The sequence below is a fragment of the Vipera berus genome (genome assembly GCF_964194415.1).
Source record: "Vipera berus genome assembly, chromosome: 2".
NCBI lineage: Eukaryota > Metazoa > Chordata > Lepidosauria > Squamata > Viperidae > Vipera > Vipera berus.
The window spans coordinates 274,372,976-274,445,064 of NC_138203.1; the positions used below are offsets into that span (position 1 = coordinate 274,372,976).

Sequence of the window (72,089 nt, forward strand, 5' to 3'; positions counted from 1 at the left end):
CCCCTAAATTAAGAATAATATATATGAAGTTGAGATAGAACCCAATATTTGGGCTGACCATAATCCGATAAAGCTGAGTTGGACAGGAGTAAAGAAGAAATCAAGGTGGACACGGAATCAACTCTTATTAAAAGAGAAAGAATTTCAGAAATAGCAGTTAAGGAAATGGAATTCTTTTTCAAAGAAAATTAAAAAGAAGACATTTCACTCCAGTACATATGGGATACAGCCAAAGCATACTTCAGAGAATTAGCTATAACTGATACGGCTGAAAAGAATAAAGAGAAAAAGCAACAGTGTACAACGCTAAAGGAAGAGTTTAAAAAATTGGAGCTAGAACTTCAAAAAGATCCACAAAAAAACCTCTTAAAAGACAAATGGAGATAATTAAACATAAATTAAACCTAATAAGTCAGAAGAATTGGCTCAACAAATCAGAAGGGCAAAACATTTTTTTTCCAAAAATGCAAGTAAACTGTGAAGATGGCTGGCTTATAAATTGAAAAAAGTGAGAAAAATTTGATAAACAAATTGCAAGATGAGAAGGGAGATGTGCAACTCCAAAATGAGGCAATAAAAATAGTTAAAGAATATTATGAAAAAAGATATGATACAGAAAAAAAATCTCTCTGGGAAAAAGACAACATATGGAAAAAGCCAAACTACCAAAAATTACAGAAAACTTTAAAAACAGGCTAAACAAAAAAATAACAATGTTGGAAGCTATAAAAAGACAAAAAAAAATGATAAAACTGCATGACCGGATAGACTTCCTGCAGAGTTCTATAAATGCTTTGAAGATACATTAATTCAGACAACATATCATAAACAAACAGCAAAAGTAATTGTAAATGGGGACTACGTAGGGAATTTTAACATAAAGAAAGGAACAAGACAAGGATATCCATTGTCCCCATTGCTATTTATATTGACTTTGGAAGTTTTCAAGAGGAACATCAGACAAGACCCAGAAATTAAGGGAATGGAGATAAAAGTTGAAAGCTACAAATTACAAGCATTTGCAGGTGACTTGGTATTTATCCCAGAAGAAACATTGGAGAGAACCCCTAAACCAGGGGTGTCAAAATTGCCAGCCTGCGGGCCGGAAATGTCACTCGGAAGCCATGCCCGCCTCATTGCAGGCTATGGCAAACGGTCCCCATATGTCGCGCAATGTCACCAGTTTGACATGTCTGCCCTAAACTATTGAAAAGGATTGAGGAATTTGGAGAAATAGCAGGCTTGAAGATAAATAGAGTAAAAACAAAAGTTATAGTTAAAAACCTTAAAAAGAAAGGAAAAGGTTCCCCCGCACATGCTTGCTAGTCGTTTCCGACTCTAGGGGCCGGTGCTCATCTCCGTTTCAAAGCCGAAGAGCCAGTGCTTGTCCAAGAACATCGCCGTGGTGTTGTGGCCGGCATGACTAGACGCCAAAGGCATACAGAACGCTGTTACCTTCCCACCGTAGTGGTCCCTATTTTTCTACTTGCATTTTTACATGCTTTCAAACTGCTAGGTTGGCAGAAGCTGGGACAAGTAAGAGGCGCTCACTCTGTTATGCGGCACTCGGGATTCGACCTGCCAAACTGCCGACCTTCTGATCAACAAGCTCAGCATCCTAACCCACTGAGCCACCGCATCCCTATAAAAAAAAACCTTACATCTAAGCAAAAAGAACAATTGTCAGAAAAAAATGGATTTTCAAATAGTTAGGAAAGTTATATATTTCGGAATATACCTAACAGCAAAATTTGCAATGATAAAACATAACTACATAAAATTCCTTTGATTTTGAAATTTATTTGGCAAGGAAGGAAAGCCAGAATTAAACTGAAAATGCTACAAGAATTCATAGAAAATGGAGGATACAGATTACCAGATTGGGTCTTATATTATCAAGCACGTATCTTAGTATGGCTAAAAGAATGGATAAATCTCAGACATAAAAGACTGTTATATCCAGAAGGACATGATCCGCAACTAGGAGGGCATGCATAGATACTTTCAAAATCATTATAAAAGAAATACACTACTTCTTGTATGCGAAAAGCTAAAAGCTAAAAGGTACTTAAGAATCTTAGTATTGCTTTCAACGATGCATTTGTTCACCTGAACCAAGTGAAATATGGAAAAAAATTGACATATAAAGGATATCTAAGGGAAATTAAAATTTAAACAAGAGCTTGTAGACCAGGGTACTGAATTATCATGGTGGCCTTACTTTCAAATTCAATCGAACTATGATACAGATGAGAAAATATATGACTTTTATAAAGAACAGACAATGTTTGATCAGACACTGTTGACCTCTGATAAAAAACTGATTAAGAAACTATATAACTTTCTATTAAATTCAAAAATGGAGGATGAGCAAGTGAAAGAAACAATGATACAGTGGACAGAAAACTTTGGATATAATATAGAATAACAGAAACGGCAAAATCTTTGGGAAAGAAATTATAAAATGACCATGGCAAGTTCTTATAAAGAAAACTGACATAAAATGTTCTATAGATGGCATTTACCACCTGCTAGATTAGCAATAATGTTTAAAAATATGTGCAGTAAATGTTGGAAATGTAATCAAACACCTGGCCTGTATTACCGTATGTGGGAGCCTTGTGTTAAAGAAAAAAAAATTGGGCCAAAAGACCCAAGAACATTTTAGGGAAACATGTAGATTTTAAACCTGAACTCTTTTTATTAGGTATAATATCAGAAAAATTTAATAAGCAAAGGGTACATTTAATATTGCATGTATTAACAGCAGCAGGGATTGTATTTGCTCAGCACTGGAAGAATGAAGAAAGACCAAGAAGATATTGGACTGTGCTGAAATGGACAGACGTACATTGAGGATCAAAGAGAAAGTAGATACAGAATATTTTCAAACATGGAATTTATTTCATCAATGGTTGGAGAAAAGGGGTAGAGACAAAGAACTAACTTGTATTATTAAGCAAACAAATTGGACCAGACAACACGATGTTTATTAAGCACTAATCAAATGTAATAATAGAAAATTAGTCCTTAAAAATTGTAAAAAAAAAAAAAAGAACAACAGAGTTGGAAGGGACCTTGGAGGTCTTCTAGTCCAACCCTCTGCTCAGGCAGGAGATCCTATTCCTATTCCTGACAAATGGCTGTGCGGTTTCCTCTTAAAACACCTCCAATGATGCAGCACTCACGACGTCTGGAGGGAAGCCATTCCCAAAGAATCAACCTTCGCTTGAAGGAGACTTTTTAAATCTTCCCACCAGCAGGAAATTGCAGCCCCCAGTTTAACAGCCTGCAGCACCAGCGGACTGAAAAGTTGGGGAGGGAAGGAAAATGCAGCAGCAGCAGCAGCTGACCTGCTTCAGCCTAGTTGCTTCTCTGCTTGGACGCCGAGGAGGAAACCAAACAGCCCCGCTCGCTCCCGGCTTCTCTTCCGACCTGCCCTCCACTCACCTCCCAGCTGCTGCTTCGACCCTGCAAAGAGCACAAAATCCTCCCTACACACCATCTGCCTCCCAAGAGTGATCAGGAAGAGGAGGTTCCTCTAGGCCAGGGGTCAGCAACCTGAAACAGTGAAAGAGCCACTCGGAACCGGTTCCCTCACAAAAGGAAAAACTGGGAGCCGCAAAAAAATGTGTGCACATGCACATACATGCGTGCATGCGCAGAACAGGGTTTGACTGAAGAGTGGAGCCAAGGTGAGATATGCACCTACCCTGCATATTTGAATTGATTGGTTGAACCTTTTTAGTCCCACTTTGTTTTGTTTTGTTTTTTGGACTGCACATGGCAGAGGACTGGGAGCCGCAGGAGACGGCTGAAAGAGCCACATGCGGCTCCGGAGCCGCGGGTTGCAGACCTGCGCTCTAGGCGCTTCCACTCTCCTCCCCTCCTTTCTAGCAATATATAGTACTCGATGGTTTTAACTCCTTTAAACTCAAACACAAATGCCATGTTCTCTATTGTCGGCTTGCTAGGTACAGAGGTTGCCGCCGATCGGTGGCGAAAAACACGCTCGTCTCGTATCTGCTTAAGGCGTTTGTACGGTTTCTCCCCCCCCCCCATTAAAAGCTATTGAGTCGTTTCTGACTTCTAGCAACCGACCTTTGCAACATAGCCTAGTGAAATGTGATGCTAATTAGTTACATCAGAAGATTATACCTATGTGCTGAGCCCCAAACGTTCATGACGATTTTACACAATTACACAATCAGCTTTCCTAGGGGCGACTCTCAGTGGAGATCAAAACCTCTCTACCCCCGAAATATTTATGACTTATTTAATGTGGATCCCAAGGTTTTAGGACATAGCAGCAACATCAGGCCAGATGCTCCAGGGCAGCCAACTTCACTCCTTCTGGCAAAGGCTGCATCCAAGAACACCCAGCATATCATTCCTGAAGGAGGACCTCCTATATCTGCTGAATGCTAAATGCCATGTACTTCTGTAAATTTGCTTGCACAGAAGTCTCCATTAGGTCACAGAGAGAAAAATATGCATTAGGGCCTCAAAAATGGGGGCTAAGAAAGAGGGGGGCGATTGTGAATATATGGTAGAAGAAATATTTCTAAAATACATATTTTAAAAGAAAACAAAAGGGAAGAATAGAATATCCCACCAAAGCACATGGCTGACTGATCACCAGGCTAACCTTTTTAGAGGGACACCCTGCACTGCTGTTTTTAATGTACATCTTGCAGGTTTTGGATGACAATAGTGGCCCTTTCAGCTAAAAGAGCCTTGGTGGAGCAGTGGGCTAATGCCTCCTTAAGTAACACCAGCTGCCTGCAATTAGTGCAGGTTCGCATCCCACCAGGCTCAAAGTTGACTCAGCCTTCCATCCTTCTGAGGTAGGTAAAATGAGGACCCAGATTGTTGTGGGCAATTAAGCTGACTTTGTAATAATGCCGCTTGGGGTGTGTGTGAAAGCCCTAATAAGCAGGCGTATACATAGAATGAAGGCTACTGCTAAGCTTGTAAGCCGCCCTGAGTCTTCGGAGAAGGGCGGGATATAAATGGAATTAAAATAAAAAAATAAAAATAAATAAAATAAAATATTGCATCTGAGCTCTGATGCATGGAGGAATCTAGAATAAAAGAACAATGAGACAATGATTGGGCTGACTTACCGTAAATAACAAGCCATTGTAGGCAAATACAATAGATGGTTAAGAGAAGGCTTTGAGGTTTAACTTTTAATGTTGGTTCATCTGTTCAGCACTTTGCCTTTATTCACAGTAGATACATGAAGGACAAATTGATTCAAACTAGAGGTAGAAATTCACAAATTTTGGGCCTCCTTTACAAAGATAGGAAATGAATATTGTTGCAATATGTTTATCAATATTCACCTGATTTACTATATGTAAATCCGTTTTTGTCTTTTTAATGCACTTTTTTTAATCTTTTGCCCATCCTTGATTTGCTGCTGTAATTTTTCTCTTTTTATCTTATAGTTTGCCTAATATTTTTTCTTTAAAAAGGCCCCTTACCAGAAGCAATTTCATGTGGCTGCTATGTACCAATTTTCTAAGCTGCCTCTAAATCTAGAATCATAACATCATAGGGTGGGAAAGCACCCCAGGGGTTTTCTGGTCCAACGCACTTCTCAAGGCAGGTGCCTTATATAACCCGTCAAATGACTGTCTGGTTTATTCTGGAACACCTTCAATGATGGAGCATCCACAAAGCCAGGAGGAAAGCTATTCCATTGTTCAATTGCACTCACTGACAGAAAATTTCTCCTTACTTCTAGATTGGATCTTCCTTTGACAACCTTCCACCCACGAACTTCTTGTTCTGCCTTCTGTTGCCCTACAGAATAAGTTTATCTCCTCTTCGTGACAGCCCCTCATGTATTGGAAGACAGCTATCATGCCCCCCCAATCCTTCTCTTCCATGGCCTAGACCACGGGTCGGCAACCCGCGGCTCCGGAGCCGCATGCGACACTTTGAGCCGTCTCCTGCGGCTCCCAGCCGCCCGGTGCACGCGCACCTCTTCGAACGGGCAGTGGTGTGTGCGCACCTCTCCAAATGGAGAGTGGCACCGCCCGTTCGGAGAGGTGCGCGCGCACCTTTCCGAAGGGCGGAGGTGCGCGCGCACCTCTCCAAGCCGCCGCCGTCCCGTCCGGAGACCTGCCGCGTTCGTCAAACATTGACGAACACGGCAGCTGTGCAAACGGGATGGCGGCGGTTTTGAGAGTGCGCGTGCACTCGCCAAACCGCCGCCATCCCGTCTGGAGACCTGCCGCGTTCGTCAAACATTGACGAACACGGCAGCTGTGCAAACGGGATGGCGGCGGTTTGGAGAGTGCGCGCGCACCTCTCCCAAGGCACCGCCGTCCGGAGACCTGCCGAAGTTTGGGGAGGTTTGGGGAGGTAAACCTCCCCAAACGTCGGCAGGTCTCCGTACCTCCGCCCCCTGCCTGCCTGCTTCTTTCCGCTGCCTGGCTGGGCTGGCTAGGCTGGCTGACTCTCCCGCACGGCTCGCTTGCCTTGGGATCCAGTGTTGTTTTGAAGGGAGCTAACATGGCGACGGTGCCCGTCTATTGCATCTGTTGGCTGCCCTACGACGTAACCCGCTTCATGCTCTAGTGCGATGCCTGCAAGGACTGGTTTCACGGCAGGTAACACAAAGCGATCGGGCCTTTCCTCCCCCCCGCTCTAGGACAGAGATCCCCTTCCTATCGCTCGGGGCCTTTCGTCTCTTTGGCTCGCCAGGGCTGGAGCGGCGAGAGCGAGCGGGAGAGATGGTGGGCTCCTGGCTGCCGCTTCTGCTCTGTGCAGTTTTCCAACAAGCCTTTTTGGAGAAGAGGAGGAGGAGGAGGAGCCACTCTCTCGTTTCCCTCTCTTGTATTTTTTGTGTGTGCGTGTGTGGTTTTGTTTTTGTTTCGTAAATTGTCGAGCCCGGGCATACACAATGGACTCCCCCCCTCCTTCCTGGGGCTCTGGTGTCAAGGGGCTGCGGGTAGTGGTGGTGGTGAAGGAGAGAGCTATTGTCCTTCACTCGGGGAGGGACGGCGGGAGGACTAGCTGACTGACTCGCTTGTGCTATAAAGGGTGTTTCTCCCCCTTTTTTAATTTTATTTTTTTTTGGAAATTATTATTTTATGAGCTCCTGGTTTCTGGCCGGCTGCCTCCCTCCCCCGATCGGGGGTCTTATTGGGTGGATTCAATGGGGAGGGTTAAGGATTTAAGGTTAGACGCTCCCCTCCCCTCACTTTCTCCAGAGAAGGCATGGAGAGAGCAGAACCGAGGGGGGGGAGGTTGAGGAAAGCGGTTCCACAATGTCTAGCTAAGAGGGAAAAGCCAGCGAACCAGTCCCGGGAAAGATCCCTACCGAGCAAGCGAGAACCGCAAGGACTGGGGCAGCGGAGGCGGCTCCCGGAGAGCCCGCGCTGCGGGCGGTCACTTGCTTCGCATCTCCTGAGGGAAGGGGGGGCGACTGGAGCAGGCGTGTTTCCTCGCCTGCTGGGCGCCGTGATTTGCCCGGGAAACGCGCGGGCCCCGAATGGCAGCGTGGATCGAGGAAGCGGACAGCCAGGGCTTCCCCGAGAGCCGAGGCCACACAGGGTATTCCTTGCCGCGCAGGCTGCTGAAGCCTGGCTCTGACGCCACTTCACCTCGGCTAGACTCTGGTATGGAGCGAGCGAGCGAGTCCGCTCCGCCAAACAGGGGAAGCAGAGTCCCCGGCCGCCAGACTCAGCCCAAAAGGTGGGTGGAGGAGAGCACAGAAGAATAGGCGAGACCCCCTTCTGGACTTCCTGAGGTAGCGCTGTCTTGTGGAAGACAGCCCCCCCACCCCACCCCCGGTTGCCACGTTCACCTCTTGACACTTTCACGGTACCCCACCCCCCCTTTTTTGTGTTTCTTTTCACCAAATGAGATACAAGGGGGGTGGCTTCTTGGACCCAGTCTGGGAGACAGCTGGGGAGGTTAATTTCCTAACGCTCCCCGGTCAAAGCTTTGGCTTCCGTCTCCTGGGCGGCAGGCTGCTTTTAATTCGCTTTGCAGACGGGCCGTCGCCGTCGCGCAACCGGGAACCGGTTCCATCACACATAAAAAAAAGGCAACCGCGCATGCGCAACAAACATTTTTTAAGCATGCGCGTGCATGGACGGACGCACGTGGCTCCCACTTTTTGTTATGTGTGATGGAACCGGTTCCCAGTGGCTCTTTTCCTTTTTCGGGTTGCCGACCCCTGGCTTACCTGATTCACACTTCAGCCACCATGAAAAGTTGCAGACGTTTGGGGAGGTTTGGGGAGGTGCGCGCGCACCTCTTAGAATGGGTAGCGGCCCCGCTTGTTGCAAAAGCTGCCACGGCCCGTCTGCAAAGCTACACCTTCCCAAACCTCCCCAAACGTCGGCAGGTCTCCGGACGGCGGCAGCTTGGGAGAGATGCGCGCGCACTCTCCAAACCGCCGCCATCCCGTTTGCACAGCTGCCGTGTTCGTCAATATTTGACGAACGCGGCAGGTCTCCGGACGGGATGGTGGCGTTTTGGCGAGTGCGTGCGCACTCTCCAAACCGCCGCCATCCCGTTTGCACAGCTGCCGTGAACGCAGGTCTCCGGACGGGACGGTGGCGGCTTGGAAAGGTGCGCGCGCACCTCTGCCCTAAGGAAAGGTGCGCGCGCACCTCTTGGAACGGGCGGTGCCACTCTCCATTTGGAGAGGTGCGCGCGCACCACTGCCCGTTTGAAGAGGTGTGCGCGCACCGGGCGGCTGGGAGCCGCAGGAGATGGCTCAAAGAGCCGCATGCGGCTCCGGAGCCGCGGGTTGCCGACCTGTGAGGTAAGCCATTTCCCCCCCCCCCTCCTCTGAATCTCTCTTCTGCTATGAATTGCCTCTGTGTTTTGGGGAGAATCAGATTGGAGAGGGGAGCAGTGCGTATCTGAAAGTGTTTGTACTAACACTGGAGGCTCTTGAAAAATCCTCACTGGATTGAGGGAACTGGAGCAAAACTTCATAAAGTCCATCCCAACACCTGGAAACTTCCCAGACTCGACGTCAACTGACCCCTCTACTTCGGGCACTGCTGCACCCGTCTCACGAGGGTGCGGGCCGTCCCGGGCGCCCTCCCCTCGAAGTGGCCCCTCCCCTCGCCCTGCTCAGAGCGGCCCCTCCTCTCGCCAGTGAAGGCTCCGGGCACTTGGACGTCCTTGGAGTCGGCGTGCGGTGCGGGAGACCATGGCTTGTGCTCGGCTAGTTTCTCTCGCGCTGGGCTGCCTCGTACTGGCCAGTACCTGCGGCAGAGGTGAGGTGGGGCGGCCTCGCAGACCCAGCTCCCGGCAGGATGGAGCTTCTGCAGTTGCCCCCGCTTGGCGCGCGGCGCCTGGAAAGAGCGTGCGCTTTTTGTGCTCCCTAGTCCCGTGCGCGGCTTCTTTCCCTTGGCGCAGGGCTTCTAAGCGGACCATTGCCTGCATGGAACGCCACCCAACCCGGGAGTGCGGTTGCCTGGCCTGCCCACCTCCGGGGGACGGCTTGGGCTGGCCCGGGCGTCACGCCTCTGGGGCTAGAGAAGCGAGGCGTAGTTCTGTCTGCACCATTGGAGAATGCGCCACCTGTCTCCGCTCTGCTCTGTTCTAGGGTGCAGCAGCTACTTTGCAACTACTGGGAGGAAAAGATGGGCATTTTTTAAAATAATAATAAAATTAAAGATGAGTGCGTTTGGGTGCAAAAAAAGGGGACACTGCACAGGAGCTGGGGAGCCGCAGATATGGGGGATGCAGAAATGCAGTACCTTAAATCCCCCCCTTTGATTTATGACACTTGGCCACCTATCCATAGGGCACCGCCCGTCCTCGTTGGCAAAATGCGGTGGTGGAGGGCGAAAAGGATTTAAAAATTGGCCCTCCACCTCAGGTAATAGGAAAGGGATACCCTGGGACGCCCCGCCTCCGCCTCGCTTCCCGAGGATGCCGCTTTGCTGCAACCTCGGTCGGGTGACTTTTGCAAACTCCTCACGGCCGGGACCTAAGTGCAAACCCTTCGCGCCCCCCCCCCAGGTTGCTGTTACTAGGATTGATGAAAAGCTTCGCGTGGCTTCGCACGGAGGTACAGAGACCTGCCGACGTTTGGGGAGGTTTGGGGAGGTGCGCGCGCACCTCTCAGAATGGGTAGCGGCCCCACTTGTTGCGAAAGCTGCCATGGCCCGTCTGCAAAGCTGCCGCTTTCGGCAGCTTTGCAGACGGGCCGTTGCCGTCGCGCAACCGGGAACCGGTTCCATCACACATTAAAAAAAAGGCAACCACGCGCGTCCGCGCATGCGCAAGAAATGTTTTTTGCGCATGCGTGTGCATGGACACACGCACGCGGCTCCCACTTTTTTTTATGTGTGATGGAACCGGTTCCCAGTGGCTCTTTTCCTTTTTCGGGTTGCCGACCCCTGCATTATCTTTTTATTCTTAAATTCATTCATTATTAAACTTAATCAATGCCCATCTCGCCGTTTGAGTCAACTTTGAGTGACTTCCCTTGACCTAATGTCCATGTTGTTAATTGCGAAATTGTGTCGGTCCCATTGCAATCCCATGGACAACGTTCCTTCAGGCCTTCCTATCCTCTACCATCTTCTGGAGTCCATTTAAGCTCACGCATACTGCCTCAGTGACTCCATCCGGCTCTTCTCCAGTGAGTCCTTCCATCTCATAAGGTGGCCAAGTTTCAACTTCAGGATCAGGCCTTCTAAAAAGCAGTCATGGTTGATCTTTTCTAGGACTGACCGGTTTGATCGCCTTGCAGTCCAAGGGACTCGCAGGAGTTTTCTCCAGCATCATAGTTCAAAGGCTTCAATTCTTTGGGGCTCAGCCTTTCTTATGGTCCAACTTTCATAGCCATACATTGCAACTGGGAAGACCATAGCCTTTTTTTTATTGAAAAGTTTTATAAAAATTACAATACCCCAAAACCAACCCACCCTTCCCCCCCTGTCCCTCCTCCACTTCCCAGAGCTGAGTACAGGGTTACAAATATAACAATCATAATCTAACTAACATTAACCAACTATATAAATAACCAAGTCCATAATGCACTTTAACTCCCCTTCAACATAAATATAAACAAATTTAAAATAATAAAAACATAAACAAATTAATATTCTAATTATTAAACAATACAATATCCAAATTGTTAAACACTACTAATACTAAAAATAATATCATCTTATTAAAACTAATAAAAATTCCACTATAATAAACTATTAATAATAATACTCTAAAATTTACTCATAAGCTAAATGGAACTTTTTAGTCCCAGATTTATTCTGAATATAATCTATCCATCTTCTCCAGACCGAAATGTATCATTCTTGTGAATGATCCTTCAAATAAGCAGAAATCTTAGCCATTTCTGCTAAATTTGACACTTTAAGCGTCCATTCTTCTATAGTAGGCAAGCTCTCCTTCTTCCAATATTGCCCTACCAATAACCTTCCAGCTGTTATCAAATTCAACATCAAGTTAGTTTCTTTAGTATCACAATCTGTAATAACACCCAATAAAAATAATTGTGGAGAAAACTTTATCTTTCTCTTGAAAATCTTTTGAATGTTCCACCAAATCTTAATCCAAAAGGCTTTTATATTTCTACAAGTCCACCAGATATGAAAATAAGTAGCATCCAAACTGCCACAATCTACAACATTTGGGCTGTAAATTAGGATACATACAAGACAACTTTTTGGGATCCAGATGCCATCTATAAAACATTTTATAAAAAATTTCTCTTAAGTTTTGGGCCTGGGTAAATTTTACATTTCTAACCCAAATTACTTACCATATATCCAATGGAATCGGTTCTTGAATATTTTGGGCCCACTTTACCATGCACATAGCCTTGACTATACGCACTTTTGTTGGCATGGTGATGTCTCTCTTTTTAGTGTGCTGTCTAGATTTGGCATGATTTTCCTCCCCAGGAGCAAGCGTCATTCATTCATTCATTCATTCATTCATTCATTCATTCTTGGGACTTATATGCCACCCTATCTCCCGAAGGACTCAGGGCGGCTAACAACAATAAAATACAATAATACAGAAGTTAAAAAGAAATTAAATTAACAGCCCCAATAAAATAAATTAAAATTAAAGTTAAAAATTAAAAAACATTTTAAAATCCCTGTCGTCAGTCCAGGTCAGCCTGATGGAAAAGAAGTGTTTTAAGGCCGCAGCGAAAGGACCCGAGATCCGGGGCCATCCGGAGCTCAAGGGGAAGTTGGTTCCATAGGGCTGGCGCTCCCACAGAGAAGGCCCTCCCCCTGGGGGTCGCCAGCCGACATTGTCTAGCCGACGGCATCCTGAGGAGGCCCTCTCTGTGTGAGCGTACTGGGCGATGGGAGATAGTTCCCGGCAGCAGACGGTCCTGCAAATATCCCGGGCCTAAGCCATGTAGGGCTTTAAAGGTAAGTACGAGCACCTTAAATCTCACCCGGAGGACAACCGGTAACCAATGCAGCTCACGCAGGAGGGGTGTAATATGGGAGTATCGGGATGCTCCCATCACTACCCGCGCGGCCGCATTCTGCACCATTTGGAGCCTCCAGGTGGTCTTCAAGGGCAGCCCCATGTAGAGAGCATTGCAGTAATCTATACGGGAGGTAACGAGTGCGTGAGTGACTGTACGTAGGGCATCTCGGTCCAGATAGGGGCGCAACTGGCGCACCAGGCGAACCTGGGCAAATGCCCCCCTGGCCACGACTCCAATATGATCTTCAAAACTGAGTCGTGAATCCAGGAGGATGCCTAAATTGCGTGCCCTATCAACGGGAGGTAACACCTCTCCTCCCATAACCAAAGATGGAACCTCTTGGACTAAACGAGATGCCGGTACGTAAAGCCACTCAGTCTTGGCCGCGTTGAGCCGGAGCCTGTTCTTCCCCATCCAAATCTGTACCGCTTCCAGGCAACGGAACATTACATCGAGGGCATCACTGGGTTGGTTCGGGGTGGAGATGAAAAGCTGGGTATCATCAGCCTATTGATGATACCTCACCCCGAAACCACGGATGATCTCACCCAGCGGCTTCATATAGATGTTGAACAGGAGGGGCGAGAGTACGGACCCCTGAAGCACCCCACAACTAAGGGGCCTAGGGGCTGACCTCTGCCCCCCCTGCCAACACCGTCTGCTAACGGCCCGAGAGGTAGGAGGAGAACCACCGTAAAATGGTGCCTCCCACTCCCAACCCCTCAAGACGTCGCAGCAAGATACCATGGTCGATGGTATCAAAAGCCGCTGAGAGATCTAATAGGACCAGGACAGAGGAATAACCCCTATCTCGGGCCCGCCAGAGATCATCCACCAGCGTGACCAATTACATCTCCGTTCTGTACCCAGGCCTGAAACCCGATTGGTACAGATCCAGATACTGTTTCCTCCAGGACCAAAGGGAGCTGCCGTGCCACCACGCTCTCAACAACCTTCGCAAGAAAGCGAAGGTTGGAGACAGGATGAAAGTTATTTAAAATAGCTGGATCCAAGGCAGGTTTCTTGAGGAGGGGCCTTACCACCGCCTCTTTCAAGGTGGCGGGGAAGCACCCCTCACTTAAGGAAGCATTGATTACTGCTAGAAGCCAGCCTCGTGTAACCTCCCGAGCCGCATAAACCAGCCAGGAGGGACACGGGTCCAACAGACACGTGGCGGCACTTAATTTCCCCATGATCCTGTCCATTTCATCCAGAGTCACAGGGTCAAACTCTTCCCAAATGTTCTCGGCCAAACCCATCGCTTCCCCCTCGTCAGATCCTGCCCAGAGTCCAGACCAGCCCGAATCTGAGCGATTTTATCCACCAGATACTCACTAAACAGGGCAGCCGGGTGGTTATCTGCGGATGCAATGAGGGTGGCAAAGTAAGCACGCTTCACCACCTCCATTACCACAAGATACGATCTACAAAAGGATCTTAACTGTGTTCGGTCAGACTCGGACTGACTGGATCTCCAAATGCTCTCTAGGCCCCTTCTCTGGCGCTTCATCTCCCGCAGGTCCACAGAAAACCAAGGAGCGAGCCGGGATCTGCGCCGGGTCAGAGGCTGCAAAGGCACAACACGGTCGTGCCCAGGGAAGGCAAATTAAAATCTCCCAGAACCATAAGTCTGGGAAACTCAACCGCCAACCCTGAGAAGGCGTCGAGTAGCCCGGGCAGAGCCGTTCCTACGCAGCTGGGAGAGAGGTACGTAAGCAACAGGCCCAACTGACCACCAGGGCCCCACCGTAGGAGGAGGGACTCACATCCATCTATCTGAGGGGCAGTGCCCTCCCGAGGACGAAGGGCCTCCCTAATAACGACCGCCACCCCACCACCCCTACCCTGAGCCCGAGGCTGATGCAGCACACGGAAACCTGGAGGGCATAAATCAATCAGAGGGACCCCTCCCTCCGAGCCCAACCAAGTTTCCGTAATGCATGCCAGGTCTGTGTCCTCTTCCTCGATGAAATCATGGATGAGGGGAGCTTTATTCACAACAGACCTGGCATTCAAATAGATCAACCTGAGCTCAGGTGTCTCCCCTCCCCCTTCCCCGGGAGAGCAGGTAAGAGCCAGAGGGTCGGAGCGCGCCACAGCTCGAAAATAGCGGGGGCGCGATCCCAGATTACGATATGGCCCTCTGTTCATCCATCTGCCGCCATTCCCAATCACCATGGGAATCGCTATCCCCACCCCATCCCCCCGGGTCCCAAGACTCTCCCGGGCCCCTTATTGCCGTGATCATCAGCCAACCTAGACTGAGAAAGGTCCGGCAAAATCCCCCCCTCATTCTGTCGGGCCTGACCCTCCCCCCTCCCTAACCCTTTAAAAAGTTTTAAAAGAAAACCCAAAAGCCACTTTTTTGCACCATGCCTCCTCTCGGGGTCCCAAGACCCGTCATTACCGAAACAGCGGAACAGGTTGAATGGCCACATCTGAGAGAGGGGGGAAGCTCTCAGGGCGAGCAGCAGTCTTTTAATTTCTTGGCTGCAGTCCCCGTCTGTGATGAACTTGGAGCCCAGGAAAATAAAATCTGTCACTACCCTAATGACAATAGCAACAGTGAAAATACCCATTTTTTTTCCTTATCAACAATGAAACATTTTCAACTGTAATTTTTTTCCTCATGTTAAGTAGCTGTGAGACATGCAGGGAGCTAGTGGGAGGGAGAAAAAGCCTGTGGAGACCCTGGGGTGGGAAAGAATTGGGCAGCACAAGGGTTGGGAAACAGACCACAGGGTGTCTTGGAGGTTGGGGGAGGCCTAGTGATGCCTATGACAGGCAAACCTGGGCCTGCACTAGGCCTCCAAGAGCTTTCCCCAACCCTGAGGTAGCCAGTGTTCCACTTAGTGACTTACACATCCGATTAATTTCTGCATCAGAGAGATCAGGGTAGTTTAGGAAAGAAGTCTCAATTAACGGCACTTCCAACATGCAACCAGAACTGCAAGCCCCATGAGTTATATCTGTCAGCCGCGAGAGTTGTGTTGGGAGTCTCGCGATACTCCCATGTTACACCTCTGCTCCGTGAGCTGCATTGGTTGCCAGTTGTCTTCCGGGTGAGATTCAAGGTACTGGTAATGGTGTTTAAGGCCCTACATGGCATGGGTCCGGAGTACCTTAGGGAACACCTGCTGCCGGCATCAACTTCCCTCCGCCCTGTGCGTTCCACAGAGAGGGCCTCCTCAGGGTGCCACCGATCAGAGAATGTCGATTGCTGGCCCCCAGGGGGAGGTCCTTCTCTGTGGGCGCCCCGGAGCTATGGAATCGGTTACCGGTTGAGCTCCGGATGGCGCCCGACCTTCGCTCCTTCCGTCGCGATCTAAAGACATTCTTATTTGAACAAGCCGGCCTGGCCTGATGGGGGATGGGGGGGGGGTTATTGTTATTTTAATATTTGTATTGACTGTTTTTAGTTGGGCATATATTTAATCCGTTTTAACTTTTGTATCTCTGTATTTTTTATGCTTGCCCTGTTCACCGCCCTGAGTCCTCCGGGAGAAGGGCGGTATATAAATAAAATTATTATTATTATTATTATTATTATTATTATTATTATTATTATTATTATTATTATTATTATTATTATTATTATTATTATTATTATTATTATTATCTTGAGGACCTTTTCTACGCTGGCTGAGGAATTCTGGGCGTCAAAATCTGGAGGAAATCAAGATAGAAGACCTGAAACTCCACATATGGGAATTACATAATCAATATACAAAACTATCACCCAGAAGCCTTTTTGAGGAAATCCACAAGTTCTACAAAAGGAAATATCCAGTTGCTGCTGCGGCTAACCAGAAATTAGTAGTTAACCTTTTTCCATTTTCCTTTTATCTCCACCTACAAGTCTAGTCCTGGAACATATTTGAGTAAAAAGATTCAGACCACAATTCAAACACTCAATTTCTCAACTACAGTTTGAATGGGAGATCACAAATTAATTTCAAACCTTTTCTAAATTCTTCAACTTTTGCCTCATGTGGATTTCCTCATGTGCAATAAGGGATGATTTATGAGTGAAGTAACGTCCACAGACGACATTTGAAAGATTTCTCCCCTCTGTGAGTCCTCTGGTGTTTCACAAGGCAGGAATTCTGACTGAAACTTTTCCCACATTCACAACATTCAAAGGGTTTCTCTCCTGTGTGAATCCTCTGGTGTCTCACCAGGTGGGAATTATCACTGAAACTTTTCCCACAATCAGGACATTCAAAGGGTTTCTCTCCTGTGTGAGTCCTCTGGTGACTCACAAGTCTGGAATTCTCACTGAAACTTTTCCCACAATGAGGACATTCAAACGGTTTCTCTCCTGTGTGAGTCCTCTGGTGTACCACTAGGTGGGAATTCTGATTGAAACTTTTCCCACAATCATTCAAAGGGTTTCTCTCCTTAGTGAGTCCTCTGATGTTTTACTAGGCTGGAATTATCACTGAAACATTTGCCACAATGAAGACATTCAAAGGGTTTCTCTCCTGTGTGAGTCCTCTGATGTTTTACTAGGCTGGAATTCTGACTGAAACTTTTCCCACATTCACAACATTCAAAGGGTTTCTCTCCTGTGTGAGTCCTCTGGTGTACCACTATCTGGGAATTCCGACTGAAACCTTTCCCACAATCAGGACATTCAAAGGGTTTCTCTCCTGTGTGAGTCCTCTGGTGTATCACCAGGATGGAATTCTGACTGAAACTTTTCCCACAATCAGGACATTCAAAGGGTTTCTCTCCTGTGTGAGTCCTCTGGTGTTTCACCAGGCTGGAATAAGAACTGAAACTTTTCCCACAATGAAGACATTCAAAGGGTTTTTCTCCTGTATGAGTCCTTACGTGCTTCACCAAGTCGGACTTCTGACTGCAACTTTTCCCACAGATAGGACATTCAAAGGGTTTCTCTCCTGTGTGAGTCCTCTGGTGTTTCACAAGGCAGGAATTCTGACTGAAACTTTTCCCACATTCACAGCATTCAAAGGGTTTCTCTCCTGTGTGAATCCTCTGGTGTCTCACCAGGTGAGAATTCTCACTTAAACCTTTCCCACAATCAGGACATTCAAAGGGTTTCTCTCCTGTGTGAGTCCTCTGATGTTTTACTAGGCTGGAATTCTGACTGAAACCTTTCCCACAATCAGGACATTCAAAGGGTTTCTCTCCTGTGTGAGTCCTCTGGTGTTTCACCAGGTCGGAATTAGAACTGAAACTTTTCCCACAATCAGGACATTCAAAGGGTTTCTCTCCTGTGTGAGTCCTCTGATGTTTTACTAGGCTGGAATTCTCGCTGAAACTTTTCCCACAATCAGGACATTCAAAGGGTTTCTCTCTTGTGTGAGTCCTCTGGTGTTTCACAAGGCTGGAATTATCACTGAAACATTTCCCACAATCGGGACATTCAAAGGGTTTCTCTCCTGTGTGAGTCCTCTGATGTTTTACTAGGCTGGAATTATCACTGAAACTTTTCCCACAGTCAGGACATTCAAAGGGTTTCTCTCCTGTGTGAGTCCTCTGGTGTTTCACAAGGCTGGAATTATCACTGAAACATTTCCCACAGTCAGGACATTTAAAGGGTTTCTCTCCTGTGTGAGTCCTCTGGTGTTGCACCAAGTCGGAATTATAACTGAAACGTTTCCCACAATCAAGACATTCAAAGGGTTTCTCTCCTGTGTGAATCCTCTGGTGTTTCACTAGGTTGGAAATAGAACTGAAACTTTTCCCACAATCACGACATTCAAAGGGTTTCTCTCCTGTGTGAGTCCTCTGGTGTGTCGCAAGGCTGTAATTATCACGGAAACTTTTCCCACAATCGGGACATTCAAAGGGTTTCTCTCCTGTGTGAGTCCTCTGGTGTTTCACCAGGTCGGAATTAGAACTGAAACTTTTTCCACAATCACGACATTCAAAGGGTTTTTCTCCTGTATGAGTCCTTACGTGGTTCACCAAGTTGGACCTGTGACTGAAACTTTTCCCACAGATAGGACATTCAAAGGGTTTCTCTCCTGTGTGAGTCCTCTGGTGTTGCACAAGGCTGGAATTCTGACTGAAACTTTTTCCACAGATAGAACATTCAAAAGGTTTCTCTCCTGTGTGAGTCCTCTGGTGTATCACCAGGATGAAATTCTGACTGAAACGTTTCCCACAGTCACGACATTCAAAGGGTTTCTCTCCTGTGTGAGTCCTGTGGTGTCTCGCAAGGCTGTAATTATCACTGAAACTTTTCCCACAATCAAGACATTCAAAGGGTTTCTCTCCTGTGTGAGTCCTATGATGTCTCATGACATCGGAATTTCTAATGAAACTTTCACATATATTTTTTCTCTCCCTGCTGTGAATCTTTTGATGTATCACCACGTTGTCATGTTCACTAAAGCCTTTACTGCACTAGGAGTGCTTTTATGGCTTATCTATTCTGTGGGTCCTTCCATGAACAACAAGAGAGCTTTTCTGACCAAAGCTTTTGTCACAATCAGATGATTTCTATGGCTTTTCTCCTGTGCGGCTCCTCTTGTGCATAATCAGTTGTGATTTGCAATCTGTGCTTTTCTAACAACAGACACAAGTACGGAGCTTTTCCACAGCTGATATTCTTGAGGAAGTCAAAAATATGGACAATCCCTTGTTTAGTGGTGCTTTCATTCAATCCGTTTTCCTTCTCACAGGGCGAGGCCTGGATTACTCTCTGCTCTACATGAGTTTCCTAGTCACCTTTTCCTCCACTGATTTCCAGATATTTCCCTCTTTTACTGAATGAAAAATAATCTCCCTTGTCTTTTCATGTAAGGTATCTTTGAGTTTTGAATAACCTACTCTTTTCAGCTTGAAATCTTTCTTGCTTTTCTTTTTTTTCTAAGAGCTGCTGCAGGAGGAGGAGAATTGTGTGGTTTTCTGAAGGAAATGGAAAATATTTTGATTTCCGGCTCGATTTGCTTTCCTTTTCATTGTTGCTTGTTATTCTTAGCTGTCCAGAGTGCTCTTCTTCCCATCCTCTTTTCTATTAGATCTAAAGAAAAGTGTAACTTTAATTTTTATAAAATGGAGAAAGGTGTGAAAAAACAGAAAAAAGTATACATTAGAATGAAAAAGCAAACATACCACAATGATAGAATAATCTCTTACATTGTTTATGATTCATCTGATACATGGAATACTACCAACATCCATGTTCAAATATCCATTCAATCAAATTCAGTTGTTGATTTGGGTAAAATTTCTTGTTGACTTCCCTCAATCACAAATCCTTAGCAATACAAAGGGTTATCATAAAATAGATCTGGAAGTGATGGAGGTAATTCCAGATATACGTATACACCCCTTCATGGATTACTGCCTTGTCGAGGCGAAGGGGCTTGCGTAAATTCAATGAAGCTCTGAGCTATGCTGTGCAGGGCCACCCAAGATGGAAAGGTCATAGCAGAGAGTTCTGACAAAACGTGATCCACTGGAGGAGGAAATGGCAACCCACTCCATTATCTTTGCCATGAAAAACCTATGGATAGTAGCAAAAGGCAAAACGATGTGACGCTAGAAGATGAGCCCCTCAGGTCGGAAGGCGTCCAATATGCTACTGGGGAAGAGCAGAGGACTAGTACTAGTAGCGCCAGACAGAATGAAGCGACTGGGCCAAAGCCGAAAGGACGCTCAGCTGTGGATGTGTCTGGTGGTAAAAGGAAAGTCCGATGCTGTAAAGATTCTTTCTCCATAGGAACCTGGAATGTAAAGAATCAAGGAAAGCTGGACGTGATCAAACAAGCGATGACAAGATTGAACATCGACATCTTAGGCATCAGCGAACTAAAATGGACAGGAATGGGTGAATTTAATTCAGATGACCCTCAGGTATACCACTGCGGGCAAGAATCCCTCAGAAGAAATGGAGTAGCCTTCATAGTCAATAAAAGAGTAGGAAAAGCAATACTGGGATACAATCTTCAAAATGACAGAATGATCTCAGTTCGAATCCAAGGTAAACCATTCAATATCACAGTAGTCCAAGTCTATGCCCCAACCACCGTTGCTGAAGAGGATGAAACTGACCGGTTCTATGAAAACCTACAGCATCTTATAGAACTAACACAAAAAAATGATGTCCTTATCATCATGGGGGATTGGAATGCTAAAGTAGGAAGCCAAAAGATAACCGGAATAACAGGCAGGTTTGGCCTGGGAGTACAAAATGAAGCAGGGCACAGGCTGATAGAATTTTGTCAAGAGAATACAATGGTCATAGCAAACACTCTTTTCCAACAACCCAAGAGACGGCTCTACATATGGACATCACCAGACGGTCAACACAGAAATCAGATTGACTATATGCTCTGCAGCCAAAGATGGAGAAGCTCTATACAGTCAGTAAAAACAAGACCAGGAGCTGACTGTGGCTCAGACCACGAGCTTCTCGTGGCAAAATTTAGGCTAAAACTGAAGAAAGTAGGGAAAAGCACTAGGCCACTCAGGTATGAATTAAATCATATCCCTGTAGAATATACAGTAGAGGTGACAAATAGATTTAAGGAATTAGATCTGATAGTGCGCCTGAAGAACTATGAATGAAGGTTCGCAACATTGTACAAGAGGTAGAAACTGAAGCCATCCCAAAGAAAAAGAAATGCAAGAAAGCAAAATGGCGGTCTGGGGAAGCTTTGCAAATAGCTGAAGAAAGGAGGGAATCGAAAGGCAAGGGAGAAAAAGAAAGATACGCCCACTTGAATGCACAATTCCAGAGAATAGCTAGAAGAGATAAGAATGCCTTCTTAAATGAACAGTGCAAAGAAATAGAAGAAAACAATAGAATAGGGAGGACCAGAGATCTTTTCAAGAAAATTGGAGAGATGAAGGGAACGTTTAATGCAAAAATGGGCATGATAAACAATCACAATGGCAGGGACCTAACAGAGGCAGAAGAGATTAAGAAGAGGTGGCAAAATTACACAGAAGAACTATACAAGAATGAGCTTAACATCCCTGATAATCACAATGAGGTGATCACTGACCTCGAGCCAGACATCTTAGAATGTGAAGTGAAGTGGGCCTTAGAAAAGCTGAGCAAGAACAAAGCTAGTGGAGGTGACAGTATTCCAGCTGAGCTATTCAAAATCTTAAAAGACAATGCAGTAAAAGTGCTACACTCAATTTGCCAGCAAATTTGGAAAACTCAACAGTGGCCACAGGATTGGAAAAGGTCAGTTTACATTCCAATTCCAAAGAAGGGCAGTGCCAAAGAATGTTCAAACTATCGCAGCATTGCACTCATTTCTCATACTAGTAAAGTTATGCTTGAAATCCTACAAGCTAGACTCCAGCAGTATGTGGATCGAGAAGTACCAGAAGTACAGGCAGGATTTCGAAGAGGCAGAGGAAATAGAGATCAAATTGCCAACATACATGTGTGTTGGGGGGAGAGAGCATGGGGGGAGGCTCAGCTAATCTCAATGTACACATGTTGTACTTTGACAATAAAACCCTCTCTACGCACCCTGCCCTCACCGTGTCGGGAACCTGCATTTCTATTCGCTGGTCGGCAGCTCAGCGTGCCGGCTTCCCCACCCTCACCCTCCACCCAGTGGGTTGCGTGTCTTGGTGCACGTGTATACGCAGCAGGGCTGCGTTGAGAGCCAAGGAAGGAGAGCCAAGGAATGTGGGGGGGGGGGCGAAGTGCTCGGGGGGGGAAAGGAAGAAAAGATGCATTAGAAACAAAGAACTTATTTGCCGCCCTTCCCCCACCCCGCCCAGATGAGAAGCTGCTTTCTTGCAGGGGTTTTGAACGCACTTCAGCTGCTGGCCAAAATTTAAGGTACCAATAGTTTCTTTTCCCTGAATAGGTTTTCTAAGACGCCAAAGCAATTTCAAATAATTATTACTCTTGCAAATGGGAAATCACTTCCGAGAAACTTCGCCGAGAAACCTGTGTTGTGACTCAGGGCCAGCCTGTGGGTCCGACAGCCGGGTCCGATGTATCGGAGGACTCAGATGTGGGGGAGGAGGGAAACGAACCGGCTGATGATGATTTGGAGGCTTTGCAGAGTCCTCAGCCGGGGACCTCTTCTCAGCTGTGTGAGCCCGAGAGTGCGGAGGATGATGACCCACAGCTGGCCCTGTTCAAGGACGCCCGACGCAGGAGGCAGACGAGCAGGGACAAACAAAGAAAGACTATGGGACTCCTCGGGAGGAGGCACAGGGAGACCACGCCCTGAGCTCTCTATAAAAGAAGTGTTTGGGGAGGGGCTGGTTGCTGAAAGCAACTTTTCCGCTTGAGAAGACAAGCTCTTGTGTTTTTGTTAACTGCGTAATTAAATCTTGGCAGAAGCCTTTTAGCCTTGGACGCTTTCCAGACTCTTCTTTTAATTAGGGGTTGCGAGAAGAGGGCTGGTTCAGAACAACCTGCAGGGACAACTCCTCACGGCTTTGCTGGGGCAAGTCGCCAGCAATACGAAACCAGAGAATTATTGGGATTTGGCCTATGAGGTTTAGTTTAGCAAAAACTATTTCTTTAGCGGCGAAGTAAAAGGAAGTAAATGGGCACGCGCGGGGAGGGGTGGAGAATTCTGCATCTTCATTCAATCACATCTCTCCAATGGAGCTGATGGACGGCGTTGACTGAATGGGAGACGGGTTTTCGCTTACCTTCGGACCATAAGACGCACCTCGTTTCCCCCCCCACACTTTTTTTTGGGAAAAAGTGCGTCTTATGGTCCGGAAAATACGGTAGATTTAAGGAATTAGATCTGTTAGACAAAGTGCCTGAAGAACTATGGATGGAGGTTCGCAACATTGTACAAAAGGTAGAAACTAAAGCCATCCCAAAGAAAAAGAAATGCAAGAAAGCAAAATGGCTGTCTGGGGAAGCTTTGCAAAAAGCTGAAAAAAGGAGGGAAACGAAAGGCAAGGGAGAAAAAGAAAGATACGCCCAATTGAATGCAGAATTCCAGAGATTAGCTAGAAGAGATAAGAATGCCTTCTTAAATGTACAGTGCAAAGAAATAGAAGAAAACAATAGAATAGGGAGGACCAGAGACCTTTTCAAGAAAATTGGAGAGATGAAGGGAATGTTTCATGAAAAAATGGGCATGATAAAAGATCAAAAAGGCAGGGACCTAACAGAGGCAGAAGAGATTAAGAAGAGGTGGCAAAATTACACAGAAGAACTATACAAGAATGAGCTTGACGTCTCTGATAATCACAATGAGGTGATCACTGACGTCGAGCCAGACATCCTAGAATGTGAAGTGGGCCTTAGAAAAGCTGAGCAAGAACAAAGCTAGTGGAGGTGACAGTATTCCAGCTGAGCTATTCAAAATCTTAAAAGAGAATGCAGTAAACGTGCTACACTCAATTTGCCAGCAAATTTGGAAAACTCAACAGTGGCCACAGGATTGGAAAAGGTCAGTTTACATTCCAATTCCAAAGAAAGGCAGTGCCAAAGAATGTTCAAACTATCGCACCATTGCACTCATTTCTCATACTAGTAAAGTTATGCTTGAAATCCTACAAGCTAGACTCCAGCAGTATGTGGATCGAGAAGTACCAGAAGTACAGGCAGGATTTCGAAGAGGCAGAGGAAATAGAGATCAAATTGCCAACATACGCTGGATCATGGAGAAAGCTAGAGAGTTCCAGAAAAACATCTACTTCTGCTTCATTGACTATACTAAAGCCTTTGATTGTGTTGATCACAACAAACTGTGGCAAGTTCTTAAAGAGATAGGAGTACCAGACCATCTTATTTGTCTCTTGAGAAACTTATATGTGGGCCAAGAAGCAACAGTGAGAACTGGACACGGAACCACTGATTGGTTCAAAATTGGGAAAGGAGTCCGGCAAGGCTGTATACTGTCGCCCTGCCTATTTAACCTATATGCAGAGCACATCATGAGAAAGGCAGGGCTAGATGAATCAAAAGTTGGAATTAAGATTGCTGGAAGAAATATCAACAACCTAAGATATGCAGATGATACCACTGTAATGGCAGAAAGTGAAGAAGAGCCTCTTCTCGTGGGTGAAGAAGGAGAGTGCAAAACTTGGGTTGAAACTTAATATTAAGAAAACCAAGATCATGGCATCTGGCCCTCTCAGTTACTGAGAAATAGATGGGGAAGAAATGGAGGTAGTGACAGATTTTATTTTCCTGGGCTCCAAGATCACCGCAAACAGGGACTGTAGCCAAGAAATTAAAAGACGCTTGTTCCTCAGGAGGAAAGCAATGGCAAATACAGACAGCACACTAAAAAGGAAGGACATCACCCTGTCAACAAAAGTGCGTATAGTCAAGGCTATGGTCTTCCCAGTTGCAATGTATGGCAGTGAAAGTTGGACCACAACAACTAACAACAACAACATGTATACAGAGAAAAATATAGATACACACTCCTACAAAAGTATATATGGAGAAAATCTATGTCTTTCAAGCCTGAAAAAATGTCACAAAATAGTTTAAAGTCAAAGCTTTTCACCTAATTTTGGAGATGAGGTGGCTTTAACTGATGGATAACAGAATAAGAGTTGGAAGGGACCTTGAAGGAAGAAGGAAGAATTTTAATGGTGGAAATGACGATAAATTAAAAAAAGATGTTGATAGCAATACATGCACCATAAATTAATCAACAAATACTTTATCAAAGAGTACACAGGAAAATATTAGAAATGGAATATCAAAATATTTGTTTAGTAGGAGGCTTTAACACAATTGTGAATGAAAAATTAATTACAAAAGTAGTAAAATAGGGGGAAAAGAAAGAAAGAGATTACGTAAGGTGTTTGTTAAAAGACCAGAAGAAATCTGCGTACAGAAATTCTGGAGAGAAATGAACACCCCCCCCAAAAAAAATAACAGTATACATTTTATTCAAATAGATACAAATCATGGTCTGGAATTGATATGATATGGATGTCTCCTAAATTACGAACTAATATATATGAAGTTGGGATAGAACCCAATATTTGTGCTGACCATAATCCGATAAAGCTGAGTTGGACAGGAGTAAAGAAGAAATAATATAACAACGTTCAGTGCGCCTTTGGCATCTAGTCATGCCGGCCACATGACCACGGAGATGTCCTTGGACAAGCACTGGCTTTTTGGCTTTGAAACGGAGATGAGCACCGGCCCTTAGAGTCGGAAACGACTAGAACGCATGTGTGGGGGAACCTTTACCTTTAAAGAAGAAATCAAGGTGGACACGGAATCAACTCTTTGTTGTGATTCAGGGTCAGCCTGTGGGTTCGGCAGTTGGGTCGGATGACTCAGAGGAGGAGGAGGGGGGGTGTTGAAGAGCTTGATGAGAGTCCTCAGCCAGGCCCCTCTCATCTGGTCACGACACAGACCCAGCTGTATGCGCCTGACAGCGTGGATGAAGATGACCCACAGCTGGCCCTGTTCAAGGACGCCCGACGCAGGAGGCAGTCAATCAGGAGTAAACAGAGGAAGGCAATGGGGCTCCTCGGAAGGAGGCAGAGAGAAGCCATGCCCTGAACTGTATTTAAGGGGAAATGCGTGGGAGGGCTGGTTTGCTGAAGGCAACTGCTTGAAAAGCTCCCGTTTCTTGGTTTGTGTCTTGTTCTATTTGTTTTTGTAGCAATAAATTTGGCAGGCGTAATTCCAGCTTCTTGCCTTCTTGTAAAAGGGGTTGTCCCTGCCTTTTCTGCAGGGCCGGTAGCAGGCTGGTACAGAACAGTTTGCCTTCAGCCTCCCACCCCTTACTAATATTATGGAGCAGCTACGTGCTGAGAATGCCCAGCTCACCCAGCAACTCACTTTGCTGGCAGCTCAGGTGGCTCAACTGCAAGCTCAGGTCCATGCTGCACCTCCACCATCACCCCCACCCAGGAGAAAATGTCAAGTTGCAATGCCGGATAAATTTACTGGTAATCCAGAACAGTTTCCTGCTTTCCTGGGACAATGCCAGCTCTTTATCAGCGTGAGAGCAGCTGATTTCCCCACTGAGGTGGGGTTTGTGTTAAGCCTTCTTTCGGGTGATGCAGTTTGTTGGGGCACGCCTCTGCTGGCTCAACCTAGTCCATTGTTGGACAACTTTGTGGGGTTTTGTGATCATATGCGTCTGATGTATGAGGACCCTATAAAGACGCAGACTGCTACTCGTCGCCTGAATGCTCTGAGGCAGGGTCAACGCGCCCTACAGGGCTATATCAGCGATTTTCGGCTGGTTAGCCAGGATTCCGCCTGGAATGAGGCTGCGCTTGTGGATGCCTTCCAGGATGGATTGTCGGAGGAGATGTTGGATGAGCTGGCCCGTGTGGATATTCCCTCAGACCTGAATGGGCTGATCCATCTCTGCCTGCGGATCGATGCTCGGTTGCAGCAGCGAAGGAATCGCCATGCCACCCCACAGACCCCTGCAGCCCCTGTTGTGCATGAGCCCCCAGTTCAAAGGGAGGAGCCAATGGAGCTGGGTGCCGCCAGGTCTCGTCTATCGGTGACTGAAATGAACAGACAACGATAGGGGGGGTTGTGTTTTTACTGCGGGGACCCTGGACATTTGGCTGCTTTTTACCCAAAGAAGCGACAGCGGGCATCAGTGACCGAGTCTGCCCCGAGAAAGTCCCCTACTTTTCTGTCGGGAAACGCCCCGAGCCCAATCTAGACGGTGTGATAGATCGGGCGTCCCACAACACTGAGCGACGTCTTTCCGATGCTGCCTGTGGACCTCCACGGCATCTGATATTGGAGGCACGTCTGATCCTTCCTGGCAAGCCAGAGGGGATTCCAGTCCATGCCTTAATTGAGTCTGGGGCCACCACAAATTTTATGGACTCAGCATTTGTGGCCAAATGGGCTGTTCCCCAGTGCCCGGTGGATCCGCCCATGTTAGTGGAGACTATCGATGGTCGAGTGCTCCTGTCTGGGCCAATTACGGCTGCCACGCAACCATTATGTATGGCCATCAGTTCCCATGTGGAGGCCATCCAGTTCTATATCACCTCAGATCTGCATTTCCCCGTGGTCTTGGGACTGGCGTGGCTCCGGGCGCATGACCCACAGATCTATTGGTCACAGAACTTGGTCACCTTCCCAAGTTTGCAGTGCGTGGACCACTCCCGCCATATCTGTGCTGGCCAGGTGGCGGGTTCCCCAGGGGTTTCCTTGCCTCCCGAACTGTCCGACTTTGCTGATGTGTTCAGTGAGACAGAGGCGGATCAATTACCCCCGCACAGGCCCTATGACTGCCCCATTGATTTAGTCCCTGATGCGCCTCTCCCAGTGGGGCGTTTGTACTCCATATCGGACCCCAAGTTGGCTGCATTGCGGGACTTTCCGGAGAAGAATTTGGCTCGCGGTTTCATCCGGCTCTCGTCCTCGCCAGCGTCTGCACCCGTGCTCTTCGTCAAAAAGAAGTCGGGCGAATTGCGGCTTTGCTGCGATTATAGGAAACTCAACGCCATCACGGTGCGCAATCGTTACCCGCTGCCCCTCATCCCCGAACTCTTGGACCGACTCCGGGAGGCTAAGATCTTCACGAAACTGGACCTGCGTGGAGCTTACAACCTCGTCAGGGTTCGGCCGGGTGATGAGTGGAAGACGGCGTTTGGTACTTGCTATGGACATTTTGAGTACACGGTGATGCCGTTTGGCCTGACCAACGCCCCCGCTGTGTTTCAGCATTTCATGAACGACATTTTCCGGGATTTGTTGGATCAGTTTGTCATGATCTACTTGGATGACATCCTGATCTACTCCCCGTCGCGTGAGGTGCACCATCAGCATCTCCATCAGGTCCTGCAGCGACTCCGAGAACATCGGCTGTTTGCCAAGTTGGAGAAGTGCCAGTTCTACCGGGTGACCATCGATTTCCTGGGTCACCGCATTTCTCCTGAGGGCATCGCCATGGAGCCGAGTAAGGTTGAGTCTTTGCAGAGTTGGCAACCCCCGCGTCGTGTGAAGGATGTTCAGCGACTTCTTGGGTTCGCCAACTATTACCGAACTTTCATCCCTGGGTTTGCTGCCTTGACAGCTCCCCTCACCCGGCTCCTGCAGAAGAAGACTCGGTTCCAGTGGAACGCTCCAGAACAACGGGCTTTCCAGACTTTGAAGGAAGCCTTCATGAAGGAGCCCATCTTGAAGCATCCTGACCCACAACGGCCGTTTGTCGTGGAGGCGGACGCCTCCGACATTGCCATTGGGGCGGTGTTACTCCAGGCAACGACGCCCACCGATACCCTCTTCCCTTGCGCGTACCATTCATGAAAACTGAACCCTTCGGAGCGCAATTATACAATCTGGGAGAAGGAGCTGCTGGCCATCAAAGTGGCGTTCGAGGCCTGGAGGCATCATCTGGAGGGAGCGCGGCATCAAATCGAGGTCCGGACGGACCATAAGAATTTGGAAAGCCTGCAGACCGCTCGGAATTTGAACCAACGCCAGATCCGGCGGTCTCTTTTCTTTGCGAGGTTTGACTTCCGAGTTTGGTACATACCTAGCGGGCACAATCAAAGAGCGGATGCTCTGTCCAGGAAGCCCGAATATTCCCGAGTGGAAGACAAGCTTCTGCCCAGGACAGTGATCCCCGTCGAGTCTTTTGCTGCGGTGCGGGAGCCGGTTGATATACGGGCTCGGATCCGGGAGGCACAGCAGCAGGAGGTGTGGGTGGCTCAGTGGAAGGAGGAGGTGGGGCCAGATTCTCCTTGGACGGTCACGGATGGACTCTTGTATTATCGTGACCGGCTCTACGTTCCGGGAGGGCCACTCAGGAGACTCATCCTCAGCCAGTGTCACGATAACCCGGCGGCGGGGCATTTTGGCCTGTTCAAGACCCTGAACCTGGTCTCCCGTACCTTCTGGTGGCCCCAAGTCCGACACAACGTCCAGTCCTATGTCACTTCCTGCATCCCCTACAGGCAGGCCAAGTCAGCGACAGGGGCCCCGCCTGGATTACTGCAGCCCTTGCCGACACCCAAAAGAGTCTGGGGGGCTGTGTCCATGGACTTTCTGACGGATTTACCCCCATCCTCTGGTTTTACGACAGTGTATGTGGTGGTGGACATGCTGACCAAGATGGCGCACTTCATCCCCTGTCGCGGCTTACCGTCAGCCCGCGCCACTAGTCGTATGTTCATTCAGCAGGTGTTTCGGCTGCACGGCCTCCCTGATAGAGTCGTCTCTGATAGGGGGGCCCAGTTTACAGCCCGCTTCTGGCAGGAGTTGATGCATGCGTTGGATATCAAGATTAACCTCTCGTCCGCGCATCATCCTCAAACTGATGGGGGAACTGAGAAGGTCATCGGTATCCTGGAACAATATCTGCGCTGCTACGTTAATCTGCAGCAAAACAATTGGGTGGACTATCTGGCCATAGCTGAGTTTGCATTTAACAATTCACAGCACACCTCCACACAGATGACACCGTTCTTGGCCAATGTGGGATATCACCCCCGATTTTTCCCCCTTTCTCCCATGGACTCACCGGAGCTGGCAGCGAACGACTTCATGGCAGAGTTACAGGCGATCCATTGATTGGTGCGACGCCAGTTAGAGAAGGCCAAGGCCGATTACAAAAGGTTTGCTGATCGGTCAAGACGGGATACGCCTCCACTATCGGTGGGAGATCGGGTCTGGTTGTCCACCAGGAACCTACCGTCAACACGGCCGGTGAGAAAGTTAGATCACCGATATTTGGGACCGTTCCCAGTCGAGGCTGTCATCAATCCGGTCGCCTATCGCTTAACTCTGCCACGTTCCCTGCGCGTGCACCCAGTCTTTCATCGGTCTCTGTTGGTCCCCGAGCAACCGCCCTGTCCACTCTGCCGAGCGGAACCTCCCCCATCAAAACCTCGTGATGGAGGCAGCACCCCCGAGCACGAGGTCGCCAACATCAGGGATTCCCGTTGGCTGAAAGGTCGTTTCCAGTACCTGATTGAATGGAAAGGTTACGGACCAGAGGACTGCACCTGGGAAGACGCGACCGCCGTTCATGCCCCTGCGTTGGTGACCGCTTTTCATGAACAATTTCCATCCCGACCGCATCCGGATCGGCAGACCCGGGGGAAGGGCCCTGCGGTGCGGGATAGTGTTGTGATTCAGGGTCAGCCTGTGGGTTCGGCAGTTGGGTCGGATGACTCAGAGGAGGAGGAGGGGGGGTGTTGAAGAGCTTGATGAGAGTCCTCAGCCAGGCCCCTCTCATCTGGTCATGACGCAGACCCAGCTGTGTGAGCCTGACAGCGTGGATGAAGATGACCCACAGCTGGCCCTGTTCAAGGACGCCCGACGCAGGAGGCAGTCAATCAGGAGTAAACAGAGGAAGGCAATGGGTCTCCTTGGAAGGAGAGAAGCCATGCCCTGAACTGTATTTGAGGGGGAATGCGTGGGAGGGCTGGTTTGCTGAAGGCAACTGCTTGAAAAGCTCCTGTTTCTTGGTTTGTGTCTTGTTCTATTTGTTTTTGTAGCAATAAATTTGGCAGGCGTAATTCCAGCTTCTTGCCTTCTTGTAAAAGGGGTTGTCCCTGCCTTTTCTGCAGGGCTGGTAGCAGGCTGGTACAGAACACTCTTATTAAAAGAGAAAGAATTTCAGAAATAGCAGTTAAGGAAATGGAATTCTTTTTCAAAGAAAATTAAAAAGAAGACATTTCACTCCAGTACATATGGGATACAGCCAAAGCATACTTCAGAGGATTAGCTATAACTGATACGGCTGAAAAGAATAAAGAGAAAAAGCAACAGTGTACAACGCTAAAGGAAGAGTTTAAAAAATTGGAGCTAGAACTTCAAAAAGATCCACAAAAAAACCTCTTAAAAGACAAATGGAGATAATTAAACATAAATTAAACCTAATAAGTCAGAAGAATTGGCTCAACAAATCAGAAGGGCAAAACATTTTTTTTCCAAAAATGCAAGTAAACTGTGAAGATGGCTGGCTTATAAATTGAAAAAAGAGAGAAAAAATTTGATAAACAAATTGCAAGATGAGAAGGGAGATGTGCAACTCCAAAATGAGGCAATAAAAAATAGTTAAAGAATATTATGAAAAAATATATGATATAGAAAAAAAATATCTCTGGGAAAAAGACAACATATGGAAAAAGCCAATCTACCAAAAATTCCAGAAAACTTTAAAAACATGCTAAACAAAAAAATAACAATGTTGGAAGCTATAAAAAGAAAAAAAATGATAAAACTGCATGACCGGATAGACTTCCTGCAGAGTTTTATAAATGCTTTGAAGATACATTAATTCAGACAACATATCATAAACAAACAGCAAAAGTAATTGTAAATGGGGACTACGTAGGGAATTTTAACATAAAGAAAGGAACAAGACAAGGATATCCATTGTCCCCATTGCTATTTATATTGACTTTGGAAGTTTTCAAGAGGAACATCAGACAAGACCCAGAAATTAAGGGAATGGAGATAAAAGACGAAAGCTATAAATTACAAGCATTTGCAGGTGACTTGGTATTTATCACAGAAGAAACATTGGAGAGAACCCCTAAACCAGGGGTGTCAAAATTGCCAGCCTGCGGGCCGGACATGTCACTCGGAAGCCATGCCCGCCTTACTGCAGGCTATGGCAAACAGTCCCCATATGTCGCGCAATATCACCAGTTTGACATGTCTGCCCTAAACTATTGAAAAGGATTGAGGAATTTGGAGAAATAGCAGGATTGAAGATAAATAGAGAAAAAACAAAAGTAACAAAAACCTTACATCTAAGAAAAAAGAACAATTGTCAGAAAAAATGGATTTTCAAATAGTTACGAAAGTTATATATTTCGGAATATACCTAACATCAAGATTTGCAATGATAAAACATAACTACATAAAATTACTTAAATCAAATAAAATTAGATCTAGAAAAATGGAAAAACGTACAACTATCAGTGCTAAGAATAGCTACTGTGAAAATGAATAGTTTAGGAAAACTGCTCTTCTTGTTCCAAACAGCACCTATAAAAATACAGAAGAAATTTGTTGTTGATTTAAATGCTTTGATTTTGAAATTTATTTAGCAAGGAAGGAAAGCCAGAATTAAACTGAAAATGCTACAAGAATCCATAGAAAATGAAGGATACAGATTACCAGATTGAGTCTTATATTATCAAGCATGGGTCTTAATATGGCTAAAAGAATGGATAAATCTCAGACATAAAAGACTGTTATATCCAGAAGGACATAATCCGCAACTAGGATGGCATGCATAGATACTTTCAAAATCATTATATAAGATTGACGTATAAAGGATACCTAAGGGAAATTAAAATTTAAACAAGAGCTGGTAGACCATGGTACTGAATTATCATGGTGGCCATACTTTCAAATTCCATCGACCTATGATAAAGATGCGAAAATATATGACTTTTATAAAGAACAGACAATGTTTGATCAGACACTGTTGACCTCTGATAAAAAACTGATTAAGAAACTGTATAACTTTCTATTAAATTCAAAAATGGAGGATGAACAAGTGAAAGAAACAAACACCTGGCCTGTATTACCGTATGTGGGGGCCTTGTGTTAAAGAAAAAAACATTGGGCCAAAATAAACATGGTTAGAAAAAATGTTAGGAAAACATGTAGATTTTAAACCTGAACTGTTTTTATTAGGTATAATATCAGGAAATTTTAATAAGCAAAGGGTACATTTAATATTGCATGTATTAACAGCAGCAGGAATTGTATTTGCTCAGCACTGGAAGAATGAAGAAAGACCAAGAAGATATTGGACTGTGCTGAAATTGAGGATCAAAGAGAAAGAAGATACAGAATATTTTCAAACATGGAATTTATTTCATCAATGGTTGGAGAAAAGGGGTGGAGACTAAGAATGTAACTTGTATTATTAATCAAACAAATTGGACTAGAGAACATGATGTTTAAGCACTAATCAAATGTAATCAGAGAAAAATCGTTTTAAAAATTGTAAAAAAAAGCAAAACAAAGAACAACAGTGTTGGAAGGGACCTTTGAGGTCTTCTAGTCCAAACCCCTGCTCGGGCAGGAGACCCTATTGCTATTCCTGAAAATGGCTGTCCGGTCTCCTCTTAAAAACCTCCAGTGAAGCAGCAATCTCGACGTCTGGAGGGAAGCCATTCCCAAAGAATCAACCATCCCTTGAAGGAGACTTTTTAAATCTTCCCATCAGCAGAAAATTGCAGCCTCCAGTTTAACAGCCTGCAGCACCAGCGGACTGAAAAGTTGGGGAGGGAAGGAAAATGCAGCAGCAGCAGCAGCTGACCTGCTTCAGCCTAGTTGCTTCTCTGCTTGGACGCCGTGGAGGAAACCAAACAGCCCCGCTCGCTCCCGGCTTCTCCTCCGACCTGCCCTCCACTCACCTTCCAGCTGCTGCTTCAATCTGGGAAGAGCAAAAGATCCTCCCTGCACACCATCTTCCTTCTATGAGTGATCAGGAAGAGAACGTTCCTCGGCGCTTCCCCTCTCCTCCCTTCCTTTCTAGCAATATAGTACTCGATGGTTTTAACTCTCTCAAACTCAAACACAAATGCCATGTTCTCTATTCTCCGCTTTCTAGGTACAGAGGTTGCCTATTTAACCACGGATAGGTGGTCTCTGCTTAAGGCGTTTGCATGATTCCCTCCCTCCCCCCGATTAAAAGCTATCAAGTCGTTCCTGATTTCCAGCAACCAACCTTTGCAACAGAGCCTAGTGAAATGTATGCTAATTAGATTACTTACATCGGAAGATTATACCTATGTGCTAAGCCCCAAACGTTCATGATGATTTTACACAATTACACAATCAGCTTTCCTAGGGGTGACTCTCAGTGGAGATCAAAATCTCTCTACAACCGAAATCTTTATGACTTATTTAATGAGGCTCCCAAGGTTTTAGGACATAGCAGCAACATCAGGCCAGATGCTCCGTGGGGGCCAACTTTGCTCCTGCTGGCTAGAGCTGCATCCAAGAGCACCCAGCATACCATTCCTGAAGGAGATAATAATAATAATAATAACAATAATAATAATAATAATAATAAGAAGAAGAAGAAGAAGAAGAAGAAGAACAAGAAGAAGAAGAACAAGAAGAAGAACAAGAACAAGAAGAAGAAGAACAAGAAGAAGAAGTAGTAGTAGTAGTAGTTGGAAGGGACCTTGGAGGTCATCTAGTCCAACCCCCTGCTAAGGCAGGAAATCCTATACCATTTCAGACAAATGACTGTCCAGTCTCTTCTTAAAAACTTCCAGTGTTGGAGCATTCACCACTTCTGGAGGCAGGTTGTTCCACTGATTAATTGTTCTGTCAGGAAATTTCTCCTTAGTTCTAGGTTGCTTCTCTCCTTGACTAGTTTCCATCCGTTGCTTCTTGTCCTGCTCTCAGGTGCTCTGGAGAACAGCCTGGCTCCCTCTTCTTTGTGGCAGCCCCTGAGATATTGGAACACTGCTATCATGTCACCCCTCACCCTTCTCTTCGTGAAACTACACATACCCAATTCCAGCAACCGTTCCCTATATGTTTTAGCCTCCAGTCCCCCAATCAACTTTGTTGCTCTTCTCTGTACTCTTTCTAGAGTCTCAACATCTTTTTTACATCGTGGTGACCAAAACTGGATGCAGTATTCCAGGTGTGGCCTTACGAAGGCATTGTAAAGTGGTATTAGTACTTCACGTGATCTTGATTCTATCCCTCTGTTAATGCAGCATAGCACTGTGTTGGCTTTTTTGGCAGCTGCAGCACACTGCTGGCTCATATTTAAGTAACTGTCCACTAGGACTCCGAGATCCCTCTCACAGTTACTACTATCGAGCAAGGTACCACCTATACTATACCTGTGCATTTGATTTTTCCTGCCTAAATGCAGAACCTTACTTTTTTCACAATTGAATTTCATTTTGTTAGATAGTGCCCAGTGTTCGAGTCTGTCCAGATCCTCCTTTATCTTAACCCTATTTTCTGGAGTATTGGCTATTCCTGCCAGCTTGGTGTCATCTGCAAATTTGATGAGTTTCTCATCTATCCCCTCATCCAAATCGTTGATGAAGATGTTGAACAGCACTGGGCCCAGTGCACTTCCTTCCATGTAGATGTAGTTCCATTGAGGACCACACGCTGAGTACGGCCTGTCAGCCAGCTACAAATACATCTGGTGGTGATGCTAACCCACATTTTTCTATCTTATGAAGTAGTAGGTTGTGATCTACTTTATCAAATGCCTTACTGAAATCCAAGTAAATTATATCTACAGCATTCTTATGGTCCACTAGTTTTGTCACTTGGTCAAAGAATGCAATAAGGTTTGTCTGGCACGATCTGTTTTTGACAAACCCATGTTGGCTTTTAGTGATAACTTTGTTTGCATCAAGGTGTTCGCTGATTTGTTGTTTGATTATCTTTTCCAGAATCTTCCCAGGTATTGAGGTCAGGCTGATAGGTTTCCAAGATCTATTTTTTTTCCCTTTTTAGAAGGTGGGAACTACATCAGCTCTCTTCCAGTCCTCTGGTAGTTCCCCAGTGCTCCAGGATCTTTGAAAAATATAGTTCAGTGGTTCTGAGATCACGTCTGCCAGTTCCTTGAGAACCTTGGGGTGTAATCCATCTGGTCCTGGTGAATTGACCTCATCTAGGCTGGACAGGTGCTCACTTACCATTTTCTTGCCAATCTTAACTTGCGTTTCTATTCTGTTTTTTATGGCACTGGTTTTGGTAGGTTGGACTGTTTTTTCCCTTTGTGTAAAGACAGATGCAAAAAAAGAGTTAAATAGTTCTGCTTTCTCCCTGTTGCCTGTCACCTTCTTGCCACTTTCCCCCACTAATGGACCAATCATTTCCTTAACTTTTTTCCTGTTTCTTATATGTTGAAAGAAGCTTTTTTTGTTATTTTTGACTTTGGTCGCAAGCCTTAGTTCATTTTGAGCCTTAGCTTCCCTCACTTCATCTTTGCAGGCACGGGCTGTTTGCTGATATTCTGCCTTAGTTTTGTGCCCCTCCTGTATCTGCTGAATGCTAAATGCCATGTACTTCTGTAAATTTTCTTGCACAGAAGTCTCTGTTAGGTCAGAGAGAGAAAAATATGCAGCAGGGCATTGCAAATGGGGCTAAGAAGGAGTGGGCGATTGTGAATATATGGTAGAAGAAATATTTCTAAAATATATTTTTAAAAAGAAAACAAAAGGCAAGAATAGAATATCCCACCAAAGCACATGGCCGACTGATCACCAGGCTAACCTGTTTAGAGGGACACCCTGCACTGCTGTTTTTAATGTACATCTTGTAGATTTTGGATGACAAGAGTGGCCTTTTCAGCTATTGCATCTGTGTTCTGATGCATGGAGGAATCTGAAATAAAAGAACGATCAGGACAATGATTGGGCTGACTTACCTTAAATAACAAGCCATTGTAGGCAAATACAATAGATGGTTAAGAGAGGGCTTTGATGTTTAACTTTTAATGTTGGTTCATCTGTTCAGCACTTTGCCTTTATTCACAGTAGATACATGAAGGACAAATTGATTCGAACTAGAGGTAGAAATTCACCAATTTTGGGCCTCCTTTGCAAGGCTAGGAAACTAACATTCTTACAATATGTTTGTTAATATTGACCTGATTTACTATATGTAAATCCATTTTTGTCTTTTTAATGTACATTTGTCTTTTCTTAATGTTTTGCCCATCCTTGTTTTCGTGTTGTAATTTTTGTCGTTTTATCTTATAGTTTGTATTCTATCTTAATTTGCCTAATATTTTTTCTTTAAAAAGGCCCCTTACCAGAAGCAATTTCATATGGCTGCTCTGTACTAATTTTCTAAGCTGCCTCTAAATCTAGAATCATAACATCATAGGGTGGGAAAGCACTTCAGTGATCTTCTAGTCCAACCCGCTGCTCAAGGCAGGAGCCTTCTATAACCCCAGTTAAATGACTGTCTGGTTTATACTGGAAAACCTCCAATGATGAAGCACCCACAATGCCAGGAAGAGAGCTATTCCATTGATCAATTGCACTCACTGACAGAAAATTTCTCCTTACTTCTAGAATGGATCTTCGTTTGACAACCTTCCACCCACGAACTTCTTCTTCTGCCTTCTGTTGCCCTACAGAATAAGTTTATCTCCTCTTCATGACAGCCCCTCAAGTAATGGAAGACAGCTATCATGCCCCCGCAATCCTTCTGTTCCATGGCCTAGACATACCTAATTCTCTCAACTGTTTGTCATTTAGCGTCCAGAGCATTTATCATTTCTTCTCTGCACATTTTCCAGGGACTCAACATGTGTTGAGTCATGGGACCAGAATGGGGCACAGTATTCTAAGTGTGGACTCACCAGCGTGGTGTAAAGTAGTACTATCATTTCTTGTTGTCTTGAGATTCCTTGCTCCTAATTGTCCACTAGGACACCTAGATACCTCTGTTGAGCCAGATATTACATGTTCTATTCCTGTTCTTTTTGCTTTTACTACCTAGGTGTAGGACCTTATTTTATTCACCACTGAGCTGCATTTTCTTGGCCCAATGCTCAGATGTGTCAAGAATCTTCTGGCAAAACAAATGGCTGTTTTAGAGGGAAACCATAGCTTAGTTATCCAGTATGAAATGTCCTAATTTCCCTCTGTCAGAGGGGCAGTGATGGAGAAGACAATCGCTAAATATGAGAAGGATGCCAATCAAAAAAATCTTCAGTTAGCTGTTCTAATTTTTAAACTGTGCCTAATGAATTGCTGTATTTTCATAGAATTTAGGACTAGGACAGATAGCAATGCAACAATAAATTAAGAGGCAGAAGCATAACTGCAGCTAACCTCATAAGAGGCAGAGAGTGGCGGGAATGATGTATGATTGAAACTGAAAATTTAAATTTATAAATGAGAAAGAAAGATGAGTAAAACAGATTACTTAGAGATGCAGATTGCACAAGAAACAGATTAGAAACCCACTGTATGTATCACTGACAAGAGTTGGTTAATGAACATTGCATTATCTTTTTATTATTAAATTCATTCATTATTAAACTTAATCACTGCCCATTTCGCCGTTTGAATCAACTCTGAGTGACTTCCCTTGACCTAATGTCCATGTTGTTGTTGTTAATTGTGAAGTTGTGTCTGACCCATCGCGACCCCATGGACAACGTTCCTCCAGGCCTTCCTGTCCTCTACCATCTTCTGGAATCCATTTAAGCTCACGGCTACTGCCTTGGTGACTCCATCCAGCCACCTCATTCTCTGTCGTCCCCTTCTTCTCTTGCCCTCAACCTTTCCCAGCATTAGGCTCTTCTCCAGTGAGTCCTTCCTTCTCATAAGGTGGCCAAAGTATTTGAGTTTCAACTTCAGGATCTGGCCTTCTAAAGAGCAGTCAGGGTTGATCTCCTCTAGGACTGACCGGTTTGATCGCCTTGCAGTCCAAGGAACGCGCAGGAGTCTTCTCCAGCACAATAGTTCAAAGGCCTCAATTCTTTGGGGCTCAGCCTTTCTGATGGTCCAACTTTCACAGCCATACATTGCAACTGGGAAGACCATAGCCCTGACTATACGCACTTTTGTTGGCAGGATGACATCTCTGCTTTTTAGTGTGCTGTCTAGATTTGCCATGACTTTCCTCCCCAGGAGGAAGCGTCTTTTAATTTCTTGGCTGCAGTCCCCGTCTGTGCTGATCTTGGAGCCCAGGAAAATAAAATCTGTCACTACCCTAATGACCATAGCAAGAGTGAAAATACCCATTTTTTTCCCTTATCAACAATGAAACATTTTCAACTGTACTTTTTTTCCTCACGTTAGGTAGCAAAGCAGAGAGGTTTCTCTCTCTTCTGCATGACAGAATGGCCAAATGGCAGCCGCTTCCACATGTCCACCGCATGGCCCTGGGAAGAAGCAAGGACCCACTGAAAATAACGGCTGCCTCCAGGGCAGAGTCCCGAGGGCCAGGGATGCATGCCCTCCCCTCCTTCCCCAACATGAGGATCAGAAATCTTAAAAAGAAAGAGGAGGCTGGGAGGCATGCAGGGACCCAGTGTGAGGGAGAAAAAGCCTGTGGAGACCCTGGGGTGGGAAAGAACCGGGCAGCACAAGGGTTGGGAAACAGCACAGGGTGTGTCGGAGGGTGGGGGAGGCCTAGGGATGCCTATGACAGGCAAACCTGGGCCTGCACTACACCTCCAAGACCTTTCCCCAACCCTGAGGTAGCCAGTGTTCCACTTAGTGACTTACACATCCGATTAATGGCTGCATCAGAGAGATCAGGGTTTAGGAAAGTTTAGGAAAGAAGTCTCAATTAACAGCAATTGCAACATGCAACATGCAACCATAATTGCAAGGAGCATGACAGTTATATCTTGAGGACCTTTTCTACCCTGGCTGAGGAATTCTGGGCCTTAAGATCAGGAGGAAATCAAGGTAGAAGACCTGAAACTCCACATATGGGAATTACATAATCAATATACAAAACTATCACCCAGAAGCCTTTTTGAGGAAATCCACAAGTTGTACAAAAGGAAATATGAAGTTTCTGCTGCTGCTAACCAGAAATAGGTAGTTTACCTTTTTCCATTTTCCTTTTCTCTCCACCTACAAGTCTAGTCCTGGAACATATTTGAGTAAAAAGATTCAGACCACAATTCAAATACTCAATTTCTCAACTACAGTTTGAATGGCAGATCACAAATGAATTTCAAGCCTATTCTAAATTCTTCAACTTTTGCCTCATGTGGATTTCCTCATGTGCAATAAGGGATGATTCATGAGTGAAGTAACATCCACAGACTGGACATTTGAAAGATTTCTCCCCTGTGTGAGTACTCTGGTGTCTCAAAAGGCAGGAATTCTGACTAAAACGTTTCCCACATACAGGACATTCAAAGGGTTTCTCTCCTGTGTGAGTACTCTGGTGTCTCAGAAGGCTGAAATTCTGACTAAAATGTTTCCTACATTAAGTCTTTCAAAGGGTTTCTCTCCTGTATGAGTCCTCTGATGTTTTAATAGGCTGGAATTATCAGTGAAACATTTCCCACAATCAAGACATTCAAAGGGTTTCTCTCCTGTGTGAATCCTCTGGTGTTTCACTAGGTTGTTTTTCTGACTAAAACGTTTCCCACAATCAGGACATTCAAAGGGTTTCTCTCCTGTGTGAGTCCTCTGATGTTTCACTAGTTCATGATTATAACTGAAACTTTTCCCACAATCAGGACATTCAAAGGGTTTCTCTCCTGTGTGAGTCTGCTGGTGTTTCACCAGTTCAGATTTATAAATGAAACTTTTCGCACAATCAAGACATTTAAAGGGTTTCTCTCCTGTATGAGTCCTCTGGTGCTTCACCAGGTTGGAGTTGTCACTGAAACGTTTCCCACAGATAGGACATTCAAAGGGTTTCTCTCCTGTGTGAGTCCTCTGGTGTTTCACAAGGCTGGAATTCTCACTGAAACCTTTCCCACAGATAGGACATTCAAAAGGTTTCTCTCCCGTGTGAGTCCTCTGGTGTTTTACTAGGCTGGAATTATCACTGAAACTTTTCCCACAATCAAGACATTCATAGGGTTTCTCTCCTGTGTGAATCCTCTGATGTTTCACAAGGGTGGAATTCTGACTGAAACCTTTTCCACAATTAGGACATTCAAAGGGTTTCTCTCCTGTGTGAGTCCTCTGGTGTTTCACAAGCCTGCAATTATAACTGAAACATTTCCCACAAATAGGACATTCAAAGGGTTTCCCTCCTCTGTGAGTCCTCTGGTGTTTCACCAGGTCGGAATTATAACTGCAACTTTTTCCACAAATAAGACATTCAAAGGGTTTCTCTCCTGTGTGAGTCCTCTGGTGTTTCACAAGCCTGGAATTATAACTGAAACTTTTCCCACAAATAGGACATTCAAAGGGTTTCCCTCCTGTGTGAGTCCTCTGGTGTTTCACCAGGTCGGAATTATAACTGCAACTTTTCCCACAAATAGGACATTCAAAGGGTTTCTCTCCTGTGTGAGTCCTCTGGTGTTTCACAAGCCTGGAATTATAACTGAAACTTTTCCCACAAATAGGACATTCAAAGGGTTTCTCTCCTGTGTGAGTCCTCTGGTGTGCCACAAGGCGGGAATACTGAGTGAAACTTTTCCCACATTGAGGACATTCAAAGGGTTTCTCTCCTGTGTGAGTTCTCTGGTGACTCACCAGGTTAGAATTCTGACTGAAACATTTCCCACAGATAGGACATTCAAAGGGTTTCTCACCTGTGTGGGTTCTCTGGTGTGTCACCAGGTGGGAATTCTGACTAAAACCTTTCCCACATTCAGGACATTCAAAGGGTTTCTCTCCTGTGTGAGTCCTCTGGTGTGCCACAAGGCAAGAATACTGAGTGAAACGTTTCCCACATTCAGGACATTCAAAGGGTTTCTCTCCTGTGTGAGTCCTCTGGTGTGTCACCAGGTGAGAATTCTGACTGAAACATTTCCCACAGATAGGACATTTAAAGGGTTTCTCTCCTGTGTGAGTCCTCTGATGTTTTACTATGTCGGAATTCTGACTAAAACTTTTCCCACAATCAGGACATTCAAAGGGTTTCTCTCCTGTGTGAGTCCTCTGGTGTGTCACAAGGCTGGAATTGTTAATGAAACATTTCCCACAATCAAGACATTTAAAAGGTTTCTCTCCTGTGTGAGTCCTATGTGTCATGACATCGGAATTTCTAATGAAACTTTCACACAATCAGTACACTCATATTTTTTTCTCCCTGCTGTGAATCCTCTGGTGTATCACCACGTTGCCATGTTCACTAATGTATTTACTGCACTAAGAGTGCTTTTATGGCTTATCTTTTCTGTGGGTCCTTCCATGAACGACGAGAACTGTTCTGACCAAAGCTTTTGCCAAAATCAGATGATTTCTATGGCTTTTGTCCTTGTGGTTCCTCTTGTGCATAATCAGTTGTGATTTGCAATATGTGCTTTTCCAACAATAGACACAATTACGGAGCTTTTCCACAGCTGATATTCTTGAGGAAGTCAAAAATATGGACAATCCCTTGTTTAGTGGTGCTTTCATTCAATCTGTTTTCCTTCTCACAGGGCGAGGCCTGGATTACTCTCTGCTCTACGTGAGTTTCCTAGTCACTTTTTCCTCCACTGATTTCCAGATCTTTCCCTCTTTTACTCAATGAAAAATAATCTCCCTTGACTGTTCACGTAAGGTATCCTTCAGTTTTGAATAATCCACTTATTCAAGCTTGAAATCTTTATTATTTTCTTTTTTTCTAAGAGCTGTTGGAAGAGGAGGGGAATTGTGTGGTTTTCTGAAGGAAATGGGAAATATTTTGATTTCTGGCTCGATTTCCTTTGCTTTTCATTGTTGCTTGTTATTCTTAGCTGTCCAGAGTGCTCTTCTTCCCATCCTCTTTTCTATTAGATTTAAAGAAAAGTGTAACTTTAATTTTTATAAAATGGTGAGAGGTGTGAAAAAAAGAAAAAAGTATACATTAGAATGAAAAAGCAAACATGTCACAATGATAGAATAATCTCTTACATTGTTTATGATTCATCTGATACATGGAATACTACCGACATCCATGTTCAAATATCCATTCAATCAAATTCAGTTGTTGATTTGGGTAAAATTTCTTGTTCACTTCAGTCAATCAGAAATCCTTAGCAATACAAAGGGTTATCATAAAATACATCTGGAAATGATGCAGATAATTCTAGATATTTGTATACAGAGAAAAATATAGATACACACTCCTACAAAAGTATATATGGAGAAAATCCATGTCTTTCAAGCCTGGAAAAATGTCCCAAAATAGTGATGGCTTTAACTGATGGATAACAGAATAACAGAGTTGGAAGGGACCTTGAAGGAAGAAGGGAGAATTATAATGGTGGAAATGACGATAAATCAAGAAAAGATGTTGATAACAGCAATATATGCACCAAACAATAAACAAGAAATATTTTATCAAAAACTACACAGGAAAATATTGGAAATGGAATATCAAAATATTTGTTTAGTAGCAGGCTTTAAAGCAACTGTGAATGAAAAATTAGATTACAAAAGTAGTAAAATAGGGGGAAAAGGAAGAAAAGAGATTACGTAAGGTGTTTGTTAAAAGAGCAGAAGAAATCTGCGTACAGAAAGTCTGGAGAGAAATGAACCCAAAAAAGACTCAGTATACAGTCCATTTTATTCAAATAGACACAAAACTTGGTCTGGAATGGATATGATATAGATGTCCCCTAAATTAAGAACTAATGTATATGAAGTTGAGATATAATCCAATATTTGGGCTGACCATAATCCGATAAAGCTGAGTTGGACAGGAGTAAAGAAGAAATCAAGGTGGACACGGAATCAACTCTTATTAAAAGAGAAAGAATTTCAGAAATAGCAGTTAAGGAAATGGAATTCTTTTTCAAAGAAAATTAAAAAGAAGACATTTCACGCCAGTACATATGGGATACAGCCAAAGCATACTTCAGAGGATTATCTATAACTGATACGTCTGAAAAGAATAAAGAGAAAAAGCAACAGTGTACAACGCTAAAGGAAGAGTTTAAAAAATTGGAGCTAGAACTTCAAAAAGATCCACAAAAAAACCTCTTAAAAGACAAATGGAGATAATTAAACATAAATTAAACCTAATAAGTCAGAAGAATTGGCTCAACAAATCAGAAGGGCAAAACATTTTTCCCCAAAAATGCAAGTAAACTGTGAAGATGGCTGGCTTATAAATTGAAAAAAGAGAGAAAAATTTGATAAACAAATTGCAAGATGAGAAGGGAGATGTGCAACTCCAAAATGAGGCAATAAAAAAATAGTTAAAGAATATTATGAAAAAATATATAATATAGAAAAAAAATCTCTCTGGGAAAATACAACATATGGAATAAGCCAATCTACCAAAAATTCCAGAATTTTTTTTTTAAAAAATAACAATGTTGGAAGCTATAAAAAGACCAAAAACATGATAAAACTGCATGACTGGATAGACTTCCTGCAGAGTTCTATAAATGCTTTGAAGATACATTAATTCAGACAACATATCATAAACATCAGACAAGACCCAGAAATTAAGGGAATGGAGATAAAAGACGAAAGCTATAAATTACAAGCATTTGCAGGTGACGTGATATTTATCACAGAAGAAACGTTGGAGAGAACCCCTAAACCAGGGGTGTCAAATTGCCTGCGGACCGGACATGTCACCCGGAAGCCATTCCCACCTCATTGCAGGCAAAGGCAAACGGTCCCCATATGTTGCACAATTTCACCAGTTTGACATGTCTGCCCTAAACTATTGAAAAGGATTGAGGAATTTGGAGAAATAGCAGGATTGAAGATAAATAGAGAAAAAACAAAAGTTATAGTTAAAAACCTTACATCTAAGAAAAAAGAACAATTGTCAGAAAAAATGGATTTTCAAATAGTTACGAAAGTTATATATTTCGGAATATACCTAACATCAAGATTTGCAATGATAAAACATAACTACATAAAATTACTTAAATCAAATAAAATTAGATCTAGAAAAATGGAAAAACGTACAACTATCAGTGCTACGAATAGCTACTGTGGAAATGAATAGTTTAAGAAAACTGCTCTTCTTGTTCCAAACAGCACCTATAAAAATACAGAAGAAATTTGTTGTTGATTTAAATGCTTTGATTTTGAAATTTATTTGGCAAGGAAGGAAAGCCAGAATTAAACTGAAAATGCTACAATAATCCATAGAAAATGGAGGATACAGATTACCAGATTGAGTCTTATATTATCAAGCATGGGTCTTAATATGGCTAAAAGAATGGATAAATCTCAGACATAAAAGACTGTTATATCCAGAAGGATATGATCCGCAACTAGGATGGCATGCATAGATATTTTCAAAATCATTATATAAGATTGACGTATAAAAGATACCTAAGGGAAATTAAAATTTAAACAAGAGCTTGTAGACCATGGTACTGAATTATCATGGTGGCCATACTTTCAAATTCCATCGACCTATGATAAAGATGCGAAAATATATGACTTTTATAAAGAACAGACAATGTTTGATCAGACACTGTTGACCTCTGATAAAAAACTGATTAAGAAACTGTATAACTTTCTATTAAATTCAAAAATGGAGGATGAACAAGTGAAAGAAACAATGATAGTGGGCAGAAAACTTTGGATACAATATAGAATTAGAGAAATGGCAAAATCTTTGGGAAAGAAATTATAAATTGACCACGGCAAGTTCATATAAAGAAAACTAACAAAAAATGTTCTATAGATGGCAGTTACCACCTGCTAGATTAGCAAAAAGGTTTTAAAATATGTCCAGTAAAATGTTGGAAATATAATCAAACACCTGGCCTGTATTACCATATGTGGTGGCCTTGTGTTAAAGAAAAAAACATTGGGCCAAAATAAACATGGTTAGAAAAAATGTTAGGAAAACATGTAGATTTTAAACCCGAACTCTTTTTATGAGGTATAATATCAGAAACATTTAATAAGCAAAGGGTATATTTAACATTGCATGTATTAACAGCAGCAGGGATTGTATTTGCTCAGCACTGGAAGAATGAAGAAAGACCAAGCAGATATTGGACTGTGCTGAAATTGAGGATCAAAAAGAAAGAAGATACAGAATATTTTCAAACATGGAATTTATTTCATCAATGGTTGGAGAAAAGGGGTAGAGACTAAGAATGGAACTTGTATTATTAATCAAACAAATTGGACTAGAGAACATGATGTTTAAGCACTAATCAAATGTAATAAGAGAAAAATCGTTTTAAAAATTGTAAAAAAAAAAAAAGCAAAACAAAGAACAGAGTTGGAAGGGACCTTGGAGGTCTTCTAGTCCAAACCCCTGCTCGGGCAGGAGAAACAATTACCATTCCTGACAAATGGCTGTCCGGTCTCCTCTTAAAAACCTCCAGTGAAGCAGCACTTACGACGTCTGGAGGGAAGCCATTCCCAAAGAATCAACCTTCGCTTGAAGGAGACTTTTTAAATCTTCCCACCAGCAGAAAATTGCAGCCCCCAGTTTAACAGCCTGCAGCACCAGCGGACTGAAAAGTTGGGGAGGGAAGGAAAATGCAGCAGCAGCAGCTGACCTGCTTCAGCCTAGTTGCTTCTCTGCTCGGACGCCGTGGAGGAAGCCCAACAGCCCCGCTCGCTCCCGGCTTCTCCTCCGACCTGCCCTCCGCTCACCTCCCAGCTGCTGCTTCGACCCTGCAAAGAGCACAAAATCCTCCCTACACACCATCTTCCTTCTATGAGTGATCAGGAAGAGGACGTTCCTCGGCGCTTCCCCTCTCCTCCCTTCCTTTCTAGCAATATAGTACTCGATGGTTTTAACTCTCTCAAACTCAAACACAAATGCCATGTTCTCTATTGTCCGCTTTCTAGGTACAGAGGTTGCCTATTTAACCACGGATAGGTGGTCTCTGCTTAAGGCGTTTGCATGATTCCCTCCCTCCCCCCCGATTAAAAGCTATCAAGTCGTTCCTGATTTCCAGCAACCAACCTTTGCAACAGAGCCTAGTGAAATGTATGCTAATTAGATTACTTACATCGGAAGATTATACCTATGTGCTAAGCCCCAAACGTTCATGATGATTTTACACAATTACACAATCAGCTTTCCTAGGGGTGACTCTCAGTGGAGATCAAAATCTCTCTACAACCGAAATCTTTATGACTTATTTAGCAGCAACATCCGGCCAGATTTAGCAGCAACATCAGGCCAGATGCTCCGTGGGGGCCAACTTCGCTCCTGCTGGCTAGAGCTGCATCCAAGAGCACCCAGCATACCATTACTGAAAGAGATAATACTAATACTAATACTACTACTACTACTACTACTACTATGACTACTACTACTACTACTACGAAGAAGAAGAAGAAGAAGAAGAAGAAGAAGAAGTTGGAAGGGACCTTGGAGGTCATCTAGTCCAACCCCCTGCTAAGGCAGGAAATCCTATACCATTTCAGACAAATGACTGTCCAGTCTCTTCTTAAAAACTTCCAGTGTTGGAGCATTCACCACTTCTGTAGGCAGGTTGTTCCACTGATTAATTGTTCTAACTGTCAGGAAATTTCTCCTTAGTTCTAGGTTGCTTCTCTCCTTGACTAGTTTCCATCCGTTGCTTCTTGTCCTGCTCTCAGGTGGTCGGGAGAACAGCCTGGCTCCCTCTTCTTTGTGGCAGCCCCTGAGATATTGGAACACTGCTATCATGTCACCCCTCACCCTTCTCTTCGTGAAACTACACATACCCAATTCCAAGACCCTGGGGTGGGAAAGAACCGGGCAGCACAAGGGTTGGGAAACAGCACAGGGTGTGTCAGAGGTTCAGGGAGGCTTAGAGATGCCGATGGGAGGCAAACCTGGGCCTCCACTAAGCCTCCAAGAGCTTTCCCCAACCCTGAGGTAGCCAGTGTTCCACTTAGTGACTTACACATCTGATTAATGGCTGCATCAGAGAGATCAGGGTTTAGGAAAGAAGTCTCAATTAACGGCATTTGCAACATGCAACATGCAACCATAATTGCAAGGAGCATGACAGTTATATCTTGAGGACCCTTTCTACCCTGGCTGAGGAATTCTGGGCCTTAAGATCTGGAGGAAATCAAGGTAGAAGACCTGAAACTCCACATATGGGGATTACATAATCAATATACAAAACTATCACCCAGAAGCCTTTTTGAGGAAATCCACAAGTTGTACAAAAGGAAATATGAAGTTTATGCTGCTGCTAACCAGAAATAGGTAGTTTGCCTTTTTCCATTTTCCTTTTCTCTCCACCTACAAGTCTAGTCCTGAAACATATTTGAGTAAAAAGATTCAGACCACAATTCAAATACTCAATTTCTCAACTACAGTTTGAATGGGAGATCACAAATGAATTTCAAGCCTTTTCTAAATTCTTCAACTTTTGCCTCATGTGGATTTCCTCATGTGCAATAAGGGATGATTTACGAGTGAAGTAACGTCCACAGACTGGACATTTGAAAGATTTCTCCCCTGTGTGAGTCCTCTGGTGTTTCACAAGGTTGGAATTCTGACTAAAACGTTTCCCACATTCAGGACATTCAAAGGGTTTCTCTCCTGTATGAGTCCTCTGATGTTTTAATAGGCTAGAATTATCAGTGAAACATTTCCCACAATCAACACATTCAAAGGGTTTCTCTCCTGTGTGAGTCCTCTGATGTTTTAATAGGCTGGAATTATCAGTGAAACATTTCCCACAATCAAGACATTCAAAGGGTTTCTCTCCTGTGTGAATCCTCTGGTGTTTCACTAGGTTGGAATTCTGACTAAAACTTTTCCCACAATCAGGACATTCAAAGGGTTTCTCTCCTGTGTGAGTCCTCTGATGTTTCACTAGTTCATAATTATAACTGAAACTTTTCCCACAATCAGGACATTCAAAGGGTTTCTCTCCTGTGTGAGTCCTCTGGTGTTTCACCAGTTCAGACTTATAAATGAAACTTTTCCCACAATCAAGACATTTAAAGGGTTTCTCTCCTGTATGAGTCCTCTGGTGCTTCACCAAGTTGGAGTTGTCACTGAAACATTTTCCACAGATAGGACATTCAAAGGGTTTCTCTCCTGTGTGAGTCCTCTGGTGTTTCACAAGGCTGGAATTCACACTGAAACCTTTCCCACAGATAGGACATTCAAAAGGTTTCTCTCCCGTGTGAGTCCTCTGGTGTTTTACTAGGCTGGAATTATCACTGAAACTTTTCCCACAATCAAGACATTCATAGGGTTTCTCTCCTGTGTGAGTCCTCTGATGTTTCACAAGGCTGGAATTCTGACTGAAACCTTTCCCACAATCAGGACATTCAAAGGGTTTCTCTCCTGTGTGAGTCCTCTGGTGTTTCACCAGGTCGGAATTATAACTGAAACATTTCCCACAAATAGGACATTCAAAGGGTTTCCCTCCAGTGTGAGTCCTCTGGTGTTTCACCAGGTTGGAATTATAACTGCAACTTTTCCCACAAATAGGACATTCAAAGGGTTTCTCTCCTGTGTGAGTCCTCTGGTGTGTCACAAGGAAGGAATACTGAGTGAAACTTTTCCCACATTGAGGACATTCAAAGGGTTTCTCTCCTGTGTGAGTTCTCTGGTGACTCACCAGGTGAGAATTCTGACTGAAAAATTTCCCACAGATAGGACATTCAAAGGGTTTCTCACCTGTGTGAGTCCTCTGGTGTGTCACCAGGTGGGAATTCTGACTAAAACTTTTCCCACATTCAGGACATTCAAAGGGTTTCTCTCCTGTGTGAGTCCTCTGGTGTGCCACAAGGAAGGAATACTGAGTGAAACTTTTCCCACATTCAGGACATTCAAAGGGTTTCTCTCCTGTGTGAGTCCTCTGGTGTGCCATAAGGCAGGAATACTGAGTGAAACTTTTCCCACAAACAGGACATTCAAAGGGTTTCTCTCCTGTGTGAGTCCTCCGATGTTTTATTAGGCTGGAATTCTGTCTGAAACTTTTCCCACAGATAGGACATTCAAAGGGTTTCTCACCTGTGTGAGTCCTCTGGTGTGTCACCAGGTGGGAATTCTGACTAAAACTTTTCCCACATTCAGGACATTCAAAGGGTTTCTCTCCTGTGTGAGTCCTCTGGTGACTCACCAGGTGGGAATTCTGACTGAAACCTTTCCCACAATCAGGACATTCAAAGGGTTTCTCTCCTGTGTGAGTCTTCTGATGTTTTACTATGTTGGAATTCTGACTAAAACTTTTCCCACAATCAGGACATTCAAAGGGTTTTTCTCCTGTGTGAGTCCTCTGGTGTGTCACAAGGCTGGAATTGTTAGTGAAACATTTCCCACAATCAAGACATTTAAAAGGTTTCTCTCCTGTGTGAGTCCTATGATGTCTCATGACATCAAATTTCTAATGAAACTTTCACACAATCAGTACACTCATATTTTTTTCTCCCTGCTGTGAATCCTCTGGTGTATCACCACGTTGCCATGTTCACTAATGTATTTACTGCACTAAGAGTGCTTTTATGGCTTATCGTTTCTGTGGGTCCTTCCATGAACGACGAGAGCTGTTCTGACCAAAGCTTTTGCCAAAATCAGATGATTTCTATGGCTTTTGTCCATGTGGCTCCTCTTGTGCATAATCAGTTGTGTTTTGCAATCTGTGCTTTTCCAACAATAGACACAAGTATGGAGCTTTTCCACAGCTGATATTCTTGAGGAAGTCAAAAATATGGACAATCCCTTGTTTAGTGGTACTTTCATTCAATCCGTTTTCTTTCTCACAGGGCGTGGCCTGGATTACTCTCTGCTCTACCTGAGTTTCCAGTTATTCAAGCTTGAAATCTTTCTTATTTTCTTTTTTTCTAAGAGCTGCTCGAGGAGGAGGAGAATTGTGTGGTTTTCTGAAGGAAATGGAAAATATTTCGATTTCCAGCTCGATTTGCTTTCCTTTTCATTGTTGCTTGTTATTCTTAGCTGTCCATCCTCTTTTCTATTAGATTTAAAGAAAAGTGTAACTTTAATTTTTATAAACTGGTGAGAGGTGTGAAAAAAGAAAGAAAGTGTACATTAGAATGAAAAAGCAAACATGCCACAATGATAGAATAATCTCTTACATTGTTTATGATTCATCTGATACATGGAATATTCATCTGATACATGGAATATTCTTGCCCTGTGAACCGCCCTGAGTCCTCAGGGAGAAGGGCGGTATAGAAATATTATTAAATTAAATTAAATTAAATTACTACCGAGATCCATGTTCAAATATCCATTCAATCAAATTCAGTTGTTGATTTGGGTAAAATTTCTTGTTCACTTCGGTCAATCACAAATCCTTAGCAATACAAAGGGTTATCATAAAATACATCTGGAAGTGATGCAGATAATTCTAGATATTTGTATACAGGGGAAAATATAGATACACACTCCTACAAAAGTATATATGGAGAAAATCCATGTCTTTCAAGCCTGGAAAAATGTCCCAAAATAGTGATGGCTTTAACCGATGGATAACAGAATAACAGAGTTGGAAGGGACCTTGAAGGAAGAAGGGAGAATTTTAATGGTGGAAATGACGATAAATCAAAAAAAGATGTTGATAACAGCAATATATACACCAAACAATAAGCAAGAAATATTTTATCAAAAACTACACAGGAAAATATTGGAAATGGAATATCAAAATATTTGTTTAGTAGGAGGCTTTAACACAATTGTGAATGAAAAATTAGATTACAAAAGTAGTAAAATAGGGGGAAAAGGAAGAAAGAGATTACGTAAGGTGTTTGTTAAAAAATCAGAAGAAATCTGCGTACAGAAAGTCTGGAGAGAAATGAACCCAAAAAAGACTCAGTATACATTTTATTCAAATATGCACAAATCCTGGTATGGAACTGATATGATATAGATGTCCCCTAAATTAAGAACTAATATATATGAAGTTGAGATATAATCCAATATTTGGGCTGACCATAATCCGATGAAGCTGAGTTGGACAGGAGTAAAGAAGAAATCAAGGTGGACACGGAATCAACTCTTATTAAAAGAGAAAGAATTTCAGAAATAGCAGTTAAGGAAATGGAATTCTTTTTCAAAGAAAATTAAAAAGAAGACATTTCACTCCAGTACATATGGGATACAGCCAAAGCATACTTCAGAGGATTAGCTATAACTGATACGGCTGAAAAGAATAAAGAGAAAAAGCAACAGTGTACAACGCTAAAGGAAGAGTTTAAAAAATTGGAGCTAGAACTTCAAAAAGATCCACAAAAAAACCTCTTAAAAGACAAATGGAGATAATTAAACATAAATTAAACCTAATAAGTCAGAAGAATTGGCTCAACAAATCAGAAGGGCAAAACATTTTTTTTTCCAAAAATGCAAGTAAACTGTGAAGATGGCTGGCTTATAAATTGAAAAAAGAGAGAAAAATTTGATAAACAAATTGCAAGATGAGAAGGGAGATGTGCAACTCCAAAATGAGGCAATAAAAATAGTTAAAGAATATTATGAAAAAATATATAATATAGAAAAAAAATCTCTCTGGGAAAAAGACAACATATGGAATAAGCCAATCTACCAAAAATTCCAGAAAATTTTAAAAACATGCTAAACAAAAACATAACAATGTTGGAAGCTATAAAAAGACCAAAAACATGATAAAACTGCATGACTGGATAGACTTCCTGCAGAGTTCTATAAATGCTTTGAAGATACATTAATTCAGACAACATATCATAAACATCAGACAAGACCCAGAAATTAAGGGAATGGAGATAAAAGACGAAAGCTGTAAATTACAAGCATTTGCAGGTGACGTGATATTTATCACAGAAGAAACGTTGGAGAGAACCCCTAAAGCAAGGGTGTCAAATTGCCTGCGGACCGGACATGTCACCCGGAAGACATTCCTACCTCATTGCAGGCTATGGCAAACGGTCCCCATATGTCGCACAATTTCACCAGTTTGACATGTCGGCCCTAAACTATTGAAAATAATTGAGGAATCTGGAGAAATAGCAGGATTGAAGATAAATAGAGAAAAAAACAAAAGTTATAGTTAAAAACCTTACATCTAAGAAAAAAGAATTGTTAAAAAAAATGGATTTTCAAATAGTTACGAAAGTTATATATTTCGGAATATACCTAACAGCAAGATTTGCAATGATAAAACATAACTACATAAAATTACTTAAATCAAATAAAATTAGATCTAGAAAAATGGAAAAACGTACAACTATCAGTGCTAAGAATAGCTACTGTGAAAATGAATAGTTTAGGAAAACAGCTCTTCTTGTTTCAAACAGCACCTATAAAAATAGAGAAGAAATTTGTTGATGATTTAATTGCTCTGATTTTGAAATTTATTTGGCAAGGAAGGAAAGCCAGAATTAAACTGAAAATACTACAAGAATCCATAGAAAATGGAGGATACAGATTACCAGATTGGGTGTCATATTATCAAGCATGGGTCTTAATATGGCTAAAAGAATGGATAAATCTCAGACATAAAAGACTGTTATATCCAGAAGGACATGATACACAACTAGGATGGCATGCATAGATACTTTCAAAATCATTGTATAAGAAATACACTACTTCTTGTATGCGAAAAGCTAAAAGGTACTTAAGAATCTCAGTATTGCTTTCAACGATGCAAGCGTTTGTTCACCCGAACCAAGTGAAATATGAAAATAATTGACATATAAAGGATACCTAAGGGAAATTAAAATTTAAACAAGAGCTTGTAGACCAGGGTACTGAATTATCATGGTGGCCTTACTTTCAAATTCAATCAAGCTATGATAAAGATGCAAAAGTATATGACTTTTATACAGAACAGACAATGTTTGATCAGACACTGTTGACCTGTGATAAAAAACTGATTAAGAAACTATAGAACTTTCTATTAAATTCAAAAATGGAGGATGAACAAGTGAAAGAAACAATGATACAGTGGGCAGAAAACTTTGGATATGACATAGAATTAGAGAAATGGCAAAATCTTTGGGAAAGAAATTATAAATTGACCACAGCAAGTTCTTATAAAGAAAACTGACATAAAATGTTCTATAGATGGCATTTACCACCTGCTAGATTAGCAAAAATGTTTAGAAATATGTCCAGTAAATGTTGGAAATGTAATCAAACACCTGGCCATATGTGGTGGCCTTGTGTTAAAGAAAAAAAATGGGCCAAAAGACACTTGGTTAGAAAAGATGTTACGAAAACATGTAGATTTTACATTTACATTTATATTACATTTATTATATTTGTATACCGCCCTTCTCCCGAAGGACTCAGAGCGGTGAACAGGGCACATAAAAAATACAGAATACAAAAATTAAAAAAGAATTAAATAAGAGCCCGAGCTAAAAACAGTAGAATAATATTAAAAAAAACCAATAAAAACCCCAGCACATCCCCCATCAGGCCAGGCCGGCTTGCTCAAATAGGTAAGTCTTCAGACCGCGTCGGAAGGAGCGAAGGTCAGGTGCCATCCGGAGCTCGACCGGCAGCTGATTCCATAAAGCCGGGGTGTCCACAGAGAAGGCCCTCCCCCTGGGGGCCACCAGCCGACATTCTCTGACCGGTGGCACCCTGAGGAGGCCCTCTCTGTGGGAACGCACAGGGCGGAGGGAAGTTGACGCCGGCAGCAGGTGATCCCCGAGGTACTCCGGACCCATGCCATGTAGGGCCTTAAAAACCATTACCAAAACCATGAACCTCACCCGGAAGACAACTGGCAGCCAATGCAGTTCGCGGAGCAAAGGTGTAGCATGGGAGTACCGGGAAACTCCCAAGACAACTCTTGCAGCTGCATTCTGTACCAGCTGGAGCCTCCGAGTGGTCTTCAAGGGAAGCCCCATGTAGAGAGCGTTGCAGTAGTCCAGACGAGAGGTCACGAGCGCATGAGTGACCGTACACAGGGCATCCCGGTCTAGATAGGGCCGCAACTGGCGCACCAGGCAAACCTGGGCGAAAGCCCCCCTAGTCACGGCTACTATATGGTCTTCCAGAGTAAGCCGTGAATCTAGAAGGACTCCCAAGTTGCGAGCCCTATCCACGGGGGGTAAAATGTCACCCCCCATAGAAAGAGGTGGAATATTTTGAATGTCTCGGGATGCCGGAATGCACAGCCACTCAGTCTTGTCAGGGTTGAGCTGAAGTCTGTTCCTCCCCATCCAGACCCGAACCGCCTCCAGGCAACGGGACATCACGTCGAGGGCATCACTGGGGTGGTTTGGGGTCGAAATGTAAAGCTGGGTATCATCAGCATACTGATGATACCCAACTCCAAAACCACGAATGATCTCACCCAGTGGTTTCATATAGATGTTGAACAGGAGAGGCGAGAGGACCGACCCCTGAGGAACTCCACAAACGAGAGACCTCGGGGTCGACCTCTGCCCCCCTGCCAACACCGACTGCGAACGTCCCAGGAGATAGGAGAACCACTGAAGAACTGTGCCTCCCACTCCCAATCCCCTGAGACGCCGCAGCAGGATACCATGGTCAATGTTATCGAATGCCACTGAGAGGTCTAATAGGACTAGGACAGAGGAATATCCCCTGTCCCGGGCCCTCCAGAGATCATTCACCAGAGTGACCAATGCCGTCTCCGTGCTGTACCCGGGCCTGAAACCCGATTGGCACGGGTCTAGATAATCCGCTTCATCCAGGACCAGAGGGAGCTGATGCGCCACCACACTCTCAACAACCTTCGCAAGAAAGCGAAGGTTGGAGACTGGACGAAAGTTATTTAACACAGCTGGGTCCAAGGCAGGCTTCTTGAGGAGAGGTCTCACCACCGCCTCCTTCAAGACGGCGGGGAAACTACCCTCACTCAAAGAGGCAGATATAACCGCCTGGAACCAGCCTCGTGTCCCCTCCCGAGCTGCATAAACCAGCCAGGAAGGGCACAGGTCCAATAAACATGTGGTGGAGCTCAATTTCCCCATAATCCTGTCCACTTCCTCAGGGGTCACGGAATCAAACCCCTCCCAGATAACATTGACAAGACCGTCCGTGTCCTGATCGTCAGACTCCGCCCAGCTGGAGTCCAGACCGGTCCGAATCTGAGCGATTTTATCCGACAGATGTTGACCGAACTCCTCGGCCTTTTTAAACCTGAACTGTTTTTATTAGGTATAATATCAGAAAAATTTAATAAGCAAAGGGAATATCTAACATTGCATGAATTAACAGGAGCAGGAATTGTACAGCCATGGCCGAAATTGTTGGCACTCCAGAAATTTTTCCAGAAAATCAAGTATTTCTCACAGAAAAGTATTGCAGGAACACATGTTTTGCTATACACAGGTTTATTCCCTTTGCGTGTATTGGAACACAACAAAAAAGGGAGGAAAAAAAGCAAATTGGACATAATGTCAAACAAAACTCCAAAAATGGGCTGGACAAAATTATTGGCACCCTTAACTTAATATTTGGTTGCAGACCCTTTGGAAAAAATAACTGAAATCAGTCACTTCCTACAACCATCAATAAGCTTCTTACACCTCTCACCCGGAATTTTGGACCACTCTTCCTTTGCAAACTGCTCCAGGTCTCTCTTATTGGAAGGGCGCCTTTTCCCAACAGCAATTTTAAGATCTCCCCACAGGTGTTCAATGGGATTCAGATCTGGACTCATTGCTGGCCTCTTCAGAACTCTCCAGTGCTTTCTTGCCATCCATTTCTGGATGCTTTTTGACGTATGTTTGGGGTCATTGTCCTGCTGGAAGACCCAAGATCTTGGACGCAAACCCAGCTTTCTGACACTGGGCTCTACAGTGCGACCCAAAATCCTTTGGTAATCCTCAGATTTCATGATGCCTTGCACACATTCAAGGCACCCAGTGCCAGAGGCAGCAAAACAACCCCAAAACATCATTGAACCTCCACCATATTTCACTGTAGGTACTGTGTTCTTTTCTTTGTAGGCCTCATTTCGTATTCGGTAAACAGTAGAATGTACTTTACCAAAAAGCTCTATCTTGGTCTCATCTGTCCACAGGACGTTTTCCCAGAAGGATTTTGGCTTACTCAAGTACATTTTGGCAAACTGTAATCTTGCTTTTTTAGGTCTCTGTGTCAGCAGTGGGGTCTTCCTGGGTCTCCTGCCATAGCGTTTCATTTCATTTAAATGTTGACAGATAGTTCGCGCTGACACTGATGCTCCCTGAGCCTGCAGGACAGCTTGCATTCCTTTGGAACATGTTTGGGGCTGCTTATCCACCATCCAGACTATCCTGCGTTGCAACCTTTCATCAATTTTTCTCTTCCGTCCACGACCAGGGAGATTAGCTACAGTGCCATGGGTTGCAAACTTCTTGATAATGTTGCGCACTGTGGACAAAGGCAAATCTAGATCTCTGGAGATGGACTTGTAACCTTGAGATTGTTGATATTTGTCCACAATTTTGGTTCTCAAGTCCTCAGACAGTTCTCTTCTCCTTTTTCTGTTGTCCATGCTTAGTGTGGCACACACAGACACACAATGCAAAGACTAAGTGAACTTCTCTCCTTTTTCTCTGCTTTCAGGTGTGATTTTCATATTGCTCACACCTGTTACTTGCCCCAGGTGGGTTTAAAGGAGCAGCACATGCTTGAAACAATCTTATTTATCCACAATTTTGAAAGGGTGCCAATAATTTTGTCCAGCCCATTTTTGGAGTTTTGTTTGACATTATGCCCAATTTGCTTTTTTTTCCTCCCTTTTTTGTTGTGTTCCAATACACACAAAGGGAATAAACCTGTGTATAGCAAAACATGTGTTCCTGCAATACTTTTCTGTGAGAAATACTTGATTTTCTGGAAAAATTTCTGGGGTGTCAACAATTTCGGCCATGACTGTATTTGCTCAGCACTGGAAGAATGAAGAAAGACCAAGCAGATATTGGACTGTGCTGAGGTGGACAGCCATACACTGAGGATCAAAGGGAAAGAAGATACAGAATATTTGCCAGGTACGTCTGTAAATTTACTTGCACAGAAGTCTCCATTAGGTCAGAGAGAAAAATATGCAGCAGGGCCTCGAGAATGGGGACTAAGAAAGAGGGGGGAGCGATTGTGAATATATGGTAGAAGAAATATTTCTAAAATGCAATTTGAAAAAGAAAACAAAAGGGAAGAATAGAATATCCCACCAAAACACATGGCCGACTGATCACCAAGCTAACCTGTTTAGAGTGACACCCTGCACTGCTGTTTTTAATGTACATCTCGTAGGTTTTGGATGACAAGAGTGGCCTGTTCAGCTATTGCATCTGAGCTCTGATGCATGGAGGAATCTAGAATAAAAGAACAATGAGACAATGATTGGGCTGAATACCGTAAATAACAAGCCATTGTAGGCAAATACAATAGATGGTTAAGAGAGGTCTTTGATGTTTAACTTTGAATGTTGGTTCATCTGTTCAGCACTTTGCCTTTATTCACAGTAGATACATGAAGGAAAAATTGATTCGAACTAGAGGTAGAAATTCACAAACTTTGGGCCTCCTTTGCAAGGGTCGGAAACTGATATTGTTACAATATGTTTATCAACATTCACCTGATTTACTATATGTAAATCCGTTTTTGTCTTTTTAATGCACATTTCTCTTTTTTTAATGTTTTGCCCATCCTTGTTTTGCTGTTGTAATTTTTGTCGTTTTATCTTATAGTTTGTATTCTATCTTAATTTGACTAATATTTTTTCTTTAGAAGGCCCTTACCAGAAGCAATTTCACGTGGCTGCTGTGCACCAATTTTCTAAGCTTCCTCTAAATCTAGAATCATAACATTATAGGGTGGGAAAGGACCTCTGGGGTCTTCTGGTCAAAGCCACTTCTCAAGGCAGGTGCCTTATATAACCCCAGTCAAATGACTGTCTGGTTTATTCTGGAAAACCTCCAATGATGGAGCATCCACAATGCCAGGAAGAGAGCTATTCCATTGATCAATTGCACTCACTGACAGAAAATTTCTCCTTACTTCTAGATTGGATCTTCGTTTGACAACCTTTCACCCACGAACTTCGTGTTCTGCCTTCTGTTCCCTAGAGAATTAGTTTATCTCTTCATGACAGCCCCTCAAGTACTGGAAGACAGCTATCATGCCCCCCCAATCCTTCTCTTCCATGGCCTAGACATACCTAACTCTCTCAACCGATTATCATTTAGCGTCCAGACCATTTATCATTTCGCTGCACATTTTCCAGGGCCTCAACATGTGTTGAGTCATGGGACCAGAATGGGACGCAGTATTCTAAGTGCGGACTCACCAGCGTGGTGTAATGTGGTACTATCACTTCTCGTTGTCTTGAGATTCCTTGCTCCTAATTGTCCACTAGGACACCTAGATTCCTCTGATGATCCAGATATTACATGTTCTATTCCAGTTCTTTTTGCTTTTCCTATCTAGGTGTAGGACCTTATTTTATTCACCACTGAGCTGCATTTTCTTGGCCCAATGCTCAGATGTGTCAAGAACCTTCTGGCAAAACAAATGGCTGTTTTAGAGGGAAACCATAGCTTAGTTATCTGGTATGAAATGTCCTAATTTCCCTCTGTCAGAGGGGCAGTGATGGAGAAGACAATCGCTGAATCTGAGAAGGATGCCAATCAAAAAAATCTTCAGTTAGCCGTTCTAATTTTTAAACTGTGCCTAATGAATTGCTGTATTTTCATAGAATTTAGGACTAGGACAGATAGCAATGCAACAATAAATTAAGAGGCAGAAGCATAACTGCAGCTAATGTCATCAGAGGCAGAGTGGCGGAAATGATGTATGATTGAAACTGAAAATTTAAATTTATAAATGAGGAGGGCAGGGAAGATGAGTAAAACAGATTACTTAGAGATGCAGATTGCACAAGAAACAGATCACAAGTTAACAATTCTATACGTTAGAAACCCACTGTATTTATCACTGAGCAAGACTTGGGTAATGAGCATTGCATTATCTTTTTATTCTTAAATTCATTCATTATTAAACTTAATCAATGCCCATCTCGCCGTTTGAGTGAACTTTGAGTGACTTCCCTTGACCTAATGTCCATGTTGTTAATTGCGAAATTGTGTCGGTCCCATCGCAATCCCATGGACAACGTTCCTTCAGGCCTTCCTATCCTCTACCATCTTCTGGAGTCCATTTAGGGCTCACGCATACTGCCTCAGTGACTCCATCCAGCCACCTCATTCTCGGCCATCCCCTTCTTCTCTTGCACTCAACCTTTGCCAGCATTAGGCTCTTCTCCAGTGAGTCCTTCCTTTTCATAAGGTGGCCAAGTTTCAACTTCAGGATCAGGCCTTCTAAAAAGCAGTCATGGTTGATCTTTTCTAGGACTGACCGGTTTGATCGCCTTGCAGTCCAAGGGACTCGCAGGAGTTTTCTCCAGCATCATAGTTCAAAGGCTTCAATTCTTTGGGGCTCAGCCTTTCTTATGGTCCAACCTTCATAGCCATACATTGCAACTGGGAAGACCATGGCCTTGACTATACGCACTTTTGTTGGCAGAGGGTTGTCTCTCTTTTCAGTGTGCTGTCTAGATTTGCCATGTCTTTCCTCCCCAGGAGCAACCATCTTTTAATTTCTGCAGTCCCCGTCTGTGGTGATGTTGGAGCCCAGGAAAATAAAATCTGTCACTACCCTAATGTTCATAGTAACAGTGAAAATACCCATTTATTTCCTTATCAACAAAGAAACATTTTCAACTGTACTTTTTTTCTCATGTTAGGTAGCTGTGAGGCATGCAGGGAGCTAGTGGGAGGGAGAAAAAGCCTGTGGAGACCCTGGGGTGGGAAAGAACTGGGCAGCAGAAGTGTTGGGAAACAGACCACAGGGTGTCTTGGAGGTTGGGGGGCCTAGAGATGCCTATGACAGGGAAACCTGGGCCTCCACTAGGCCTCCAAGAGCTTTCCCCAACCCTGAGGTAGCCAGTGTTCCACTTAGTGACTTACACATCTGATTAATTTCTGCATCAGAGAGATCAGGGTAGTTTAGGAAAGAAGTCTCAATAAACGGCACTTGCAAAATACAACCATAACTGCAAGCCCCATGACAGTTATATCTTGAGGACCTTTTCTACGCTGGCTGAGGAATTCTGGGCATCAAAATCTGGAGGAAATCAAGATAGAAGACCTGAAACTCCACATATGGGAATTACATAATCAATATACAAAACTATCACCCAGAAGCCTTTTTGAGGAAATCCACAACTTCTGCAAAAGGAAATATACAGTTGCTGCTGCGGCTAACCAGAAATTAGTAGTTAACCTTTTTCCATTTTCCTTTTATCTCCACCTACAAGTCTAGTCCTGGAACATATTTGAGTAAAAAGTTTCAGACCACAATTCAAATACTCAATTTCTCAACTACAGTTTGAATGGTAGATCACAAATGAATTTCAACACTTTTCTAAATTCTTCAACTTTTGCCTCATGTAGATTTCCTCATGTGCAATAAGGGATGATTTATGAGTGAAGTAACGTCCACAGACTGGACATTTGAAAGATTTCTCCCCTGTGTGAGTCCTCTGGTGTTTCACAAGGTTGCAATTCTGACTAAAACTTTTCCCACATTCAGGACATGCAAAGGGTTTCTCTCCTGTGTGAGTCCTCTGATGTTTTACTAGGCTGGAATTATCACTGAAACATTTCCCACAATCAAGACATTCAAAGGGTTTCTCTCCTGTGTGAGTCCTCTGGTGTTTCACCAGGTCGGAATTCTCACTGAAGCTTTTACCACAATGAAGACATTCAAAGGATTTTTCTCCTGTATGAGTCCTTACGTGCTTCACCAAGTCAGACTTGTGACTGAAACCTTTCCCACAATCAGGACATTCAAAGGGTTTCTCTCCTGTGTGAGTCCTCTGGTGTTTCACAAGGCAGGAATTCTGACTGAAACTTTTCCCACATTCACAACATTCAAAGGGTTTCTCTCATATGTGAATCCGCTGGTGTCTCACGAGGTGGGAATTCTCACTGAAACGTTTCCCACAATCAGGACATTCAAACGGTTTCTCTCCTGTGTGAGTCCTCTGGTGTACCACTAGGTTGGAATTCTGATTGAAACTTTTCCCACAATCAGGACATTCAAAGGGTTTCTCTCCTGTGTGAGTCCGCTGATGTTTTACAAGGCTGGAATTATCACTGAAACATTTCCCACAATCAAGACATTCAAAGGGTTTCTCTCCTGTGTGAGTCCTCTGGTGTTTCACAAGGCTGGAATTCTCACTGAAACCTTTCCCACAACAAGGACATTCAAAGGGTTTCTCTCCTATGTGAGTCCTCTGATGTTTTACTAGGCTGGAATTATAACTGAAACTTTTTCCACAATCAAGACATTCAAAGGGTTTCTCTCCTGTATGAGTCCTCACATGGTTCACCAAGTTGAACTTGTCACTGAAACTTTTCCCACAGATAGGACATTCAAAGGGTTTCCCTCCTGTGTGAGTCCTCTGGTGTTTCAAAAGGCTGGAATTCTCACTGAAACTTTTCCTACAACAAGGACATTCAAAGGGTTTCTCTCCTGTGTGAGTCCTCTGGTTTCACAAGGCTGGAATTCTGACTGAAACCTTTTCTACAATCAGGACATTCAAAGGGTTTCTCTCCTGTGTGAGTCCTCTGGTGTTTCACAAGCCTGGAATTATAACTGAAACTTTGCCAACAAATAGAACATTCAACGGGTTTCCCTCCTGTGTGAGTCCTCTGGTGTTTCACCAGGTCGGAATTATAACTGCAACTTTTCCCACAAATAGGACATTCAAAGGGTTTCTCTCCTGTGTGAGTCCTCTGGTGTTTCACAAGGTTGCAATTCTGACTAAAACTTTTCCCACATTCAGGACATGCAAAGGGTTTCTCTCCTGTGTGAGTCCTCTGATGTTTTACTAGGCTGGAATTATCACTGAAACATTTCCCACAATCAAGACATTCAAAGGGTTTCTCTCCTGTGTGAGTCCTCTGGTGTTTCACCAGGTCGGAATTCTCACTGAAGCTTTTACCACAATGAAGACATTCAAAGGATTTTTCTCCTGTATGAGTCCTTACGTGCTTCACCAAGTCAGACTTGTGACTGAAACCTTTCCCACAATCAGGACATTCAAAGGGTTTCTCTCCTGTGTGAGTCCTCTGGTGTTTCACAAGGCAGGAATTCTGACTGAAACTTTTCCCACATTCACAACATTCAAAGGGTTTCTCTCATATGTGAATCCGCTGGTGTCTCACGAGGTGGGAATTCTCACTGAAACGTTTCCCACAATCAGGACATTCAAACGGTTTCTCTCCTGTGTGAGTCCTCTGGTGTACCACTAGGTTGGAATTCTGATTGAAACTTTTCCCACAATCAGGACATTCAAAGGGTTTCTCTCCTGTGTGAGTCCGCTGATGTTTTACAAGGCTGGAATTATCACTGAAACATTTCCCACAATCAAGACATTCAAAGGGTTTCTCTCCTGTGTGAGTCCTCTGGTGTTTCACAAGGCTGGAATTCTCACTGAAACCTTTCCCACAACAAGGACATTCAAAGGGTTTCTCTCCTATGTGAGTCCTCTGATGTTTTACTAGGCTGGAATTATAACTGAAACTTTTTCCACAATCAAGACATTCAAAGGGTTTCTCTCCTGTATGAGTCCTCACATGGTTCACCAAGTTGAACTTGTCACTGAAACTTTTCCCACAGATAGGACATTCAAAGGGTTTCTCTCCTGTGTGAGTCCTCTGGTGTTTCAAAAGGCTGGAATTCTCACTGAAACTTTTCCTACAACAAGGACATTCAAAGGGTTTCTCTCCTGTGTGAGTCCTCTGGTTTCACAAGGCTGGAATTCTGACTGAAACCTTTTCTACAATCAGGACATTCAAAGCGTTTCTCTCCTGTGTGAGTCCTCTGGTGTTTCACAAGCCTGGAATTATAACTGAAACTTTGCCAACAAATAGGACATTCAACGGGTTTCCCTCCTGTGTGAGTCCTCTGGTGTTTCACCAGGTCGGAATTATAACTGCAACTTTTCCCACAAATAGGACATTCAAAGGGTTTCTCTCCAGTGTGAGTCCTCTGGTGTTTCACAAGCCTGGAATTATAACTGAAACTTTTCCCACAAATAGGACATTCAAAGGGTTTCTCTCCTGTGTGAGTCCTCTTGTGTTCCACAAGGCAGGAATACCGAGTGAAACGTTTTCCACATTCAGAACATTCAAAGGGTTTCTCTCCTGTGTGAGTCCTCTGGTGACTCACCAGGTGGGAATTCTGACTGAAACCTTTCCCACAATCAGGACATTTAAAGGGTTTCTCTCCTGTGTGAATCCTCTGGTGTTTCACTAGGTTGGAATTCTGACAAACTTTTCGCACAATCAGGACATTCAAAGGGTTTCTCTCCTGTGTGGGTCCTCTGGTGTTTCACAAGGCAGGAATTCTCACTGAAACCTTTCCCACATTCACAACATTCAAAGGGTTTCTCTCCTGTGTGAATCCTCTGGTGTCTCACCAGCTGGGAATTCTCACTGAAACCTTTCCCACAATCAGGACATTCAAAGGGTTTATCTCCTGTGTGAGTCCTCTGGTGACTCACAAGGGTGGAATTCTGACTGAAACTTTTCCCACAATCAGGACATTCAAAGGGTTTCTCTCCTGTGTGAGTCCTCTGGTGTTTCACCAGGTCGGAATTAGAACTGAAACCTTTCCCACAATGAAGACATTCAAAGGGTTTTTCTCCTGTATGAGTCCTTACGTGCTTCACCAAGTCTGACTTCTGACTGAAACTTTTCCTACAGATAGGAAATTTCAAAGAGTTTCTCTCCTGTGTGAGTCCTCTGGTGTTTCACAAGGCAGGAATTCTGACTGAAACTTTTCCCACATTCACAACATTCAAAGGGCTTCTCTCCTGTGTGAGTCCTCTGGTGTTTCACCAGGTCGGAATTATAACTGAAACTTTTCCCACAATCAAGACATTCAAAGGGTTTCTCTCCTGTGTGAGTCCTCTGATGTTTTACTAGGCTGGAATTATCACTGAAACGTTTCCCACAGTCAGGACATTCAAAGGGTTTCTCTCCTGTGTGAGTCCTCTGGTGTTTCACCAAGTCGGAATTATAACTGAAACTTTTCCCACAATCAAGACATTCAAAGGGTTTCTCTCCTGTGTGAATCCTCTGGTGTTTCACTAGGTTGGAATTCTTACTGAAACTTTTCCCACAATCAGGACATTCAAAGGGTTTCTCTCCTGTGTGAGTCCTCTGGTGTGTCGCAAGGCTGTAATTATCACGGAAACCTTTCCCACAATCGGGACATTCAAAGGGTTTCTCTCCTGTGTGAGTCCTCTGGTGTTTCACCAGGTCGGAATTAGAACTGAAACTTTTCCCACAATCACGACATTCAAAGGGTTTTTCTCCTGTATGAGTCCTTACGTGCTTCACCAAGTTGGACTTGTGACTGAAACTTTTCCCACAGATAGGACATTCAAAGGGTTTCTCTCCTGTGTGAGTCCTCTGGTGTTGCACAAGGCTGGAATTCTGACTGAAACATTTTCCACAGATAGGACATTCAAAAGGTTTCTCTCCTGTGTGAGTCCTCTGGTGTTTCACAAGGCAGGAATTCTGACTGAAACTTTTCCCACATTCACAACATTCAAAGGGCTTCTCTCCTGTGTGAGTCCTCTGGTGTTTCACCAGGTCGGAATTAGAACTGAAACTTTTCCCACAATCAGGACATTCAAAGGGTTTCTCTCCTGTGTGAGTCCTCTGATGTTTTACTAGGCTGGAATTATCACTGAAACTTTTCCCACAGTCAAGACATTCAAAGGGTTTCTCTCCTGTGTGGGTCCTCTGGTGTTTCACAAGGCAGGAATTCTCACTGAAACCTTTCCCACATTCACAACATTCAAAGGGTTTCTCTCCTGTGTGAATCCTCTGGTGTCTCACCAGCTGGGAATTCTCACTGAAACCTTTCCCACAATCAGGACATTCAAAGGGTTTATCTCCTGTGTGAGTCCTCTGGTGACTCACAAGGGTGGAATTCTGACTGAAACTTTTCCCACAATCAGGACATTCAAAGGGTTTCTCTCCTGTGTGAGTCCTCTGGTGTTTCACCAGGTCGGAATTAGAACTGAAACCTTTCCCACAATGAAGACATTCAAAGGGTTTTTCTCCTGTATGAGTCCTTACGTGCTTCACCAAGTCTGACTTCTGACTGAAACTTTTCCTACAGATAGGAAATTTCAAAGAGTTTCTCTCCTGTGTGAGTCCTCTGGTGTTTCACAAGGCAGGAATTCTGACTGAAACTTTTCCCACATTCACAACATTCAAAGGGCTTCTCTCCTGTGTGAGTCCTCTGGTGTTTCACCAGGTCGGAATTATAACTGAAACTTTTCCCACAATCAAGACATTCAAAGGGTTTCTCTCCTGTGTGAGTCCTCTGATGTTTTACTAGGCTGGAATTATCACTGAAACGTTTCCCACAGTCAGGACATTCAAAGGGTTTCTCTCCTGTGTGAGTCCTCTGGTGTTTCACCAAGTCGGAATTATAACTGAAACTTTTCCCACAATCAAGACATTCAAAGGGTTTCTCTCCTGTGTGAATCCTCTGGTGTTTCACTAGGTTGGAATTCTTACTGAAACTTTTCCCACAATCAGGACATTCAAAGGGTTTCTCTCCTGTGTGAGTCCTCTGGTGTGTCGCAAGGCTGTAATTATCACGGAAACCTTTCCCACAATCGGGACATTCAAAGGGTTTCTCTCCTGTGTGAGTCCTCTGGTGTTTCACCAGGTCGGAATTAGAACTGAAACTTTTCCCACAATCACGACATTCAAAGGGTTTTTCTCCTGTATGAGTCCTTACGTGCTTCACCAAGTTGGACTTGTGACTGAAACTTTTCCCACAGATAGGACATTCAAAGGGTTTCTCTCCTGTGTGAGTCCTCTGGTGTTGCACAAGGCTGGAATTCTGACTGAAACATTTTCCACAGATAGGACATTCAAAAGGTTTCTCTCCTGTGTGAGTCCTCTGGTGTTTCACAAGGCAGGAATTCTGACTGAAACTTTTCCCACATTCACAACATTCAAAGGGCTTCTCTCCTGTGTGAGTCCTCTGGTGTTTCACCAGGTCGGAATTAGAACTGAAACTTTTCCCACAATCAGGACATTCAAAGGGTTTCTCTCCTGTGTGAGTCCTCTGATGTTTTACTAGGCTGGAATTATCACTGAAACTTTTCCCACAGTCAAGACATTCAAAGGGTTTCTCTCCTGTGTGGGTCCTCTGGTGTTTCACAAGGCAGGAATTCTCACTGAAACCTTTCCCACATTCACAACATTCAAAGGGTTTCTCTCCTGTGTGAATCCTCTGGTGTCTCACCAGCTGGGAATTCTCACTGAAACCTTTCCCACAATCAGGACATTCAAAGGGTTTATCTCCTGTGTGAGTCCTCTGGTGACTCACAAGGGTGGAATTCTGACTGAAACTTTTCCCACAATCAGGACATTCAAAGGGTTTCTCTCCTGTGTGAGTCCTCTGGTGTTTCACCAGGTCGGAATTAGAACTGAAACCTTTCCCACAATGAAGACATTCAAAGGGTTTTTCTCCTGTATGAGTCCTTACGTGCTTCACCAAGTCAGACTTCTGACTGAAACTTTTCCTACAGATAGGAAATTTCAAAGAGTTTCTCTCCTGTGTGAGTCCTCTGGTGTTTCACAAGGCAGGAATTCTGACTGAAACTTTTCCCACATTCACAACATTCAAAGGGCTTCTCTCCTGTGTGAGTCCTCTGGTGTTTCACCAGGTCGGAATTATAACTGAAACTTTTCCCACAATCAAGACATTCAAAGGGTTTCTCTCCTGTGTGAGTCCTCTGATGTTTTACTAGGCTGGAATTATCACTGAAACGTTTCCCACAGTCAGGACATTCAAAGGGTTTCTCTCCTGTGTGAGTCCTCTGGTGTTTCACCAAGTCGGAATTATAACTGAAACTTTTCCCACAATCAAGACATTCAAAGGGTTTCTCTCCTGTGTGAATCCTCTGGTGTTTCACTAGGTTGGAATTCTTACTGAAACTTTTCCCACAATCAGGACATTCAAAGGGTTTCTCTCCTGTGTGAGTCCTCTGGTGTGTCGCAAGGCTGTAATTATCACGGAAACCTTTCCCACAATCGGGACATTCAAAGGGTTTCTCTCCTGTGTGAGTCCTCTGGTGTTTCACCAGGTCGGAATTAGAACTGAAACTTTTCCCACAATCACGACATTCAAAGGGTTTTTCTCCTGTATGAGTCCTTACGTGCTTCACCAAGTTGGACTTGTGACTGAAACTTTTCCCACAGATAGGACATTCAAAGGGTTTCTCTCCTGTGTGAGTCCTCTGGTGTTGCACAAGGCTGGAATTCTGACTGAAACATTTTCCACAGATAGGACATTCAAAAGGTTTCTCTCCTGTGTGAGTCCTCTGGTGTTTCACAAGGCAGGAATTCTGACTGAAACTTTTCCCACATTCACAACATTCAAAGGGCTTCTCTCCTGTGTGAGTCCTCTGGTGTTTCACCAGGTCGGAATTAGAACTGAAACTTTTCCCACAATCAGGACATTCAAAGGGTTTCTCTCCTGTGTGAGTCCTCTGATGTTTTACTAGGCTGGAATTATCACTGAAACTTTTCCCACAGTCAAGACATTCAAAGGGTTTCTCTCCTGTGTGAGTCCTCTGGTGTTTTACTAGGCTGGAATTAGAACTGAAACTTTTCCCACAGTCAGGACATTCAAAGGTTTTCTCTCCTGTGTGAGTCCTCTGGTGTTTCACAAGGCTGGAATTATCACTGAAACATTTCCCACAATCAGGACATTCAAAGGGTTTCTCTCCTGTGTGAGTCCTCTGATGTTTTACTAGGCTGGAATTATCACTGAAACGTTTCCCACAGTCAGGACATTCAAAGGGTTTCTCTCCTGTGTGAGTCCTCTGGTGTTTCACCAAGTCGGAATTATAACTGAAACTTTTCCCACAATCAAGACATTCAAAGGGTTTCTCTCCTGTGTGAATCCTCTGGTGTCTCACTAGGTTGGAATTCTTACTGAAACTTTTCCCACAATCAGGACATTCAAAGGGTTTCTCTCCTGTGTGAGTCCTCTGGTGTGTCGCAAGGCTGTAATTATCACGGAAAGCTTTCCCACAATCGGGACATTCAAAGGGTTTCTCTCCTGTGTGAGTCCTCTGGTGTTTCACCAGGTCGGAATTAGAACTGAAACTTTTCCCACAATCACGACATTCAAAGGGTTTTTCTCCTGTATGAGTCCTTACGTGCTTCACCAAGTTGGACTTGTGACTGAAACTTTTCCCACAGATAGGACATTCAAAGGGTTTCTCTCCTGTGTAAGTCCTCTGGTGTTGCACAAGGCTGGAATTCTGACTGAAACATTTTCCACAGATAGGACATTCAAAAGGTTTCTCTCCTGTGTGAGACCTCTGGTGTTTCACAAGGCAGGAATTCTGACTGAAACTTTTCCCACATTCACAACATTCAAAGGGCTTCTCTCCTGTGTGAGTCCTCTGGTGTTTCACCAGGTCGGAATTAGAACTGAAACTTTTCCCACAATCAGGACATTCAAAGGGTTTCTCTCCTGTGTGAGTCCTCTGATGTTTTACTAGGCTGGAATTATCACTGAAACTTTTCCCACAGTCAGGACATTCAAAGGGTTTCTCTCCTGTGTGATTCCTGTGGTGTTTCACAAGGCTGGAATTATCACTGAAACATTTCCCACAATCAGGACATTCAAAGGGTTTCTCTCCTGTGTGAGTCCTCTGGTGTTTCACAAGGCTGGAATTATCACTGAAACATTTCCCACAATCAGGACATTCAAAGGGTTTCTCTCCTGTGTGAGTCCTCTGATGTTTTACTAGGCTGGAATTATCACTGAAACATTTCCCAGAGTCAGGACATTCAAAGGGTTTCTCTCCTGTGTGAGTCCTCTGGTGTTTCACCAAGTCGGAATTATAACTGAAACTTTTCCCACAATCAAGACATTCAAAGGGTTTCTCTCCTGTGTGAATCCTCTGGTGTTTCACTAGGTTGGAATTCTTACTGAAACTTTTCCCACAATCAGGACATTCAAAGGGTTTCTCTCCTGTGTGAGTCCTCTGGTGTGTCGCAAGGCTGTAATTATCACGGAAACCTTTCCCACAATCGGGACATTCAAAGGGTTTCTCTCCTGTGTGAGACCTCTGGTGTTTCACCAGGTCGGAATTAGAACTGAAACTTTTCCCACAATCACGACATTCAAAGGGTTTTTCTCCTGTATGAGCCCTTACGTGCTTCACCAAGTTGGACTTGTGACTGAAACTTTTCCCACAGATAGGACATTCAAAGGGTTTCTCTCCTGTGTGAGTCCTCTGGTGTTGCACAAGGCTGGAATTCTGACTGAAACGTTTTCCACAGATAGGACATTCAAAAGGTTTCTCTCCTGTGTGAGTCCTCTGGTGTATCACCAGGATGAAATTCTGACTGAAACTTTTCCCACAGTCACGACATTCAAAGGGTTTCTCTCCTGTGTGAGTCCTGTGGTGTCTCGCAAGGCTGTAATTATCACTGAAACTTTTCCCACAATCAAGACATTCAAAGGGTTTCTCTCCTGTGTGAGTCCTATGATGTCTCATGACATCGGAATTTCTAATGAAACTTTCACACAATCAGTACAGTCATATTTTTTCTCTCCCTGCTGTGAATCCTTTGATGTATCACCACGTTGTCATGTTCACTAAAGCCTTTACTGCACTAGGAGTGCTTTTATGGCTTATCTATTCTGTGGGTCCTTCCATGAACAACAAGAGAGCTTTTCTGACCAAAGCTTTTGTCACAATCAGATGATTTCTATGGCTTTTCTCCTGTGTGGCTCCTCTTGTGCATAATCAGTTGTGATTTGCAATCTGTGCTTTTCTAACAACAGACACAAGTACGGAGATTTTCCACAGCTGATATTCTTGAGGAAGTCAAAAATATGGACAATCCCTTGTTTAGTGGTGCTTTCTCACAGGGCAATGCCTGCATGACTCTCTGCTCTACATGAGTTTCCTAGTCACCTTTTCCTCCACTGATTTCCAGATATTTCCCTCTTTTACTCAATGAAAAATAATCTCCTTGTCTTTTCATGTAAGGTATCCTTGAGTTTTGAATAACCTACTCTTTTCAGCTTGAAATCTTTCTTGCTTTTCTTTTTTTTCTAAGAGCTGCTGCAGGAGGAGGAGAATTGTGTGGTTTTCTGAAGGAAATGGAAAATATTTTGATTTCCGGGTCGATTTGCTTTCCTTTTCATTGTTGCTTGTTATTCTTAGCTGTCCAGAGTGCTCTTCTTCCCATCCTCTTTTCTATTAGATTTAAAGAAAAGTGTAACTTTAATTTTTATGAAATGGTGAAAGGTGTGAAAAAACAGAAAAAAGTATACATTAGAATGAAAAAGCAAACATGCCACAATGATAGAATAATCTCTTACATTGTTTATGATTCATCTGATACATGGAATACTACCGACATCCATGTTCAAATATCCATTCAATCAAATTCAGTTGTTGATTTGGGTAAAATTTCTTGTTGACTTCGCTCAATCACAAATCCTTAGCAATACAAAGGGTTATCATAAAATAGATCTGGAAGTGATGGAGGTAATTCCAGATATACGTATACACCCCTTCATGGATTACTGCCTTTTCGTGGCGAAGGGGCTTGCGTAAATTCAATGAAGCTATGAGCTATGCTGTGCAGGGCCACCCAAGATGGAAAGGTCATAGCAGAGAGTTCTGACAAAACGTGATCCACTGGAGGAGGAAATGGCAACCCACTCCATTATCTTTGCCGTGAAAAACCTATGGACAGTACCAAAAGGCAAAACGATGTGACGCTAGAAGATGAGCCCCTCAGGTCGGAAGGCGTCCAATATGCTACTGGGGAAGAGCAGAGGACTAGTACTAGTAGCGCCAGACAGAGTGAAGCGACTGGGCCAAAGCCGAAAGGACGCTTAGCTGTGGATGTGTCTGGTGGTGAAAGGAAAGTCCGATGCTGTAAAGATTCTTTCTCCATAGGAACCTGGAATGTAAGGAATCAAGGAAAGCTGGACGTGGTGAAACAAGCGATGACAAGATTGAACATCGACATCTTAGGCATCAGCGAACTAAAATGGACAGGAATGGGTGAATTAATTCAGATGACCCTCAGGTATACCACTGCGGGCAAGAATCCCTCAGATGAAATGGAGTAGCCTTCATAGTCAATAAAAGAGTAGGAAAAGCAATACTGGGATACAATCCTCAAAATGACAGAATGATCTCAGTTC

At 43.8% G+C, this 72,089-nt stretch overlaps 1 protein-coding gene across 1 annotated transcript; it reads right to left on the reverse strand.

The window, feature by feature from the left end:
* Positions 1-9,020: 9,020 nt before the first annotated feature.
* On the reverse strand, positions 9,021-59,112 carry LOC308662998 (uncharacterized protein; the record flags this gene model as incomplete). Its single annotated transcript, XM_081319141.1, has 5 exons — positions 59,086-59,112; positions 58,001-58,111; positions 48,396-50,808; positions 47,591-47,604; positions 9,021-9,332 (listed from the first exon to the last, which is right to left on the reverse strand). The coding sequence occupies exons 3-5, from the start codon at positions 50,209-50,211 to the stop codon at positions 9,021-9,023; spliced, it is 2,142 nt and encodes a 713-aa protein (XP_081175267.1). The 5' UTR covers positions 50,212-50,808; positions 58,001-58,111; positions 59,086-59,112.
* Positions 59,113-72,089: the final 12,977 nt, after the last annotated feature.